The sequence below is a fragment of the Protopterus annectens genome, chromosome 1.part0 (assembly GCF_019279795.1).
Source record: "Protopterus annectens isolate FY-2018-M chromosome 1.part0, PAN1.0, whole genome shotgun sequence".
NCBI classification, from domain to species: domain Eukaryota; kingdom Metazoa; phylum Chordata; order Ceratodontiformes; family Protopteridae; genus Protopterus; species Protopterus annectens.
The window spans coordinates 628,421,022-628,493,110 of record NC_056725.1 but is presented as its reverse complement, the minus strand read 5'-3'; positions in this window follow the sequence as shown (position 1 = coordinate 628,493,110).

The following is a 72,089-nucleotide window of genomic DNA, read 5'->3' as shown; positions in this document are numbered from 1 at the left end:
AAAGGAATGAAAAGGGAAACACCAGCAACATCTGTATTATGTAGTGGTGTTGTCCTATGTAATATCAAGACTCCCTCAGACAGACATGTGTCATTAATACACACAAACATTTGTACATTGGCCAAATACATCACTCTGTACATTTTATTTACATTAACACAACAGTTCCTGTCCAATCATTATATGAGAACAGTACTCTTGCAAGGTGCTGTGTGCGACATCATTATCATGAAAAAGGTAAATGGGGTAACCATAGAGGGACCGGTAGTGTCATGTGTACAATGGGGTTGTCTGCATCACATGTACCTGGAACCTTTAGGAGTCATGTGCATACCAGGATCGTGTGCCTGAGAAACAGGGGTAAGGATAACTGTAGTATGTTGTGATGCAAATTAAAAAGGTTACATGTGTCCAGTGGACACGTGTGTGAAATGGACAGCTATGTATGGGGCAAATGTTGCTCTAGGAACAGAGTGGCCTTTTGATTCCGTAAGGCAAGAGTGGGATGTGGGGGAAGGAGAGTAGGTATGCTAGTGGAGGATATGTTGGGTAGGATGACAGACAAGACAGGATACAGGGTTGGTATATGACACGTGGAGGGATGGGTTCATGTCAAACCAACAACATGTTAAAATATCGAAAATCACTAGACCGAAATGAAACCGTCGACAGTTGAAAGCATCGACAGTACATATATACGAAACTACAGCTCTAACATGGGTCCTGCAAGGGGTCCTGCAAGGGAGTAGTATGGGTACAGTATCATATCATATCCTTTACTTCCCCTTGCAGGACCCATGTACTGTAATGCTTTTCTCATGTCACTATCTGCTCTCAACTGTCGGCATTTCATATTGTAACAATGAACATGTCGTTGGTTTGACATGAACCCGGAGGGATACACCTTGGACAGAGAGGGGTGTTCAGCAGTCACAAGCCCATGAGACCCCAGATGGAAACAGTGGGATGGAGGTTCCCACCCATGGGCAGCCACCACTGCACCAAAACAGCCGCAAAGGTGGCTGTGCTGGGGGCTGTCTAGGAGGGGCAGACTCACTTTATAAATGTGACACTCTACCCTTGAGCTGGCGTATCTGGCCTCAAAACCCCTTATTGAGCCCCCTACGCACCACGTCCTGGAATGTACGATGGCGGAAAAGTTCCTGTCTGGACCTGCTCCCAGGAGGGACAAGCCCCATCCTCAGTGGCAGTTCCACCAGAAGCTGGTGCAGAGCCAACAGAGGTGGAGGTCCAAGGCAGGGCCCCAGATGTGCTGGTGCCCAGTGCCATGGCCACTTGAAGTGGGACAGGAGGTTCCACCGGGACCTCCAATCCCATACAGCTAATGGTGTTGCAGTTTTAACACAGATATGGCTTAGTAATAGTTAACAGCATTCAGGATTACTTATAACAGCATGCATAGATATGACCATCAACCCAACACAACAGATGGCATACATTTGCAGAGGGAGCACAACACATGCATATATACTGCATGACATCTGTACAAAGTGTAGAAGACTTGTGACTGCAGCTATGAACAGAGGCTCATTATTGGCATGTCACTGTGAAAACCTCAGACAGTGACTGTTTCATGTGACATATGTCCAATCAGGGATGCAATGGCAGTAACTCTCATCACTATCACCATGTACTGACTGCAATCCTCACACTATGCTTCTGCAGTTCACAGATGTGTGTTCAGTGAGTAAAACAAGAAACAAATGGTTCACAACTGTACAGTGCCCATAGCTTAGCCTTTTCAAAACTGGCCAACTACTGAAAAGTATGGGAATCTGGCCCTGCTTAAACCGAACCGACGGGAATACGGCTCATAACTGGTTGTAGCATCCCCCTGCAGGCAGAATGGCTGGAGTGGGAGAAGGCACTCACTTTAGATTGCAGCACTGGGGCATCCAGGAGTCCAAATTCATGGTATGGCTCCTGGTAAAGCACCATGACAGGAGACTACTGCAGGGCCAGTACCAGGGCTCACAGTACAAAACAGAGGCCTGGGACAGTCTTGCTCATGACCTCACTAGTGCCACAGGTATCTCCCAGACGGGTGAGCAGGTCAGGCACCACCATGCAGACCTGAAACAGCGGAGGGGGGATGTCCAGGAACAGTGGATCCAGGAAGCAAGGCAGATGCAGAATGCCCCAGAAATGAGTAAGTACTCCTTCCACTACATAGTTAATAATTGCCTAGCTTGTGTATACTATGGATAGGTATGTCTAAATATCACTGTACTTCTCTGACAGCTGTAGATGAATGTGCTGTGAACCAGCAAGCTTATGATGCTAGGCTGCAAAGGATGCATCACGAGGCAGGATAGTAAACAGCCTGCACGTACTGTCATAACAAATAAATGTAAGAGCCTGAGAAGGTGTTGTACCAGTATACAGAATAGTATAATATGCTGCGAATAAAGGTGTAACCCCTGCATTGGTTCTGTTTACTCTGCAGTCATATGTTGTTGTACCGTTGCAGTTATTAAATAGTACTGCTGTAGTAAGCAGTATTACCCACACTGTGGTATGCAGATACAATGTGTATGAAGTGCTGTATAGCAATGTCAGAAGTGCAAACAGGTCAGTCATATTACATAAAATACATTGCAAAGTCTCACAACAATTGCCTGATAGCATAGTGTACAGTGATCTTAACTGTAATGCTTTTGTCACACACAGTAGGGCTTTGGATCCTAGCAGCGCTAGTAAGTTGCATGCATAATCATTCCACACAACTACACATAGTCTGTTAGAATGTTCAGGGAGAAAGCTGTATACATATTTACACTTAACAACTGTACAGATTTTGCTAGAATGCTTAAAGAGAGTGGCATGCATATTCATAACCCTCAACTGTTCCAATCTGCCCAGTATGTCCTGATAAATGGCCCACATCAGCTGCCTTTTGCCCTGTTCCCTTGACAAATTAGTGTGAAGATCCAAGAAATGTAGGCAGCTGTTAATGACATATAACTGATAGTCAGACTTGTATATAGTCAGAGAATGTGCATGCAAACATACCTGTCATCCCAGCATCTCACCCAAAGTGTATGAGAGCAGTCTCAAAACATGTTGCATTAACACCTGCATCTTGTCAAGCCTGTACATAAGACACAGGTCCCATACATGCTAATCTACAAACATACCATTGTACAATATAATGCCATTGGGTAGTGTAATAATACATGTAAGGGACAGACCACTGCAGTGACTACGAATGTTGTGAAAACCAGAAGTATGTATTAGTTGTTAATTGAAGTCTCTCTCTCTCACCCCTAACATATGTGCAAACATAACCATTTTACACAACTCATTTGGTATGTCTACACTCCTACCCTTTGTTGGGACATATGTCCTATTGGTTTATAAATATTCACATCTGTTTCTATGCATGTGCCATGTTAAAATACACCCATATTGGTGGCCTATTGCCATCAATGAAACCTGCATGTTGTTGTAATGGCCACTGTGTACCCATATATGCATGCTGCTCTGCCTGCTCTGCAACTATTATGTTATATCTGGTGCCCTGGGTAATGGGAATACCTATGCATGCTGTTATAACTAATTGTGAATGCTGTTGACTATTACTAACCCATATCTGCCTTAAACATACTACAACATAGGTCATATGGGAAGGCTGGTCCCAGCAGACCCACCTGTCCCACCTCAGCTGGCCATGGCAGCTGGCACTAGCTCATCTGTGGCCCAGCCTGGGACCTCCTCGTCCATTAGCCCTGCACCACCTTTGGGTGGATCTGATGCAGGGGATGGGGCCCTGACCCCGAGCAGGAGGAGATAGGAACTTGCCAACCGTGGTACAGTCCGGGCCATGGTGCGTAGGGAGCACGACAAGGAGATTCGAGACCACCTATGCCAGCTTGATGGCCGAGCGGCGCAACTAGAGGGTGAGCCTGCCCTGGCTACACAGCCCCCAGCACAGCCACCTTCTGGGCTGTGAAGGTGCAGTGTTGACTTCCCATGGGTAGGGACCTCAGTCCTACTGTATCCATTGGTGGGCTCATGGGCTTGCGACTTCCAAACACCCCTCCTCGTCCAAGGTGTGTGTCCCCACATGTGTAATATACTGCCCCTGTACGTGTCTTATTTGTCTTGTCTGTCATCCTACCCAACCTATCCTCCCTGATCATACCTACTCTCCCTCCCCAACATCACACTCTCACCTAAACATAAAAGAAAAGAAGGGCAATCTGCTCCCGCAAAAAAAAGCACGCCCCATACATAGCTGTCCATTTTGCACACGTGTCCACTGGACACATGTAAACTTTTTCTAATTGGCATCACAACATGCTATTGTTGTCCTCACTCAGGGTTCTGAGTGTCCAAATGTCCCACCAAATTTATTGCATATGCACAGCTGTTGCTGTAGAAGAAATGGACAGCTTTGGACCTTCCTTGCACCCTTCCTGCACATCCCTAGCTACCTTGCCTACTGTATTTCCCTCTTTGTGCCCCCCTTTTCACCACTTTCCTATCACTCCTTTTTTCTTGTCTTTTAAAGAAATTAGCATGGGGGTAAGCAGAAGTAAGCACTTTTAAGCAGCAGTGAGCAGGTTTCAGCCTGTTTGCATAAGGGTAAGCACTACCTATACAGGTTAAGCAATCAAGAAGGTAACTGAGTGTAAGTAACTGTAACGAAAACTAATCACTGCTTACCATTGCGCAAAGCCATGCACACCCACTCACAACTGCTTAAAAGTGCCTTAATCACTCTGTATCCAATGGCCTTGTTCTGCCCAGCAACAAAATAAATGGCCTCTGCAAGGCTCGAAACCAGGACACTGCACACCACACCCAATATGATTTACCACTAAGCCATGGCAGATATACCGACGTTGGGTGTTATCACAAACATATAATCCAGCAAAGTCATTCAACAGTATAGGAAATGTATTCCATCATGTAGATGTATGTATGTGTGTGTTTATGTCCAGATATAGATACATGCATATATATATATATATATATATATATATATATATATATATATATCAAGATCATCCCATGTGACAACAAAGCATTAAAAAGGAATGAAAAGGGAAACACCAGCAACATCTGTATTATGTAGTGGTGTTGTCCTATGTAATATCAAGACTCCCTCAGACAGACATGTGTCATTAATACACACAAACATGTGTACATTGGCCAAATACATCACTCTGTACATTTTATTTACATTAACACAACAGTTCCTGTCCAATCATTATATGAGAACAGTACTCTTGCAAGGTGCTGTGTGCACATCATTATCATGAAAAAGGTAAATGGGGTAACCATAGAGGGACCGTAGTGTCATGTGTACAATGGGTTGTCTGCATCACATGTACCTGGAACCTTTAGGAGTCATGTGCATACCAGGATCGTGGTGCCTGAGAAACAGGGTAAGGATAACTGTAGTATGTTGTGATGCAAATTAAAGGTTACATGTGTCCAGTGGACACGGTGTGAAATGGACAGCTATGTATGGGGCAAATGTTGCTCTAGGAACAGAGTGGCCTTTTGATTCCGTGAAGGCAAGAGGGATGTGGGGAAGGAGAGTAGGTATGCTAGTGGAGGATATGTTGGGTAGGATGACAGACAAGACAGGATACAGGGTTGGTATATGACACGTGGAGGGATGGGTTCATGTCAAACCAACAACATGTTAAAATATCGAAAATCACTAGACCGAATGAAACCGTCGACAGTTGAAAGCATCGACAGTACATATATACGAAACTACAGCTCTAACATGGGTCCTGCAAGGGGGAAGTAGTATGGGTACAGTATCATATCATATCCTTTACTTCCCCCTTGCAGGACCCATGTTAGCGCTGTAGTTTCGTATATATGTACTGTCAATGCTTTCAACTGTCGACGGTTTCGTTTCGGTGTAGTGATTTTCGATATTGTAACATGTCGTTGGTTTGACATGAACCCGGAGGGATACACCTTGGACAGGGAGGGGTGTTCAGCAGTCACAAGCCCATGAGACCCCAGATGGAAACAGTGGGATGGAGGTTCCCACCCATGGGCAGCCACCACTGCACCAAAACAGCCGCAAAGGTGGCTGTGCTGGGGGCTGTCTAGGAGGGGCAGGCTCACCTTCTAAATGTGACACTCTACCCTTGAGCTGGCGTATCTGGCCTCAAAACCCCTTATTGAGCCCCCTACGCACCACGTCTGGGACTGTACGATGGCGGACAAGTTCCTGTCTGGACCTGCTCCCAGGAGGGACAAGCCCCATCCTTAGTGGCAGTTCCACCAGAAGCTGGTGCAGAGCCAACAGAGGTGGAGGTCCAAGGCAGGGCCCCAGATGTGCTGGTGCCCAGTGCCATGGCCACCTGAAGTGGGACAGGAGGTTCCGCCGGGACCTCCAATCCCATACAGCTAATGGTGTTGCAGTTGTAACACAGATATGGCTTAGTAATAGTTAACAGCATTCAGGATTACTTATAACAGCATGCATAGATATGACCATCAACCCAACACAACAGATGGCATACATTTGCAGAGGGAGCACAACACATGCATATATACTGCATGACATCTGTACAAAGTGTAGAAGACTTGTGACTGCAGCTATGAACAGTGGCTCATTATTGGCATGTCACTGTGAAAACCTCAGACAGTGACTGTTTCATGTGACATATGTCCAATCAGGGATGCAATGGCAGTAACTCTCATCACTATCACCATGTACTGACTGCAATCCTCACACTATGCTTCTGCAGTTCACAGATGTGTGTTCAGTGAGTAAAACAAGAAACAAATGGTTCCACACATAGACCAGTCTACAGATGGCCCTGCAGATGGGGGTTCCCTCACAAACAGAGCACTGTCTTTTCAGTTTTAAAATATGCAGAATAGCCATTACCACACACAACTTTTTGAACTGGCAGTAGTTTCAATGAAGCATAGCTACGCTTACATGCTGTAGTCATGTCTGGCACATTACCCTCCTGTCTTTAGGCTATTTTCCACTGTGTATGTTGTTTGAGGAATATCCAGATATCATCTGTGATGCTGTTTACCAAACACCAGATCCAGGTTCCACTCACAGCGACTGTCGTGGGCAAACACCAACATGATGTTCCTAGATATTGTACTGTGTTTCCATGTGATTGGCTATGGGAACATCACCACAGCTGTTCCACATGCAATCAGCTAGAGGAGGACTGCAGTAGGTGCAGAGGCCATCACCTGATCATGACCATCACTTACAAAACACAAGCTGCTGCTGAGCAGGTGTACAACTTCACATCCACCAGAGAGAGTGTGGGATAGACAGACAGAGGCAAAGTACATCAGAGAATGGCTTGGAGACTAAAATCTAAGCATCATCTGTCACACACCTACCAGTACAGGGGTTCAAACCCCTGAATGACTAGCCATTACTATTACAAGTGCATGCACTTACTCCATGTGCCACATAGCTGACGTGTTGGTGTGCTGTAAGAACATATATGTGTGCTGGTGAGCGACAGCTGCAACAGAGATATAGTAGACATACATTAGGTGTAGCACACATGGCTGTCCACATGAACAGATGTCATTGTCAACACAACCACACTCTCTAAGAGACTCAGATACATTGCCACACTTTGCCAGGCTCACAAATACACTTCCTAACTATGTATATTGCCACACTGCAGTAATGCACAGGTACTACATGCCCCACAGGGGATATCCTGAGGTTCTATGGGCTAGGGCATGTGAACATGTCTGACATCAGTCAGTATGCCAGTGGGAGTTATACTGGGTGTGACTGTGGTTGGGAGCATCATACCCCACACGCAGACACAAGGTGCCAGTACTGACATGCATGTGTGCATTGCTTCATGGGTGTGTGGTGGTTGGCTGTGCAAGATGGCTGTACAAGGCTGGGAGAGGGGTAATCCTTGGCATCACACCACCTGATAATTGTGTGCAGTGTGGTTCAGGGGTGTAGTGTCTGCAATGTCCCATACAGATGGGTATTGTATGAACTGTCCTGTCATCCTGGTTACCATTGTGTATGGCCATTGCTTTGCAATGCATGCCATGTCTGTGTTTGACAGTCCTTGACATGGACATTGCCTGGGATGTGCATGTCCCACAATAATGTACAGTGACATGTACAAATGTACTTGGTTTGGCTGGCACATGTTGTGTACACAGACTGTTATCATCAGATATGCCAGTACTGGTCTGGTGTGGCAGGACCTGCTAACTGACAGCAGGTTGACCCTGCACCTGCATTGATAGCATGATACAGGTATTCCCTGGTGTCAGTGGCATCTGTCCATACAGGGCATGTGTGTAAGACATTGTATGGCCTTTGTGGATCGCATTTGATGACACCAGATATGTTGCAGGCATCCAGTGGGGAACATAGTGAAGGCACATTGTCTGCAATTATGTGCCTATTGTACTGCTGGACAGGGTGCCATGCCCTCTGCAGCCCACTGCAGTCACACCATGCCTATTATCTGTCATCAATGTGCAGGGTACTAGCAACATAGCAGGATATTCTAGGCTAGTGTGTTTGTGTATGACACATGGGTTCAGAACATATTCCGGGTAATAGTAAGGTTGCATAATTTGCTCACCAGGCCTTTTGCCAGATGTAGGGGTATGGCTTGCCAACACAGTCCCTTGGCTGATTGACATCTGTACTAATCATGAGGTGGACATTGTGACATATAATACGGACACCATATAGGAAAACTACAAAAAACGCTCCCCAACATGTCCAGTGATTATACACTCACAGCCAGGTAGTGGTGTCCACATATTCATAAATGCTACTCACATGTAAAGACCACTACTCTGACATAACTCATCACAGATGAGTCAGGTACAGGTGACAGTGGCAAAACATTGCATTCTAGGTTGTATCCTCATATACATCCACCACCTTGTCCCCAGACTACCAACACACATCCATATGTGGTATGACATAGTATGGTAGACCACCAGATAACCTTCGATTGGTGGACTGTACCTAGGCCTACATCAACTGTGCAAAGAACCCATGTACAGACACAGCTGCATAATGTGTTATGCAATGCAATAATACCACTGTTTGTAACCAGCTCAGTTGTACACATACCAGGGTCCCTCGGATGTTGTCAGCATTAACACAGCAAACTGTTGCTGTACACCAGTAAACAAAACCCTCATGGCTGCATATGACCTAACTGTACCTGCCCTGGATATGTACATCCCACACTCATACAACATAAATGACATTGCCATAGCTTTTGTTATCATTTCTACATACAGGTGACTACAGTCATTACACACATGCACATGGCAGATAGCATGCTAACAGTACATAAGGTATGATATCTATGTTAACAGAGGTAATATTCCCTCTCTACTGGTCACCCATGACACCTATCATATCATAAAACAACCCATGTGGCATGTATATCATTAGACATGTCCACCTAATGCAATGCCTACAAATATACCCAAATAACAGGATCATAGGACCTACACAAGGCCTGTATTGACAGACTCAGGGAAATATAGCTCTGCTCTGTATGTTCCTGAGTAGTCACAGGTGATATGTCAATGACATGTACAGCCATGTGTGCCCACAGCTCCTACATATACCCCATGTCAACAATTGCAAGCCATGCATGCTGTGTGCTGTCTGGACATTACCCTTAGTACCACAATAGTCAATACATGCTGGGGTGAGATGTTTACAAGCCACAGACCTCCCACATGCTTGAATGAGTGTACTGCCTAGCTCTAACAGAGCACATTGCTGGCACTTTTACAGTAAACATGAGATGTGTGTGGCAAATATGATGTGCCCACTGTTGACCATTACAGTGCCCTGGCTTCACCATGGAACTGACAAGTAACAGCTTGTAGGAGTATGACATGGAATAATGCTGTGTGTGTCTTGCTGATATGTGCTGTTGTCATATATGTACACTTGGCTACTCAGTGAAGGTGGTTATGTCCTACCAGTACATGAATACAACATCCATTATGGTGTAATGCTCAGCTATGTTTCACACGTGACGTGTGGAAGGTGTGGAATGTATCCTCTTGACCTGCTAGTCCACTTACTGATGTAGACTGCATATGTGTACATGTACTGATGTTTGTTTAGATTCCATGTGTGTGCAGTGTCTGATGTCTGAAGGTAACTATTGTCTTAGTACATCATGCTGTTGCGATGCAGCCTCAACATTGCCAACTGTATATGGTGATATGCTCAAAGTACAGTAAACTGTACATGAGGTATGGACAGATGTTTGGACATGACTACTAAGTGGTGGAGCTACTTTGCAGATGAATGATTACTGAGGACAGCTCACTGGTGTGTTACAACCATTCCTACAATAAGCCGTGTAACTCCTAAGGTCTGGTTTTGTTAATTGAATTGGAAGACATACAATGTAGAATGCAGTAAGGGTGACACTGAAGGCAAACCTCTTGACACCTGTAACAGTAATACCTCCCCTATGCATATATTGTGCATATATCAGCACAGTTGGCAAAGGAAAGAGTAAGTACACTTTGTAGTGAATGTGATAGTGCTGTACCTCTGTAATACCTATCGTGAGATAGGCAGGTGTTTGATTCACAGTACTAGCTCATGTGAGTGTGAGTGTGTGTGTGTGTGTGTGTGTGTGTGTGTGTGTGTGTGTGTGTGTGTGTGTGTGTATGTGTGTATGTGTGTGTGCGCATGTCCATATATGTCATTTATGGCTGGGAATACATCCCACATGTTTTCACTCTCCTGAACACTGTTGTTGACATCAGTACAGAGTGAAGTGTAGAAAGAAAGGCATAGGCAGGTGGTTGAACCTCACACATGTCAAGTGTCTGTATGTGCGTGACATAGGTGTATATCTTTGTGAATGCCACAATGTGTGTGTGTGTGTGTGTGTGTGTGTGTGTGTGTGTGTGTGTGTGTGTGTGTGTGTGTGTGTGTGTGTGTGTATGGCTGTCCGGTCCCTGGAGTGAGGCTGTATTTTACCATAGTGAAATGTTAATGCCTTCTCCTCCCATGTCTGCGTGTATGGCTGTCCGGTCCCTGGAGTGAGGCTGTATTTTACCATAGTGAAATGTTAATGCCCCTCCCCATCCACTCACTGCAATCTAGTATCCCTGTTGATATCATCAATCTTAGACGGGCATTCTAACCACCTGTTAACATGTACACCCTGGGGTGTGGCTTGTAGTTACATAGCCTACTGATGAAACCCCCCTCCCCACATACACTCACTGCACTGTAGTATCCCTGTTGATGTCTTCGATCTTAGGCCATTCCAACTACCTGTACATGTGTAATCTCTGTGGTGCGTCTTGTAATTGCGTAGTACTATAATGATGATTTGCATATAGGCAGGGGTTTTCATCCAAACACTGATAACTATTTGTGGGTATCAGAGTGTGTGTTACTGTGTCTGTGAATCCCTGAGTGTGTGGGTGTGTCTGTGTTTGCATCCTGTCATGGCAGCGGGTATTACTGCTTCCCAATGAGAAGCCACTATTTCCACTGGCCTTTACCCTTGTCAACCACTATACCACTCTTTTACCTCCTCCCTGCTCCAAGTAACTATACCTGTGATGTCACCCACTATGGATGTGACGGCTCTAAACTCAGTAGCTTACTACACAGCTATCATGGTCTTGGATCATTAGAACAGTAAACCTAATTGAAACACGGTAAATTATAACTGTGATGTGGAAGCTACAAAGTGCATGCAGGTATTGTCATACAGACCTGTGAGTAGTTAACATGTACATATGGGACACTAACCGCAAACACTGACATCCCCCAGCACATGCAACTACACCTGAAAGTGGAAGGCTGAACATCAAGATCAACATGCTGTTAGTGTTGTTATACATGATACATACTGTCAAACGTACAAAATGCATTCTAAAACTGTAATACATGTTATGTCTGCTGCCTATCAACACTACTCAACAATATTAATCTACAATTGTCTACCTAGTATGTTCACCCTGTTCATCAGACCATATGAGCATGTCCCTGCACCGATGGTGTGGATGACAGGGATGCCGCACAAGGCATCATCATATGCACAGGGTGATAATGTTTGCCAGAGGCCTAGGCTGCGCCATTGGATTGCATTACATGTGTGTTAGGGCCTGTGATATCATTGGGCATGTGTGGATGTTATGCATGTGTGTGTAGAGGTGCCCTACATTTGTTTCTGGTGTGTGTGTGTCTGTGTGTGTGTGTGTGTGTGTGTGTGTGTGTGTGTGTGTGTGTGTGTGTATGTGTGTGTGTGTGTGTGTGTGTATGCACGCTCACAGGTCTGGCATGTGGCTGGCCTACACATGGGTATTATTGACAGCTGCAGACTTTACAAGGCAGGTTTCACAGTTCACTGTGTCAGGTCAGGGCCACGTGACCTGTGCCTGCCAGGGGTTGCACGGGCACTACCAGGCAGAGGTCCAGATTGCGTACTGTCTGGTATCACATGTCCACTGGAACCGTGCCCCTGTTGGGACCACCCAGGACCATGTGCACGTGGCCTGCTGTGTCCTGGTGTGGACTGTGCAGCACCAGCTACACTGCTGTTGCTACCGCCACTATGGGAGTGGGCATGTGCAGTGGCATGTTCATGTAGACCTTCAACAGGTGATGTAGCTGACCTACGTCCACTTGCCCGATGCCTCACTCCAACCAGATGTTCCAACACAGACATTCCATGCTCGAGGATTGACATGCCAAGATCAAGGACTCCCACCATGTCACCCAATCATCTATCCAAAACATCTGCAAGTTGATGGTGAGCATTTACAATTGCCTGGATGTTGTCAGTTAATGAACAGACAGCAGACCTCTGAAGCCTCTGACCTTCTCTGTTGTGCCATTCAGCACGTGCCTGTGCCTCCATTACAGCCTGAAACATGCGTCTGGTGACTTCAGCTCATGTGCTTTGTCTCACAGCGGCATGTTGGCCAGTGGTCCTACAAGCAGCATTAGGCACATGCCTGTGTGTGAATTCACCAGTCAGTTGACTGGGACCATGGTGTGCAGGCACACCTCCCATAGTCTCCACACTTCCCTGTTCCATGCTTCCACCCGCCAATTGTCCTTCCTCTATGGCCAGTGGTGATGGGGTATGTGTAGGCAGGGGAACTGTGCACGAGGATGAGGGGGATACAGGTGAATGGCAACCAATGGCACAGATTCAGCCCCTGACAACCCTGCCTGTGCCTCAATCATACTTTCATCATCACTGCTAGAGTCTGTGGGGACACTAACATCAGGTGGACCGCAGGATGGCAATGCACCTACATCAACACCTGTGAGGGGAAGACAAGAACTGTACATTACAAGTTATACAATACAGACACACAGACACACAGACACATGCTATGGCACCCAATGGCATTCAACATGCAGGTGATATGGTAGATGGCATTCAGCTTAGACAATTATAGTGGTAGTTATCATACATCCCTGAGTTGCACACAACAGCATGCATGTGTTATAGCAGATGGCAAGCACCTTACACAATTATAGTGGTGATTAGCATACATACCTGTATTGCACCATTTGTGTTAGTAGCTTATGCCCCATACCTGCAGCACAATGCATGCACTATGCACCATTGCACCACACTTCCATGGTGTGTGCGACATACACCACATGTTAACAGACCATCGCTGACCTTTGTACATCTGCCACTGATGTTTTGTGTTGGCCACTGCCCCTATGTGTGAGGACATGAGCAGAAGGGTATGTCAACTGACTACTATGTTTGCCTGAGCCCTAGCTTGCATATCTCCCCCAAAGCAGTGCATGTCTGTTCAACATTATTCCGCCTAAGCCTGAGCCGAGTCTACAGACATTGTGCATGTGGCTGTAAACACATGTTTGACATGGCTGTCCCTACTTTGCAATGGTGCCACAGACCAGCACAGGTTTACAGTACACCAGCGTGATGTGTGGCGTATGACCTTGCCAATCACATGTAGCATGACATGTCTTCTGCTGACATTTTAAATGACATGCATACATGTGTAACACAATGGTGTCCTTTCCAATCTACAGTACGGTAATGGTGTCCCAATGCAGAGACGTGTTATACTAACATGGGCCTTCAGCTGACTCAGTGTTGTATGTCTGCCCTACAAATATGCAGTGACATACTGCACATTGAGCTGATGTGCATAGCCATTGCAGGGCATCATGTGGCTTCAATATTGTTATACAGTGTGAGTTACTTACACAGTTCATAGCCATGACTGTGTTCACATACAATACGTATCTAATGTGGAATGTGACCCACGTCACTGAGATGTATACACACTAAACCCTATTGTGGAATGTGTGACACAGGTCACAGAAGGGTATACGGATGACACCCTTGCACATCTGCAACCATATTACTGCCTGGCAACTATGCCCACACATGGCTAACTTAGCAGTACTCTATGTCCCACATGCCATCTGTGTACCTCACACACATGAGAAGCAGGCATGACAGTGACTTTTGACACCAGCAAGGTGAATGTGCTGTATCTGTGGCCTGATGTGGTTGTATGTGTATGTTGTGCAACACATGTATGTATTTGGATACTGTACAGGTGAATGCTTTCATGTCGTGACACACTCAAGATGTTCAAGACATGTTATGTGGTGGTTTCATGCTATGCCTGCCAAAGCTGTGCACTGGCCTGTATGATGTTTAGTGTTTCACATCTGCAATATCACCATTACACAAAGGCCATAGTTCTATTGTGTCAAGCCAATGTAAAACAGGGTGCACACACATGTACATCACTTCTACTGTGTGTGTTGCTTCATGTCTCTGGCCATCTTCCATGGCCATGTGTACACATGTTCTGTCCAATGGTTGTAATGGCCATCTATTTCACATGTCAGTGTTATCCCATATGACATACACCCATAGATGTTATATGTTCCACTGAGGACAGGGTTATGCAGACAAAGGGTGGTATGTATGGGATGTGAGATATTATGTTTTGCAGGATAGTTGAGCAGTGTTGCAGTCAGCCCACTACACGTCATGGACATGTCAGATAGCACATGAGATTGTGTGACATTCATAGCAAGGGTATAATCCACAAGGGTGTATTCTGTGGGACGGTCATATTCCACCTCCAACACATTTAGAGTGTGTGCACACATATGCTCTCTGTACAGTACTGTTTGTATTCCCAACATGTGTAATGCTGATATGTAGTACCTCTTCCTACAGTGAAACACACCTCCACCACTGTATTCACAGTTGTCCACACATCTGGCAATGACAGTTTGGAAGGTTTAGTGTAGGTGTTTCATATAGTATTCAATTGTTTCACATGGGTAACCACTGTGAGGCATTGCAGGTCTGACCAGTGTCTATTAACAGGACCACCACACATGATGTGTACGTGTGTTATGGCAGATAGCATGCAAATAATATGATCTGTGCATTATCAAGCCTGGTAAATAATAACAATCTCACCTGACACAGGCTTCTGTCACTGCAAAATGCCAGAGGTACCTAAACAGGAATGTCACAGCAGTAAGATCATTATCCACGCCTGTGTGATAGCTACAGGGTGCAATGTCCATGTTAGCACATAAGCCAGTACAATACACTATATTATGGAGTATGCACATCTGTGCATACATAGAGCAGCAGACTAATAGTATGTGGCATGTGTGCATACATGCCTTGCATATGGTATTACATTACATTTTGTACAGTAATACATGCAACTATGTGAAATATAGTTGTGTTATATGTGCAGTACTGATTTACCAGGCAACTCTAGGCTCGGTGGTTGAGAAACACCCACCTCCACAATACCAGCTAAAGCTTGTGGATGGAGATCTGCAGGTGTCCCCAGGTTGGTCAGTAGCTCCTCGGTACGTGTGGGTGGGGCTGGGTGAGTGGCCCCCCACCTGTTGCACCTTGTTCCCTGGCGATTGCATTAGTACACTGTTTCACCCATCTTATGAGGTCGGGGCAGTGTCGGCACACCTGCTGATAGGTGCGATTGTGCCAACAACATCATTTACCCTCCTGCGGAGTTCGTCCCACAGTGCATCCCACTGCTGTGCATCCTGTGGCACATGGCTGAAGAGTGTTGAAAGGTTGTCAAGGAGGTATGGGATGAGGACTTCATCCTCCAAGCGGGTGTATGCTACGCGGCATACCTGGAAGACATAATGATGGAGACAGGTCACAGTAACTCACAGAGAAGTACAGAAGTACAGCTGAACATACATGTGTATCACATTTATTAAGATTACAAATAAGTCTTTGCAAATTTACATGACACTAATACCACTGACATGTTTAAGTCACACACATTTGACACTTACTGATGATGTGATGTTATCACCATATGTGTGTGTGTCATGTGATGACATTGCTCATACTCAATGTGGATGTTGTCTTGAAGTGGGCATGTCTGTTTGCCTGTACTGGTGTCTTTACCTATCAGCGCATGCCTGAATGTGTTCACATTAATGCAATATACCTTAATGCTGTGTATATGTCACATATATAGTCATACACCGCCTTTAGGGATGTGACCTGTGACCCTACAGACTTGCTCACAGAATGTTTTACATGTATGTGTTTTGCCATATACATTTACATGTATATGGCACACTCTCTGCAGGTGTCCCCAGGTTGGTCAGTAGCTCCTCGGTACGTGTGGGTGGGGCTGGGTGAGTGGCCCCCCACCTGTTGCACCTTGTTCCCTGGCGATTGTACATGTATATGGCACACACTCTGGGCCCACTCTTGTTTGGCATCTACTTTTCCGAAGTACAAGCAAACACAGGAGGGTTATGGCTGACAAAGTTTGCAGATGACTGCAAACTGGGCGCCATAGTAGAAAACACATCTGACACAGATATCCTTCAGAAGGGTCTCACAGAAATAGATAACTGGTGCCAGAGCCATGGCCTAAAGTTAAATGCCAAAAAATGCATAGTCATACCCTTCGGGAAAAACAAGGTTACCCCTAGCTACCAAATAGGTGGCAATCCACTGAGCACAGAAGTAGTTATCAGGGACCTGGGGACCCAGGTTGATAGTAGTCTGTCATTTGACACCCATGTAGCTAAAGTAGTTAGGAAGACCTTCTACATTGCCCACCTTATCATGAAGGGATTCTCATCTAGATCAAGGGAGGTCATAGTCTCCTATACTCATCACTCATCAGACCAATGATTGAGTACAATGCCCCATTCGAATGTATCTGACCCGACACTTGCAGCAGCTGGAGAGGCCACAAAAGTTCCTCACCAAAAGGATAAAGGGTCTCAAACATCTGTCCTATGCTGCCCGACTGAAAGAACTCCAGCTCTATTCAGTCGCCACCGCTTGCACAGAGGTGACCTTTGCCTAACATACAAGGCCATGTCAAACCCAGATTTGATGAATATGCTTCACCTCAAAAAATCTAGATCTGTCAGAGCCACAAGGGCGGAAGACTTAAACCTCGACACGGCTATTAATAGGACGCGGCTGGAGGGATAGATTCATCACCCAAAGACTCCCTATGCTGTGGAATAAAATCCTGGTATATGTGAGGCAGAGCACCTCGCTGGCCTTGTTCAAGAGAAATCTTGACCATTGGATGGGAGATCGCAGATATAAACCAGGGATTACCTCAGTGTCACTGCTCGACAGAGGCACAGCAAAATAATGGGTATAGTTCCCCATACTAAAGGGGTGGCGTAAGCCACAAAACTATGGGCTAGGCTTGTAAATGCCCTCGGGCAGATAGCCTAGTATGAACCTATGAACCTATGAACCTATGAACTGTACAGCTGTGTAGCATCCTGCCATGTATTGCCTGTGTTGTACATGTGAATCACATGGGACAATACCTAGCTTGATGGTATTTGCAGGGTTGGATATCAACTATAGCATGTATGGTCATACTGAACTAGTAGGCTATATGCCTTGGGCCATTTATGAGCCTAGGCAGACAGGTTACCTAACTGTAGGCAACAGACAGGTAAGTTTCAGTGGCCAGTTCAAGCAGTGCCACAGAACTGATCCACAGGGTTACTGATATATTTGGCATGCGGTCATCACACCATGTCACAGAGAGGGGCAATGTGCAGCTTCGCTGGACAGAGATGCATAGTATGGCAAGAGTATGTAAAGTGTATGGGACAGAGATCTGTCAGGCATGTTGTGATCCTTGTACTAGAAAGGTGGATGTCCATGAAGTATGTGTTTATTTTGGACCTGGATGTGTTAAGTGTAGCATGTCTAACATCTCTGGGTTGGACATGGTTTTATTCAGGGCAGCTGCATGCTACATAGTCGAGCTAGGGATTGGGAAGGGCAGTGTAGGCCATCTACACATGGGCAATAACCCTTAACGGAAATATGTGATCGATTATGGGTCACATGAGTGTTGAGTATGGCTGAACAATTATCTCTATATTCATGGATGGCACCCTGTCATGATTAGGGGTGCCACATGCAACTACCTGACTGGTGTGGTAAAGTAACTATCAAAGGAAAGACTACTGTCCAGATGCATCCCAGATGCCATTACATTGACCACTGCCTAGGTGATAGTTCATGGGTACAGGGTTTTTAACATAGGGGATGACAATGCAATACTTAGCTGTCAGATTGTGGCCATACATCACACACCACACATCTGACTCACAAAGGCCCTTCTGCATGTTGAATGCAGCACACATTGAGTCAGCTATTACTCCTAGTTCATAGTCATTTGCAATCATCAATAGGCAGATGCCTTCTATGTTAGTCTGTGTGGTATAGATAACAAAGAGGGGGAGTACCAGAAATGAACCCTGTATTACTGTGGCTGGCACTGGTTTGATGTGCATGTATTAGTCAGACACCTTCTGTAGCATTGGCTCTGCCAGCAGTCCAGTTGCCAACCACTCCTGTGACATAGGAATATACACCTAGCTTACTGAGTGTAGCTGGAACACAGTATGGGTGATGGTGTCCTACGACCTGGCAAGGTCATGATATGCTGTGTGAATCAACCTTACTGTCATCTACATCTGTAATGAGTACATCAAATACGATGATCACGATTCATGGCCTTACAGACCAGTCTCAGCAGGGTAGTAGTGCACTATTTCCCACTATCAATGGTGTCTCCCCCTTTGTGGGGTGTGATAACTGTTGATGTGCACCATTCAATGCATACACAGTCTGACATGGAGCTATGATTGAACATGATGTGCATGTTTGAGAGCTGATTGTTCTTACATTTGTGTAGGATACACCCTGGGATGTTGACAGGTCCCATGAAAGCTGTATGTATGGCTTTAGAGAGTGCAGCTTGTACCTGCATAGTTGTTATTACAGGGGCTCTGTAGTGTATATGGATATATATAACTATGTGTACCTGTTTGGGGGGGTAGGAGTGGGTTTAGGTTCTCCAAGACCTTATCTGGATGAACAGGTGCTATTTCTGTAGGTGCAGTACTTCCCATGCCATAGTGCTTTGCAGCACAGCAGGTCTTGTCGTTGCCATTACGATTAATGACACAGCTATAGAATGCTCTGTGGTTGACCTCATAATATGTGGCTGATTAGTTTCACAGTAGCTTTGTATGGTTTTATATGGTGTATCTGCATCTTCCTAAGGCTGACCAGGGATCACCCACACTCATGTGTGCTCACTCTTGCAACAGTTACTACCTTTTGTGGTACAGTTTAAAGCATGCTACCACCAGTTTGTCTTCTTGTTGGTGTTTGGTTGAATCTTGGTTCCATTTCAATGGCACAATCACTGCATGTATGTCACTGCTTAAGGTTCATTTGTATAGGATTCAGCATTTGAACATGCATTGTCCATCTGCATGGGTGCCATGACAGTCACCACTTTTCTCTTAGGAAGCATAACACTGGCTTTGGAGACTGACTATGTGTAGCATACTGTTAGCCCTATTTGTGTGACTATTGTGATCCAGGTCATTGGGGTTGATGGAATCCAGCATGCATTGAGCGCAGATGCTGGTACGTGAGGAGTCTTCCCAGTTCATAATGGAATTGTTGAGAATAGCCATTATTATGGTTTTCTGTCTCAATATGATAGTTGGGAAATCCGCGGCATGGTGGATGATCTGTCGCAAGGTGCAATTTGAATTCCACTTTGGCACAAAGATAGTTGCTCAGTATAATGCATCTGAAGTTATGCAAGTGCAACTAGTGTGGGGTGTACATATCCTTCAGGAACATGGACACACATGTGGCCTGTGTGTTCCAATAAAGGATAATGGGCAAGAGGTGAGGTATGTGTTATAACATGGTCATGTAGGTGTGCTCTCTGGCATGTTGAAACGTGTCTCAGCCACTGCACAAATATGTTCTCCATGTTAGGGATTGACATATGTGAGTCCATATAGTATTTCTGACATGTATGATTGTGTAGCGAGACCCGCAGTTTATTGCTTGGCTGTCCCTGTAACAGCAGTGGACCTTCACTTGAACTGTGCATGATGAAGGCACTATAGGGGAAGCATGAGCCCTAGGCAGTTTTCAGATTCCTAGGGGTGACAGGTGCAGGCCCTGTCTGGCAAAGCACCATGATCTGTCAACCATGTTATCCCAGGCAGACAGATACTGAATAACCTTTGACTTGCACCACTACATTAGACAATTGTGGAATACAATCTTTTTGTGCCTGTACTGCAGTGTCATTCTGGACAATGGCAGAATGCTACCCAGGCCTTGGGATATACCTGCATGGGCTACAAGACCTGACAGTTCCTACATGTGTGTTTCCATGCAGTACAGGCTACTGCATCACACATCCTGCACAACAACATGGAATATGCCAGAGCCATGTGTATAGTTCAAAAGGTGATCTGAGTGTATGGGTATGTGGCTAATCATGGCAGACAGGCAGCTGACAGTATGTATGCCCTCATATAGGTTGGTGTGTAACATAGTGCTTGAGTTTACATTCACAAATAAGTACTGTTGGGCATGTTTCCGGCCACGTGTTCTGAGGTGTGGCACTATTATGCAAACTGTCATACAGTTTGTGTATTTCGTTGTCTATCTCTTCCAGCTTGGGAGGTCACTTGTTTGGCCAGATACTTAGAAGCATCTATGAATGTGTGTGATTTCTGGTAGTGTGTGTGGGTGTCCTTACTGTGTTCTGGTAAGGGTATGTGTTGGTTGTGATGATGAGATGCATGTGTTAACCTACACCTCATGAATGTCCAGTCTAGTCATGGCTGTCGACTGGAATGCCTTCCAGCTTAGCCCTGTAGCTGCATCCCAGACAATGTGTGGGGTGTGGTGTTAGGTGGGTTTGGCAGTGTATATGGCATAGAGATTACATTCCTCCAGGATGGCCACATATACAAAGTTGACATTAGTAAACACCAGTAGCTGACTAGTGGACATGCCTTTATGAGCATTCAGTACTACAAGTACCAAGTACTGTATTTAGTTTACTTATTGCTTATGAAGATGTTTTAGACAGTGCTGCTCACGTAAATATTTGTGTTATGGACGTGACAACACTGGCTATTACGGAAACAATGTAGCTACCTTTAGCAGCAATCCTCCTCTGAGGAGCAAATCACATACTGATAGTTAATTACAGATGATGCAAGTATCTACAGGTCTGTTTCCTTTTCTGGGTATATACTCACATTTCCACCAGGACCATGAGCTCTGTTGGGCACAGACTCCCATTCCCCAAACAGAGTCATGTATCAATAGACTCTGATGCTACTATCAACATGATCAGGATATAATCAGATAGTGTAAGCCATCACCTGTGAAGCGGCTATTACACATGGGCAGCAGTCTCCTACATCGTATCCTACTGCAGATGTTACACTGGAGTTAAAGATGATATGCAACCTGTAAAGATGATATGCAACCTGTTTCATTACCAGTACTGTGCACTACCTTACAATATGTGCAAGTGGCTGGTAGGTTGGCAATGAGAGGTTAGGCTACACAAACCTGGTGTCTCTACTCTCAATATCCACTCTATGTGGGTGTGCACATAGCCATTTGGCCCAGCCCTGTAACAAGGGTCACTACACATTTGCATAATATGTACACATGCACAGCTGTTATTGCTTGCAAACAATATTAGAGAGGTTCAGCCCTGTAACAAGAGTCACTATGCATTTGCATACATGTACACATGCACCATTGTTATTGCTTGCAAACGATACTAGAGAGGTGGATAGTACATGTGTTATGTGCATGGATAATTACCTATCTCTTCCAATTATCTTTGCTATCATGCTGCTAAACTGTCAGATGAATACAAGTGATATGTATTTTGTTATTGAGCATTGTAATTGCCAATAGACATAACTACTGTTTGCATATCCTAACAGAAATGCTATGTAGAATGGAATACAGATCTGCCTAAAATACTGTACATTAAACAGTTATTGGCACAATATCCCACAATGCAAACCATATTTGCACAGTAAGCCCACCTTTGACATGTTCATCTTACTTATACACCCATACATATGTCTACTGTTACAATATATCGACATATACTATCCCCTGTTATAGCACATACTTGTTGGACCAACCCTGACACTGACAGTGGCTGGAAGCGAATTGGTGAGTTCCAAGCCCATATCATCCCTTGTGGTGTATGAGGAGTTTGCCTTGTGACCTACAACAGTACACACATAGAATACTACAAGCATTACTACTGCTCAACAATACATCACTACAAGATAGATATTTGCACTGTATGCATTGATTATACTGTAATTCCTACAGAACAGGTACTACATACACAGACATACTACATGTTATACATACCTTCTTAGTAATTGGAGGTGTTATTGACTAGTATAATACTCGTTTTCGGTTTGTCCTTCAGTGTTTTGTACTTTTCTACAGGTAGATACAGAGGGTTTGAATGTGTGACAAGGCAACCTTTTTATAGTTACAGATCAGTAACATGTGCTATCCCGATAACCAATTGGTGTTCCTAAGTAGCTAATTACATGCACATCAGCTGCACTGCTACTGCATTAGCCAATACCATGGTTATAGTGGAGTATAATTGAGTACTCTACTTGGCCATTGTCCCTTTGCCTTACTTGTGAGGAAGACAGTGTGGAAGTGTTGTTTGGAATCTATTGCAACAGCTGTATGGAGATAACAATAATACATTGTGTGTAATGCCTAGAAGATTTGGTCTAAATGTGAGTACTGCTGTTATTATTCTGAACATTGCTACTTGTGCAGGGTTTGTCTGTACCTAATACTTCTGCATATGTTAAAGTCTGTGCAGGATGTTTGACCAGCTCAAGGCTGCATAGCTATGCATATAATGTTAGGGGGTTTACAGTGTGCTTACCAGGCATATTTAATTTGGTGTTAATGTGCATCATACTGCACTGTTAATCAGTACTTGGTAACACTTCCTGGTGTACGAAACTTTCAACCCTCTGACGCAGGATTTGTTCATACAAACCCTGTAACATCAGCAGCTGTTCAATTGTTTAACAGCAACTATTTTATATAGGGCCATGTTAGTGTGTCTGTGTCCAGGTATGTTAAGGTTTCAGCAGATGTTGTACAGTAGTTGAATAATTGGTTATGGTATGACAGTATGTATTGATGTAATTATTTTGGTTGTGGGGTAGATGTTGGTGGGTGTACATAGCACATGTAGGTGTGTAGGAACCCCTTTTATACAACTTCTATATGTTGTTTAAATCTCTTAGTGGACTAATACTATGGTAATTGCAGGCTGATTCATTAAGGCACTGTTAAATGCTTCCTGTATAGCATGCAGGTACTGTTAGTCCTTGAATCCTTTTGGCAGTACATCGGAATGTAATAAAGTTTTGCTAAATGAAAGCTGTCTGTGTATTTCTGTCATGGATATTTGCAGTCATTGCAGTTGTGTTGGTGCCTGTGTCCATAGAACATATTAGTAATAATGTATTGGCATATACTCTTCACATATGTTCATATTGTTTGGAGGGGGGTGGAATGTGTGATTGCAATGTTCCATGTTATACTCAGATATGAACACTTCAGATGTTGTCTACACACATGTATGTATGTATATATATATATAGATAGATATATATATATATATATATATATATATATATATAATATATAATGTATATTATTGCATATGTTTATCTGTACTTCCATAGATGTGTAAATGTTTTTAACGTATCTATATAGCTAGATGCTTATGTAGGTCTGTATATATCGAAATGTCTCTATGTCTCTCTCTCTCTCTATATATATATATATATATAGATATATATATATATATATATATATATATATATATATATATATCCATATCTATCTATCTATATATATATATATATATATATATATATATATATATATATATATGAGTATGCACCTTTCATTGAATACATGGCGGGTTGTCCAATTTCAACACATTCCTCCCTTTTGTGTTTTAACCTGTCTGCATACACAACAGGCATAGGTACATTTCAGGTAGCTTAGTGGTAGGTTACTCTGAGGATGGAGTACATGGTTGTGGGTTCTAAACCTGGAAGGTGTCATTATTTTACCTCTCAGAGTAGGCACTGGTAGGGAAAGTGTGAATAACACATATTTAAGCGGTTGTAAGCAGGTTTGCCCGTGGTCTGCATGACATTAAGCAAAGGTTAAACATGTGAAGCGCTTCTACATTTAACCATGTTTAAGCGCCGCTTACTGTCGTGCAAACCCATGGAAACCCGCTTACAACTGGTTAAAAGTGCTTTAATCCACCTGCATCCAACAGCGCTTATTCTGGCCATCAAAATAACTAGCCCTTGAATGCGGGACCTTGAACACCACAGTCACTGACTTTAACACTAAGGCATCTGGGATATGTACAAATGTTATGGTGTTTAGAATATGCATTTTACTACAAGCATTCCTCGCTACTGAAAACAAATGTGACAATCAGTTGGTGTACATATGTCTGACACATGTTAATGTTCATATGTTTGTGAAATTAGGTGTTGCAATGTGATATGACAGGGTGTATTATGAATGAGAAAGGTTCTTGCTTTGTGTCCTTTTTATATTGTCCCCATACTCCATGTATACCCCTCCAGTTCACTTATTGAACATCTGACCCAGGCTCATTTTGATGCATGATTTCATTACCCATCATTCCTCCCCCACCCCAATCTTCACATACACAACAACCATCCCTTCTATGGTGAATTAGGTTAATATTAATAGTTATAATACCAGAGCTGCATGCGTTTTGTGTTCACTTCAATTCCTTTGGATTGCTTCTATGTCACGAAGTGGGTTCATAGATGTTTACATATATGGCTATTGATGTAACTGTAGATATATATATATATATATATATATATATATATATATATATTTATATCTATATGCAGACATCACTGATGTATATAGATATATATATATATATATATATATATATATATATATATATATATATATATATATATATATATATATTTCGTATTCATTTGTAACAGTAATACATATGTAGACTTGCATGTGTTGGTTCAAAAACTACAGTACATTACAATGTACTGCACATATGTACACAAAGTGACTGTCCCATTTGTGGTCATTACAGTGGAATGCGTATGGTATAAGGTGTAGTCTAAAGACCTTGAAACATGTATACACCTCAGATGGCTTAGTGGTAAGTCCTGTGACTATAGTGTGCATGGTCCAGGGTTCAACAGCTGTGATGCTTTAAAAATTGTTTTTTACTCCAGAATAAGGCTCATTTAAGCAGTTGTAAGTATCTTTAAAAGTGTTTGTTTGACATTATAGCAGCGGTTAAACACAGTTAAACAAAGTTTGTAATGTATAACCTGTGCACACAAACACAGCCACATCTGCTAACTGCTCAGGATATATACATGTCAGTGAAGTAAGATCTCACTATGTGCTTACATAACATTACATTCTCTGTTGACTTTACTCTCCAGCACACATGGGTTTATATGGGTGTTTCGAATGTTTATTATACAGATGATTACTACCTATATATGCAAGCTGTGGTTATGATATACTTTTTAACATGATAAACATCCCTGACTTTATTGGGATTGGGACCTTGAATGCACAGATACTATGCAATTGCTGTAACCATTACATTATTGACATTAACGTTGCTTCCACCTATTTCCTATTTGGATGACTTCTATGTATAAGCTAGGCTAAGCAAAGGGTGGAGGCCCCCAAACCCACTGAGCTTCAATTACTATTGAAATAACAACATATAACAAATGTAATGTGAGACAATAAATTACATTCCTAACTACATTAGGCATTGCCCCTCACAGACACACTTCAAGGGAAACCTTGTTGTGTGAATGGATAACAGAATATACACCCTTGGGATCATGTGTCCCAGAACCATACAGCCAGGAGGTGGGGGAGCCCATCCAGTTTGATAGCTGCGAGACCTGCTGTGGAAATGGAATGGTGTTGAATTCTCATATTAACATGCCCTCTTTAGATCACTAAGTGCCCCTATCACCCTCCACCACCCCAGTCTTCAGCAGCTTCTGGCAACTTTGCCTGGAATTGCTTCATTGGATATGCTTGACAGAGGCTCAGTTACTTCATCAATGGTGCAGAGAAAACCAACACACTATAGCTATGCTTCTAATTGCCCTTGGGCAGATAGTTAGTTGGCTATCTGTGAACCTCTAAAGTGCAGGCTATCACAGCCATAATATGTGAATAAACAGACTTTCAGATCACAATATACAGTGAGAAATCACCATGTAGTCAGGAAACAGTTAAGTACAGCAAGAACTCTGATACTTAGTCACTCCAAAAGCCCATCTTGGAAGCTAGAAGACTTGTATAAGTTTAAGGCTTTCTATTGCTTACCAGTAGGTTACCTACAGGAGAGATGAGAAACAAGCACAGATGGGAAACATGCATGCAACAATACCATACCGGCTTATGTGTCAGCCTTAGGCTTTGGAATACTGGCCAAGGCTATTGGCGCTCCCATGGTGCCTTTTTAGGAGAGTCTCAAAGGTGAATACCAGCTCCATAAACAGCACAACAGCAGAATCAATGAGGGTTATGCTACTCAACACCAGGGGTTGTGATCACAACATGCATGCACTCACAGCACTCCTCAGGATGGACAACGTCAACATCTGTGCAATAACTGAGACCTGTCTTAAGGCTCCTGAGAGCACCAGCACTACCAGACTACAACCCATACCACACATTTCAGCCACAGAACATGGACTGACACAGATATGGAGGGGGTGCATCCATATTCATTAGGGATACCTACACCGCTAGGTTAGTGGGGCAGCATGATACCTCTGAGATCATCCATGTGCAGCTAACATCAGCCACAACTGCAATGTAAACTGTGGCCTGCTACAGATCATCCTCCATGACCCAGGACCACCACTCCACCTACCTGGACACAGTGGAGAATATGACAGTCCTAACACACACCCTGGCATTGGTCAATGTCAACTATCCTACCATTAACTGGGAAATTTACTCAAGTACTCACTTCCAGGCCCAGCGCTTCCTGGAATTTATCACCTCATATGCCCTGTATCAGGTGGTAACCTCCCTAATGAGGGGTGGAAACATACTAGAAGTGGTCATCAACATGGGCAACAGGTGCACCACAACAGAGGATAACCGGTCACTGGTTGTATCTGACCATGAACTATTCACTGTTTCTGCACCAAAAAATCTCCCCCACCCACAGAAACCACAGTATTAACCTTTCCTACAGCTAAATTTACACTACTAGAGACAGGGGTGGTGTGTTTCGCAGCCCCCACGCTAAGGGGAAACACTGCTCTAGATACAGACAGATTTACAAATGCAATCTATAAGCACCTACATGGATGTATGGATCGTGCCATCATTGGTAAACTAAGACTCACTCCTCCTAGACAAGGACACCAGTCTAGTGGACCCCTACAATAAACAGGCTATACTACAGAAGTAGGACAGTGTTCCAGACAAACAGCAAATTCCACAAATGGCAGACATCCATGACCACTATTAGTATGAAATGTAGGTCCCTCATGAAATCATCCAAGGCTAACATCAGCAGGAAAATACACAATGATTCGAAAGATAACCACAAAGCCTTCTTTGGCTATGTCAGGGATCTAAGTGGTGACACACAGATTTGCACTGTGCCGGTGAAATATAGCACAAAATATGCTGACCCTACTGATATTGCCAACATCCTTGCAGATACATTCATTGCATACTTCATCCCCTAAATAGCTCACAACACTACCCGAAAGGTACATTATCCCACACATCAGAGACACACAGGTGGAAATGGCCCTCTCTAACAGCAGAACACAGCATGAATGGAGGCAGATGTTGTCCCAGACTGCATCTTGCAAACAGTACAAGACAACCTGACCCCCCTGCCTAATTAAGCTTTTCAACCTCAGCCTCTCCACTGGCTACATGCCCATACAATGGCACGTGGCAACTGTTATTCCACTCCATCAAGGTGGAATCACAACTGACCATGGTAACTACCACCCCATAAGCCTGACTAGACTGGTCTGCAATGGTATGGCGTGCATCCTCAGGGCACTCATTAACAAAGACATTGGTAGCTTCCAAACACGTGACCCAACCCAGGTCAGCTTGGTTGAGTGAAGTTCATGCCTACTGAACCTGTTTGATGTCTTACATACAGTCACCAAGACATTAGATGAGGGGAGAGGTGGTTCACACATACTACCTGGACCTCACCAAGGCTTTTGACACCATGTCCCACTCAGGAACTATTGATAAACACACCAGCCTGTACATACACCCATACATCACAGGTTGGGTTGCCAATGGGCTTACACATAGAACCCACATGGTACAACTAGCGGTCTCCAGGTCCAACTCTTTGACCAGTCATGACTGGTGTCCCACAGGACTCAGTCCTGGGAGCCCTACTGTTTGGTGTATACTTCTCAGAGGTACAGGCAAACACAGGTGGACTATGGCAGACCATGCTTGGCAATAACTGTGAACTGGGAGCCATGATTGATAGCCCAGCTGGCACAGACATCCCTCAAGTGGCCTCATAGAGTCCAACACAGGGTGTCAGAGTCATGGCCTCCAGCTAAGTGCCACTAACTGCATGGCCATTCCATTGTGGAATATTAAGCACCCATATATTAACACATAAGTGGCAGCCACTTTAATACAGACGAGGTAACGGGGTATCTGAGGACTAAGGTAGATAGTGATCTCTCCTTTGACAATCATACTCCAAAGTGGTTAGGACATCCTTCTATGTAGGCCATATGATTACTAAAGGGTTCCCATTTAGACATACTGGAGTTATAGTGCCCCTTTACGCATCACTCATCAGACCCATGATAGGGTATAATAACCCATTTGGGATGTACCTCAGAAGAAACTTCCAACAGCTGGAAGGTCCACGAATGTACCTCACCAAGGGGAATTACTGGCCTCAAACATATGCCCTATGCAGTCAGACTGAATAAATTCCTGCTTTACTCAGTAGCATCTCGTTTACCCAGAGATGATCTCTGCTGGCCAACACAGCCATGTCGAACTCAGGCTTAATGGATATTCTCCATCTATGGGAATCCATGTCACAGTGAGCCACACACTGTAGTGAGCTGAACCTTGCCACAACAATAACTGGAAGATGTTGGAGGGACAGATTCCTGTCACAGACACTCCCCATACTTTGGAACAACATCCCTAACTACATTATACAGAGCCCCTCACTAACACTCTTCAAGAGAAACCTTGAAGAGTGGATGGGGAACAGTGGACCATCTTAGAAGCACAACACCCCTGTGTCATTGGCGATATAGTACTTTACATTTCCATGAAATAAGATAGAAGACTGTAAAATAACCAGTTTTAACAATAACACTTGTAATGACAGTTAATAAGGCTGTTGATCTTTGAAAGTCAATGCATGCCAAAACTGCCTATGCCAAAAGTGAACTATAAGAAGTGCACACAGATAACCATTTAATCTCCTAATGCATATGTATATAAACAGTTTCCCTTGTAACATGTTAACAAATCTAGCATGTACTTGAAAAATACAGTTATATCTTAGCAACATAAGAAGCCTTCTGTGCAGATAAATCAAAAAGAATATCAATACTCTGTGTTCGACAAATACACAAGTCCCTTCAAATCCAGATTCCCTAGCTACAGAGATACCTTCTTATGGTGCAGATTCAGGCCTCTGAGCACAGTGAAAATGCAAAGGAGGTTTGAACTCATTAGAATTGTTGAATCCCAAACATTTGGCTTCATATAGCAGATGTAAACATATTGTAGGCAATACATCCATTTTTGTTGCTAATGGATTGCAATTGTGAATGATTAGTGGGAGAGAGAAGGAGTACACAACAACAATTCAGACTCCCTAACCTGCAATCGGTGTGTCACCAAGGATACACTTACAAAGTGTAGGAGTAATTGTAGCAAGCATTGAAATGGAAGTGAACAGCCCACACTTCTCAGTTTCTGTGCACTAATAGCCAAACTCTCCCTTCTTTAATGAAAACTGTATTTTACTGCCATGTATTATTGTCAAACATTTTAAGGGCAATGATACAAAATGCCCTGTAGACTGCATGCGTGAGAGTGCAGCATACTTAAGAAAAAGAACGAACACAATATAAAGAAAAGACAGAGCTGCACTGGTAAAACAACACTCATAAATGGTTGTGTGAGCATCCATTTTTACTGTGTGTGCAGGTGGAGAAAGGTGTCAGTCCTTAGGTGCCTTCACTGTCAGTGTGTGAGCAATACGTTCCCTCCTTGCCAAGGCATGGGCATACTGGGCTCGCCTCCGTCTGCCTATTGGGGCTTGCTCAGGGTGTTTGTGGTCTGAGTACCTCTGTGCCTGTGGGGCCCTTGGCAATTGTGGTGGCCAGAGGGCCTCACCATTCTGTCCCTGCTGCAGCTGTTTCCGTAGGATCATATTGTGTAGCATGGCACATACTATGAAGATGTGGGCACACGTGCCTGGAGAGTACTGCAAGGCTCCACCAGATATGTTCAAGCAATGGAACCGTGATTTCAGCATCCCAAACACATGCTCTATGATGATTCTGGTTTGTGCGTGTGCCTCATTACGGCATTCCTGCATGGGTGTGTGTGCATTTTTGATGAGAGTCATCATCCACAGTTCCAGTGCATAGCTAGCATCCCCCACCAAGTGGCCATTTGGGATGTCCCCTCTGGCAAATAACTGATACAGCTGTGAGGCATGCCAGATGTGGGAGTCGTGATAGCTTCCAGGGCTGCCAGCACACACATCCATGATAATGCCCTGGGCATTGCACACGACCTGGCAGTTGATGGAGGGGTATCCCTTGTGGTTTATGTAGCACCTACCCTGCTCACCGGGTGATGACTTGATGTGTATGTGCGTGCAGTCTATTGCACCCAGTATCTCCGGGTATTCTGCCACATAGTGAAAGAGACGCATATTGCTGGCCAACTCCTCCTGCGTTCGGGGGAAGTATATGTGCTCATTGGCATGTGTTAACATGGCATCCAGGAACTGGTGTAGTACCCTGGATGCTGATGCCTGTGAGATCCCCATGATATCCCCAGTTGGTCTTTGAAAGATACCTGTAGCTAGTATTCTCAGGCTTACACATACCTTCATATCCACTGGGATGGGTTCCCCTCTGTTCTGGCTCTGAGGTGTGGCTGGCACAGCTCCACAAGTTGCTGTAGGATGCCCCTGTCCACCTGTAATGCTCTACTATCTCCAGATCATGTAGCCCCTGGAGGGTTACCCTGGGTCTGAACACTCTCCTCCTCCTCTGGTGCCTGAGGTAGTCGTGTGCATCATCCTCCACACCACCTTCAGTCTCCAACACATGCTGGTGGATCAAAGCTATGGCAGCCCCTAACATGTACATGCTAAAAGTTCCCCATCTGTATACACTACTGGTGCAGAGTGTATAGGGATACACAAATGTGTGTCAGGTGCTTTCACATTTTATACTATTATGCTATGGATGCTGCTGATGTCATTGGGTGTGTATGAGCTATTCCAGCTGCAGAGTATCTTAATTATGGGTTTTACAATGAGTACAGCAAGTGTGGGGCCTTTACTGTGGAGTTATGCTTGTCTGCCTTGATTAATCTGTTGCCCTTTAATTCACTTTTAAACCTGGATCCCCTTCCATTATCAGGCATGCATCCACCTGCCGTCTTTCTTGTTTTGTACTTTCCTTAGCCAGTCTTGGCAAAATGTGTCTTGTAGCTGATATACTGCAAATCATCTTTGTTCTGCTTTGACACTTTACTGTTTTCTTTGCAGTACAGCCCCTCCCCTTTCCTGTTCTGCAGGTAGCTGCTTGCACCCTTGTTAGCTGTTGTCAATGGCCTACTGTAGGTTCCTAGGTGTTAATTAGTCATTTGTACTCCAGTTTCCCTGCTGCAGCATTTCCTTATTTCTTTCCTATATCCTTCCTGTTTCATCTGCAGTGTGTGCTGCCCAAACTTGTTTACCAGGTTTACGCGCGTTTTTATCTCCGTTCACATTCATACTTGGTTACCTTGTGTACTCTCAGCTAAGCAAAGCTATGGCCAGTTCAACACACCCCTATCCTGCAACTTTGCCTAGCTAGGGGCAAACTGGTTTAGCAATGCTCCAATGTGCTTACAACAATGGCGACACACCCCTCGCTTGATGTCATCTTTATCTCAAGGGCACACTTTGGTGTTATAACACTACACTGTGAGGCGCATCCTTACACCAGCAGGGAATCTGTGATTCACTTTTATTCCTCTCATTTGCATGGCATTGCCTACTAATTCCTAGCTACTGCACATAACACTGTCACAGCCCCTTAGCAACCCTTGCGCCATAGTATGGTGTAGCATGCCAGCCATTGACTATAATGGGAAAATCATGATCTGTGTTAAATTGCAGATTTATTCTGTATTTTTATATTTTCCTTGTGATCCCCTTTGCGCTCCGCTGCCCTGCGCTTCCACATTGCGATAGTGTGACTATATATATTAAATGTTAATTTTATATTTTGTATATTTTTTTATGCCAGTGGCTATATATTTAGCCATTGGCATATATTAACAATATAATACATGTGTTTGGTCGGCTGTCATGGCTCCAGTTTTATGTTTGCAAAAATGTAAACTTTTTTCTACGGTTTACATTTCTGGATGCTTACACTACGCCTGCACCACTTCCTGGATCTCTACATACCTTCATTTGCATGCTACACTGCTGCACATGGGGTAATTAGCATATAGGGCCTGGGAGTCGTGCGGGCATAGCATACGCAGGTAGTTTACGTGGGAACAGCTCGTACCTGGATCGTTCGGCGGCCATATTTGTTGTTAGAACGCAGACGCTACGCCTGCATCTGGTGCAAGTTTTATGAATCCCGGGGTCAGTGTAGGTTTTCCCTGTGAATTCCAAAACTTATTGGAATACAGCCATGGAAGTTTCTCTACACAAAAACAATGTTTGGGGCTGCAGTTGCTCTTATACATATGTATGTGCAGCAGGCCCAAGTGTATGCTGCTGCTGCTACTAACATACCTCAGACAAGAAGAAGAAGGGTGTTTAGACCCCATTTAACTTTCCATGGTCTGCAAGATGTGGAAATTGAAGAGCACTACAGGGTGGATAGCGACACACTACAGAACTCTGCATCTTCTGTTGTCCACAACTGACAGTAAGGGCAAACTGAAGGGAACCAATACCACTCGAGAATAAGGTATGTGTAGCACTTAGAATATTAGCTGAATGCTACAACATGCCAGTGATTATATACAGTTTTCCCATATACCCAAGGACAGTGCAGCAACTATGCAGAATTTCTACCATGCAGTCCTAGGTGCAATAGATTACATGCACTTTGAAACTGAAGCCTCACCTGGGGAACAGGGAAGGGTGTACTTAAACATCAAGGGCTTCTACTCCATTAATTGACAGGTCATATGTAATGCTAACGGAATCATCCTGAATGTGTGCTGCCACCCTGGCAGTTACCATGACTCACATATCCAGCACAACTCCCAACTCTAGCACAGGTCTTCCAGGGGTGATATCCCACAGATCATTTACTGGAGGATGTAGGGTATGCACAGGAGCCTTGGCTGAACCATCAGAAATACACCCACACCTACTGAAGAACTCTATAATGAGGCACACAGTCAAACAAGAAATATCATAGAGTGTGTTTTTGGGTTGCTGAAGTCATGGTTCCAGTGCCATACATCAAGTGGAGCCCTTCAGTACAATCCCAGTACCTGTGCTGAAATTTTCACTGTGTCATCCTTCACAATATTGTTCTTAGAAAATAGCTGTAGCAGGAACACCAAGGGGAAGAGGCACGCACCCCACCACTACTGGCAAGGTAATTACAGCTGTACATAGGAGAAGAGTCAGAGGGGGAACCACTAGCCTCTGTGAGTGTAGGTAGATGTATGCATGCACAATATGCCCTCGTCCTGGCCAAGAGGCCAAACAAAGTACATATGCTCACCTCCTAAGAGAGTAAAACCTGCATCCTATCCACATACATGGAGTAACACTGATGCAAGGCAACAGTTACAGCCTTTACTTACCCATGTAATGGCCATGTAGTGCTAGGATCACACAGAACCAGCCCTGAAATAAAACACTTGGAACTGCTGGACTATCAGGGTAAGTGCTGAACATGGAATATGACAATAAATGTCTAAAACACAAATGAATAGCACATCCTTGCATACTGTTACCTGCTGATGTAACTACGTATAAGGTGTGTGAGATAAGGTTGTTGTGTTTGAAACATATCACACTCACACACAAGACAATGTTTAGTCCATACCAAGGAATACCAATAGAGTAACGTATTGTTTACCACAGAAATACCAGAAAGACTGCACAGCTGCAAGAGCAAAACTCTTGAAACCCAACTTCTGCTGTGGCAATGCACAAATAGTAGTTGACTCCCCCATCCCGAAAACAATGGGAAAATGACAGTATGTACAATCTAAGGAATAACACATAATATAAGTTATAAATGCTTTCCACACAACTGTTGCACAATCTGTACACATTTACAACACAAAAGTCAACTGTATAAAATTGCTAGTCAAGATCCGTGGTAGTGGTGCTGCGGTAGCATTGTTGCCTCACAGTAAGACTCTGTCTGGTTCAATTCTCAGTTAGAGCGTCTTCTGCGTGGAGACATGCGTGAATGGGGGTACCTTCATTGAAGGTTGTACATCAGGGCTGGCAACTCGGTATGTCAAAATCAACTGCCAACCATTAGCAGACCGGAGTTTCGCTGTGCCGACCCCTAACCAGGAAAAGCCGAAAGAAGACACACACACACCTCTCACTGTGCCCAGCACTCCACTGGTGGTGTCTATGGACCATCTTAGAAGCACAACACCCCTGTGTCATTGGCGATATAGTACTTTACATTTCCATGAAATACGATAGAAGACTGTAAAATAACCAGTTTTAACAATAACACCTGTAATGACAGTTAATAAGGCTGTTGATCTTTGAAAGTCAATGCATGCCAAAAATGCCTATGCCAAGAGTGAACTATAAGAAGTGCACACAGATAACCATTTAATCTCCTAATGCATATGTATATAAACAGTTTCCCTTGTAACATGTTAACAAATCTAGCATGTACTTGAAAAATACAGTTATATCTTAGCAACATAAGAAGCCTTCTGTGCAGATAAATCAAAAAGAATATCAATACTCTGTGTTCGACAAATACACAAGTCCCCTCAAATCCAGGTTCCCTAGCTACAGAGATACCTTCTTATGGTGTAGATTCAGGCCTCTGAGCACAGTGAAAATGCAAAGGAGGTTTGAACTCATTAGAATTGTTGAATCCCAAACATTTGGCTTCATATAGCAGATGTAAACATATTGTAGGCAATACATCCATTTTTGTTGCTAATGGATTGCAATTGTGAATGATTAGTGGGAGAGAGAAGGAGTACACAACAGCAATTCAGACTCCCTAACCTGCAATCGGTGTGTCACCAAGGATACACTTACAAAGTGTAGGAGTAATTGTAGCAAGCATTGAAATGGAAGTGAACAGCACACACTTCTCAGTTTCTGTGCACTAATAGCCAAACTCTCCCTCCTTTAATGAAAACTGTATTTTACTGCCATGTATTATTGTCAAACATTTTAAGGGCAATGATACAAAATGCCCTGTAGACTGCACACGTGAGAGTGCAGCATACTTAAGAAAAGAACGAACACAATATAAAGAAAAGACAGAGCTGCACTGGTAAAAACAACACTCATAAATGGTTGTGTGAGCATTCATTGCACTAAATATGTAAGCAGCACGTGTACAAACAATTGAAGCTGTACAAGTATTATGGTGTTGTTGTTGTTTTTCTTTCGGCTTTTCCCAGTTAGGGGTCGCCACAGTGGAACTCTGGTCCACTAATGATCGGCAGTCGATTTTTATGGTGCCAAGGTGCCAGCCCGACACCCAACCTTCAACGAAGGCACACCCATTCATGCATGTCTTTCGAACAGCACTCGACTGCAGGGGAGAACATGCAGACTCCACACAGAAGGTGCTCCAGCCAAGAATCGAACGGGAGAACCTCTTGCTGTGAGGCGACAATGCTACCACTGCACCTCCGCGGCTTATGTCTTTATAATATTGTGGTGGAAATAGGACTTGCTTATATGTACAATGATTGTTATTTCTGCTGCAAAGCTGTTTCTGTGGCAAAGAAAGCTAAAACACCCTTACTGTATTTTATAAGTTCAGTAGTCTGACAGTTCAAATCCAGAGATGTGTAAAAACCTATAATGTATGTTAAAATGTATTTTTTAATTTTTAAAATTAATATTTGCTCACCGCGTGGCTTACTGCAAACACCGTGAAACAGTTAAATGAATTAAATGTAATGTTGAGTTACTTGTATGCTAAAGACTGTTTAAATTACATCTGTGAATCAGGTATATGTGTAGTATACCTGCTAAACACAATAAAGCACATCTTTATCTTTTAATGATGAAATCTAATAAATACTTTTTACAATAATAATCCATGTTAGACTCTGCTAATCTTGTTTGTGCATTGTTCACCTCTGCACAAACAGGGTCTAATAATCCAGACAACAAGCAGACATTGGCAATTTCATAAAAGATACATTGTTACATATTTTGCCTTCCACTGTGCAACTCTTCTTAGTAGCATGGTCAGTGGTCAGCAGACTTCCACAGCATCGGCAGTTCCAGAACACTTGCAGACAAGAAGCAGACAGTAGACAGCTTCAAAACAGATGCATTCTGTCATGTATGGTTTGCCACTGCGCAAACATGGCTAAGCAGCATTGTGCAGCGGTCAGCAGACATACATAGCAATGAATGATGGGTGATATCTTCTCTTATGCATCCTCCTCCCTCACCTTCTGTTTCTACATTGACTAAAGGGGTAGGTTCATTAATGCCAGTCCATACATTACTTTAGGTAAATACATCACTTCCACCAGCTAGAATCTCCCTCAACAATAATAATGTCAGAAGTGGAGGAGTCACAAGAATGCAAGATAGATTTGCTTGTGAGTGCTACATTTTCTACATGTGTTACTTGGCAATAGGGTGAAACTTACATTACATTTATTTCAGCAAGATTGCACATTGCCTTTGCTGTAATCTTTTCAATATCATTCATACTTATTACATGTTCTTTTAGTGGTGAAGTTAAACTTATTAAGATAACTTTTACTGCTATTAAATAAAATCTCATGGATAATCAATAATCATTTATAAGCAAATGGTTCACTTAGCTGTGTGGTTATAAAGTGCCTTTCTTGTGGGTATATATATATATCTCACTCTCTCTCTCTCTCTCTCTCTCTCTCTCTCTATATATATATATATATATATATATATATATATATATATATATATATATATATATATATATATATATATATCAGGATATCAAGAACCATAACATCGAAATGCACTACATGCAGTAAGCTGGGACTATTGCACTGAACAGTTACAAATGCTGGAGTTCATAATATTGACTCCTGGACTTGCTCTCCTGCATGATACATGTCAGCACTTGCTCCTGGTTCCACAGTGGTAAGGAGGTTGACATTTAACATTTGTTATCATTGTGAGGCTGCAATGTTTTATCTTTTGCTGCTATGTAGTCCTGGCATTGTGCATTTTGACAATGTGATTCTCCTGATCTCTGATATTAAATCACACAGACACACACACACACACACACACACACACACACACACACACACACGTATATATATATATATATATATATATATATATATATATATATATATATATATATATATATATACACATATACATATCTATATTTCTCTCTTTCTCTCTCTCTCTGTATACATATATGTATATCATGTCTCTAAATATATAACAATGAATCACATAATATCTAACAATCTGTTGTGGTAATGATACACTTATAGAAAGGGTTTTTAGCAATATTATGTATAGGGTTAGGTTAGGGGTCAGAGGGTTAGGGTACAACACAACTAAGGTAAGCATTAGCATTAAAGTTTAAAGGTTAAGTGCAACACACACACAAAAAAACAAAAACACAAATCCTATCAACCTCTGAACCTCAGCCCTAAACCCCAAACTACAAGCACTGACACTAAACCAGACTAACTACACTATAAACTTTCAGATTAAATTCACAGATTACTGCATACTCCTATGTACAAACACTATAAAAATGGGCATTCAGTCATTTGAGAATTAAATCAAATCTGCTTTTGATATTTTGGGCTTTCAGTGTTTTTCACTCAAATGTGCTTTCAATATTTGGACATATTACACCAAACACACACACACACACATATATATGTGTGTATATATATATATATATATATATATATATATATATATATATATATATATATATATATATATAGGTCCACTTCAAAATATTGACTTTCAAAATACCTAAACTCAAAATACTGAGACAAAAATCTACAAAGCTCAACATAGTGAAAACTCAAAATATTGAAAAAAAAACAGTATAGCAACACAATTATATTGCAGCAGAACTACATACAGAAACATATTACTCTTCTGCACCCCACACCCCCTGCTACTTAAATATATCAACTCTGAGACTGCACTTCACTACACTAAAGTGCAATCTTGGAGATGATATATTTAAGTAGCAGGGGGTGTGGGGGCGCTTATACTTGGAGAAGAGTATTATGGTTTGTGTTTTATTTGTTTCACTATGTACTTGTGCTGGAATATAATAAGTGTTGGTATCCTGTGTGTTTTCAATATTTTCATTTTTCAGTATTTTGAGTTTTAGAGATTTTGGTGTCAGTCTATTGAGTTTAGGTGTTTTGAAAGTCAGTATTTTGAAGTGGACCCATATGTATAGATACATATACATATAGATATACACATATATATATATATATATATATATATATATATAGAGAGAGAGAGAGAGAGTGAGATGTGCACACACGTGCACACACATACCACACACACACACACACACACACACACACACACACACACACACACACACACACACACACACACACACACACACACACACATACCACCTAAGGGAAATAATTGATTAATTAGCTTAACTCAATGGCATACTTAAATGGGGAAATGGTACACCCGAAGGAATTTATAAAATGATAGATAAAGTACATGATATTAGTAAAACAGCAAGAAAGTTTCAGTTTCTAATTACTTATAATTATGTAAAACTTAATAATATCTATCTATCTATCTATCTATAGATAGATATAGACAGATAGTTATATTTGAATAAATAGTTTTATATATATATATATATATATATATATATATATATGGGTCTGCTTCAGATAATTGAAATACCACTTACCCGACTTTTAAATCACTGAGATGAAAGCACTAAAAATCCACTTAAATTAACACTTAAATCAATGACAAAAAACTACAGGTAAGTGACCATTTGGCCACACAACAAAACATGAAAACTGAACCTCATGAAACCCACCCACATGGGGGACCAGCTCCGAGATCACAATACAGTGTGGAAAAGGACAAAGTTCGCCATGGTGGACAAGTGGTTACACACATATATATATATATATATATATATATATATATATATATATATATATATATGTTGATATAATACAATATCTGTAACATATCATTTGTGTATAACTCATTATGAAACCCTCTTGCCTGAAAATAATATAGTAACATTTGCAATTCTTGGCACAATGGTTAAGGTGTTTACCTTAGAGACGCAAGACAGAGGACTTGGTTTTCACCTTTAAAGGGAAATTGACTAGACTTAAAATGGCCTACAATGGCAGCTATCCTAATACTTAATTATGAACCTATTTAGCTTCTTTTGGCAAATTATGAAATATCACTGTAAAGATGTTGCATCAGTTCTTTATAACCAGTGAAATATGATACACCTTGACTGTTCCCTTCATGAACCATCAGCCAAACATTCTTGTTGCAGATGACTCCATTGTAAGAAATACCTCTGATACCTCTTATCAAACTGAGCAAGGGAAGAGTGACAGCTGTGTTTTCTGGTGCCAGGATCCATCAGATCATGCATGCACTCAAGTCCTTGAACAAGTACCATTAGGAGTCTGTCATAGTTGATGCTAGTGTCAATGACTTGAGGAGTATCTTCCTCGACTGTATGTGGAGAGACATGATCAAGCTCTCAGACTATGTGTCCAAGGCAGGTGTAAGTCTAGCATTGAGCAGCTTTCTACCTTCTCCAAAGATGATGTCACAATATGAGCAATAAATAATTGACTTCAATAATTGGCTTAGTTTTTGGTGTCATTCAAAGAGGGTCTAATATTTGTCAGCCTGGAAGTATATGATTGACAGTCCACACTACTTTGCCAAAGATGGACTACATCTGCTCTTCTAGGATTCATTTTTGGCAAGGACATTGTACATCTCCATAGTGCCTTTTTAGGCAATACCAAAATGATACACCTAGCAACATAAAGAGACAAGGAACGGAAAATATGAAGGTGTTACTGCTAAATGCTATGAGGCTAAACAAAAAAACTTCATTCCATGTAGGCCTTTCTCACCATGAAGGGTGTTAATATCTGTGTAGTAACTGAGACATGGTGTGAAACACTGGAGAGCACTCCAGGTGTGCAGAGCTCTAACACCTTACACATGTTTAGATCAAGTACTATGAATGACGGGGGATAGAGGAGAAGGTGTCTCAGTCTTCATCAAGAAGAGACTCATATCAAGTCTGATAAAGCAGTATGATCCACTAGAGTTTATTCATGATACCATAAGAAAGGCCTCATATCTTATATTAGCTAGTTATAGAGCTCCCTCTATGACCCAAGAAAGCCAGAACGCCTATCTACAGACACTAAAATCCATCATTACTAAACCCAATACCATTTTCTAAGTAATCTATACTATCCAACTATAGAATGGGAAACTACACCACCACTAGTGCACAAGTACAGAGATTCCTTGAATGTGTAGATACAAATGCCCTAGAGCAATTGGTCAGAGAACCCACTTACTAATATGGGAGCATCCTGCACCATCCCTTGCATATCTTTGTCTGACCATAAAACTGTCTCCTTCAAAATAAAATTGGAACCTGAGATCTCTTTTATTCAGTAAGACAACTATCTAATCTAAAGTAACACACTGGCAAGCTTCAAATCTCTACCAGACTAAGTTAACACATCTGAATATGCAGAAATACTGCATGTAGAGCTACACAGATTCAGCTGTACCAGCTAGAAATAAGTGTGGGGCAAACCCCAAAAACAACAGAAACCATAGTACCAACAAACTTTATAATAAAAGCGAGAGAAAGAAGAGTAGTTCCCAGAGTGATAGAGCTCACATCACTGAAAATAAACAAACAATTTAGGAGCATAATAATTTCTAACAAGCCAAGTTCGAGGCTAAAATAATTACCCAAGCCAAAGACAATCACAAGGCCCTTTTTAGATTGCAAATTATGTTACCTATGCTGAAGCTGAAGATACATCTAACTTACTGGCTGATAAATTTTTCTCTAACTTTACCCCCACTCCCCTCAATCTGTTCCTCAAGATATAACTGAATCTGGCTCATCTCCAACTGTCACACAAGACCGAGTGCTAAAAGTGCTATCAAAATCTAAAAGTAATGCATAGATGGGTCCTGACAATATCTCTGGATGCATCTTGAATATCAGGAAGCATGATTTAGCCACACCCCTAGCAACACTGTTCAACCTTAGCCTCCATGTAGGTTTTGTACTTAACCAATGTAGAACAGCTATAGTCCCCTACATAAGGGAGGACCTTTCACAGACTCAGTAGGGTTGCCACCTTTCATTGTGTCTAAAACCAGACTATGGCTACACCTCTTGCATCACCCATACTCCCACCCATTCCCACCCCATCTCCTGTCCACATTCCTTTCATTTTGTGATGTCACCATGACATCAGCTGACAGGGAATGCCCTCTTTTTCCATTCCTGATGCCTGCTTTTTATAGATTTACTATGATTTTCTGTAAGAAAAGCATAGTAAATATGCTAATTTAACAAACTCCGATAGTCTATTTCCTTTTTTGAAACAGAATGCTTGAATTTGTGCAGTGTTTCCAGACTACTGGACAATTGGTTTGATTTCTGGATAGTACAGAAAATAAATGGATAGGTAGCAACACTAAGACCCAGGCAATTACAGACTGATATGTCTGGTCAGCCACATATGCAAACCCATTAAAAAACTTACCATGGAACTAATCAATAAAGACAAAGAGAGCGTCCAAACACTGGACCCATCACAGTTTGAATTTGTCAATTGCAAGTCATGCTTACTCAAGCTGGTGGAATTTTTTGAAAAGGTTGCCAAAGCAATGAATGAAGATAAAATGGTGCATGCCGCATACCTCAACCTGGTCAATGCTTTTGGCAAAATCCTCCAGTCAGGCATAGTAGAAAAGCTAAATAATCTGGGAACAAACTCCTATTGCCAACTGGCTCACAGATAGGATGTGGTAAGTCAAAATAGTGGAATTTACCACCACAAAGGGAACAGTCACCGCTGGAGTCCCCCAGGGTTCTGTGCTGAGACATCTGCTGTTTGTAATCTACTTCTCTGAAGTAACAGCCAATACCACAGGGCTATGGCTGCTTAGGTTTGCAGATGACTACAAGCTAGGATCAGTCACTGAATCCCAAAATGAGTTAGCCATCCTGCAGGAAAGTTTGTCTCATATAAATAATTGGTGCCAAAATCATGGACCGAAAGAAAATGCCAAAAATGCATTAGTGTATACTTTGGGAAATGATCTACCCAGCAAAATACTACACTGACAATACAACCTGAGAGTTGACCCAGTTGTTCAGGTATTTTGGAGCTTACATGGACAATGGTCTAACTTTCGACCAACATATGTCCATTGTCATAAGAAAGTCCTTCTATATTGCACAGCTTATAAACTAAGGGATTGTGTCTGTCCCCCGGATTTACTAATCTGCCATTCCGGACTAAACTAGTCCTGCACATAAGCAGCAGTTTAAGAGGAGGACAGCAGCTCGCCATGCATATTAATGAAGGCGCACTGCCTGAGCTCCAAATCCTACACTGAGCGTGGATGAGTGCAGGGGGTGTGTCTGAGAGCAGAGCTCTCATAATAAACATGCCCCTGCAAAGTAGAACAGAAGGAAGTGTAAATAAATGAGCAAAACTGCTCATAGGTGTCTACATATCTCCACCAACAGTCCCCATTGGTTCAACAGCAACAGTACATTGAAATAAAATGAAGAAACCCTTGTATTTATTTTTTTTAAAACCCCAAGTACAGCTAACTGTAGGTGCGCGGGTTTGCCCATCGCTTAGCTATGGTAAAAGCAGCTGAAAAGGCTGAAGAGGATAACAAGGAATATTTATGCAAATAAAGCAGAAGAGCAGTAGTGCAGTGGTTAGAACATCTGCCTAATGAATAGGCATTCCCAGTTCTAGTTCCACTGCAGCACATATCATTTTCCTTGTGAAAACTGTATATGAACATATATTTACATCTTTTTGCCATATAACCTACATAATAACATTTAAATGTGAACTGGAGTACTGCATGAAATGCACATGTGAAGTGTCAGTGTCATAATGGATAAGGCACTAGTAAGCAGGTTTAAGCACAAATAAGCAGTAGTAAGCATGTCTAAGTGCATTTGCATGGGGGTAAGCATTGCCTACACAAATTAAGCAATGTAGAAGCTAACTGAGTGTAAGAAACTGTATCTGGAGGTTAGCAGTGCTTACCGTCACGTAAACCCATGCATACCAGCTTAAAACTGCTTTAAAGTGCCTTAATCACTCTGGATCCAACAGTCCATGTTCTGCCCAGCAACAAAATAAGCTGCTTTTGTAAGGCTCAAACCCAGGACTCTGTATACTATCATCACAGTAGTTAACCACTAAGCCAGCATAACAATAGATATGCATGAGGTATCAGCAAACTAATTCTCACCACTGGAAAATCAAATCAAACATGTGAACTGAATCTTTGTACAGTGTGAAGTGGTATAACCTGCTACATAACATAAATATGTGAACTGGAGTACTGCAGTAAGGCCAGATGTGAGGTGTTAGTGCATGATATTATTATTGAAGTTCCCAGGACCCCATACAGTGTATGTACACATGAATCAAGGATACAAAACACATATATAACATGTAATGAAGAAGACATTAATGCCAAAAGGCAAGTATCATGCAAATCGAATATTAAGCACCACTAAGCATTGCACAGCACTGCTACCCAGACTACTGGCAGGATACTACCAGTGGGAGAAACAGTGTCAACCTGCAAAGTCTAATCTTAAACAAATGCATGTTTGTCCCTAGTGGGACAACCCCAAATATTCTGCTAAAAAGAGTCCTCGGGGTAACATACCATGCCTTACAAGTAAGCAAAGAAGGATATGTATGTTCGCGGACTGAATGTGTGGGAACCCTAAAGATCCATGGGGTGAGACAACTTACATGATGGGTCCCGAGAAGTGGAGAGTGGGCAATGCGTAGTGGTGTGGTAAGATTTGGATGGAACCTGTAGGAAGGATTATTGATGTGGAGGATGGAGGGGGAGGAGGGAATGATGGGTAAGACATTATGGGCCGAGGAGTGCCGGGGTTTAATGGACCCATTCTAATGGAACTGCCCCATGGATGTAAGTGAGAAAGGAGGGGGGAAAACATGAAGGTAACTGAGACATACCATTTTCCATGCAAAGCACGGTATGAGTAATATGTATGTTGCATAACTCATGGAATAACATATATATATATATGAATTGGAGTACAGCTGCCATGAAACAAGATATATATATATATATATATATATATATATATATATATATAAAACCTAGACAACTGCAGGAAATGCACATGTGAGGTGTCAATATCATTATGCATAAAGCAGTAGTTAGGTTAAGCAGCAAGAAGCAGTACTAAGCATATGTCAGCACTAGTAAGCGAGTTTAAGACCATGTACATGGGTTTGTGCAAAGGTAAGCACTGCTAATTTCCGTTTACAGTGTCCTACACCCAGTAAGCCATTAAATTGCTTAACCTGTGTAGGCAGTGCTTACCCCCATACAAACTCACTTACAACTGCTCAAAAGTACCTTAATCACACAGTATCCAACAGCACTTGTTCTGCCTAGCAAAAAAATAAACTGCCTCTGCAAGGCTCAAACTCAGGATCCTGCAAACTGTAGTCACAGTAGTTAACCACCAAGCCACTGAAACAAGAGATATAAATGAGGTATCAGCAAACTAATCCTCACCACAGGAAAATCAAACCAAACATGTGAACTGAATCTATGTACAGTGTGATGTTCGATAACCTGCCACAAAACATAAATATGTAAACTGGAGTACTGCAGTAAGCATAGATTTGAGGTGTTATTGTAATAAAATGTAGAAGTCCCCAGGTCCCCATACAGTGTATGTACACATGAATCACGGATACCAGACATATATATAACCTATAATGAAGAATAAATCATTGCCAAATGGCAAACATAGTGCTAATTAACTATTAAGCAATGCTAACCTCAGCACAGCTCAAGTTAGTAAGTGTAAGCAATGTGTAGGTGAGCCAATCCAATCTGCCTAGTGGTATACCTCTTTAAGCAGTGCCAACCTCATGTAAGCAGGTCTGCCCATAGCTTAGCCTTTTCAAAACTGGCCAATCATGGGGAAGTGCGGGAAAATGGCAGTATTTAAACCCCACAGGCGGGACTACTATACATAACTGGTTGCAGCTTCCTACTGCAGGCATAATGGCTGGTGTGGGTGAAGGCACTCAATTTAGAGTGCAGCGCTGGGGCATCCAGGAGTCAAAAGACATGGTATGGCTCCTGGTAAAACACCATGATCAGACACTACTGCAGGCCCAGTACCAGGGCTCGCAGTATAAAATAGAGGCCTGGGACAGTCTCGCCCGTGACCTTACCAGTGCCACAGGTATCCCCTGGACTGGTGAGCAGGTCAGGCACCACCATGCTGACCTGGAGAGGTGAGGGGGGATGTACTGTACTGGAACAGTGGATCCAGGAGTCTCGGCAGATGCCCAATGCTCCAGGACTGAGTAAGTACTCATTCTACTAAGTAGTAAATAATTGCCTAGCTTGTGTATACTATGGATAGGTATGGCTAATTATCACTGCATTTCTCTGACAGCTGCAGATGAGCGGGCTGCAAACCAGCAAGCCCATGATGCTAGGCTGCAAAGGCTGAGTCGCGAGGCAGGTTAGTAATCAGTCTGCATGTACTGTCATAACAAATAAATATAAGAGCCTTAGAAAGTGTTGTACCAGTAGAAATAAATGTGTAATAGTCTGTGAATAAAGGTATAACCCCTGGAGTGCTTCTGTTTACTCTTCTATCATATGTTGGCGATCTGTTCCATATTATAAATAGTAATGTTGTATCTTAAGCAGTGTCACCCACACCGTGGTATGCAGATAAAATGGGCATGAAGTCCTGCATAACAATGTTGGAAGTGCCAAGAGGTCAGTTATATTGTACAAGTTAGGGAGGCTTAGATAGAATACAGTTGAAAGCTTTACATAATTTCCCTGATAGCACAGTGTACTGTGATGTTAACTATAATATTTTGTCACACACAGCAAGGGTTTGAATCCTGGGAGTGCTATTACGTTGTATGCAAAATCATACCCCACAGCTGTACAGATTTTGATACAATGTTCAGATAGAAAGCTGTATGCATACTTACACCCAACAACAGTACAGAATTTGCTAGAATGTTCAAAATGTAAGTTGTATGCAAATTTATACCCCATAACTGTTCCAATCTGTCCAGCATGTCCAGATAAATGGCCCATATCCTCAGCTTGGTACCCTGTTCCCCTGAAAATCCAGTGTGATGTTCCAAGAATTGTAGGCAGCTGTCAATGACATATAACTGATATTCAAACGTGTACATAGTCAGAGAATACATATGGAAACAAACCTGTCATTCTAGCACCTCACCCAAAGTGTATGACAGCAATTCTCAACATATGTTGCATTAACACCTGCAGCCTGTCACACCTATGTGTAAGACAAAGGTCACGTATATAATAATTTATAAACATACCAGTGTACAATATAAGGCCATTGTGTAGTGTAATAATACATGTAAGGGAAAGACCACTGCAGTGACTAAGAATGCTGTAAAAACTACAAGGATATATTAGTTGTTAATTGAAGTCTCTCTCTCACCCCTACCATATGTGCATAATAACCCAATGACACTCCTCCACTGGTATGTGTACACTCCACACTTTTGTTGGGACATATGTCCTAATGGTTTATAAATATTCACATTTGTTTCTATGCATGTGTCATGTGAAAATACACCCATATTGGTGGCCTGTTGCCATCAATGAAACCTGCATGCTCCTGTAATGGCCACTGTTGTTTCATATACACCTGTGTTCTGCTTGCTCTGCAACTGTGTTAAATCTGGTGTGTTGGGTTAATGGGAATACCTGTGCATGCTGTTATAACTAATCCTGAATGCTGTTGACTTTTACTAACCCATATCTGTCATAAACCTGTGACAACACAGCTTGTATGGGAAGGCCGGTCCCAGTGGACCCACCTGTCCCACCTCAGCTGGCTATGCCACCAGGCACCAGCACATCTGGGGCCCAGCTTTGGACCTCCTCCTCCATGGGCCCAGTGCCACCTTTGGGTGGAACTGCTGCAGGGATGGGGCTCTCCCCTCAGAGCGGGCGCAGAGGCGAACCTGTCACCCGTCAACAGGTCTGGGCCGTGGTGCATAAGGATCTCGATCTGGAGTACTGAGAGTGGCTTTGCCAGCTTGAGGGCCGAGAGGCACTATTCGAGGGTGAGCCTGCCCCTCCTACACAGCCTCCAGCACAGCCACCTTTGGGGCCGTGAAGGTGCATTGGTGACTGCCCATGAGTGGGGACCTCAGTCCCACTGTTTCCAGCTTATAGGCTTGCGACTTCCAAACACCCCTCCCCGTCCAAGATTTTTATCCTCCAAATGTGTCATATATTGGCTGTGTATGCATCTTGTGTGTCTTGTCTGTTAATCTACCTCCCCAAATATACCTACTACCCCTTCCCAACATCCCACTCTCACCTGAAAAAAAAAGGGCAATCTGTTCCCACAAACAAATCTTGCCTCATACATAGATGTACATTTTGCACATATGTCCACTGGACACATGTAATCTGGTCTAATTGGCATCAGAATGAATATATGTTGTCCTCACCCCTCTCCTAGGAGTTTGAGGGTCCAAATGTACATGCAAATTTAGTGTATATGCACAGCTGTTGCTATAGAAGAAATGGACAGCTATGGACCTTTCCTATACCCTTCCTGCACATGCCTAGCTATTTCCCCTACTGTCTTTCCCTCTTTGTGCCCCATTTTTTAACACTTTCCTATCAACCCCTTTTTCTTTTCTTTTAAAAAAATTAGCTTGGGGGTAAGCGGCAATAAGCACTTTTAAGCAGTGGTAAGCGGGTTTGTGTAGAAACAGGATTTGCCTTCAGGATATGTAACAATCAACAATTACAGATGTAGTTCAGCAGCCTCCAATTACACCCTGTAGTCAAGCCCTAGGGGGGAAAAGTAGCACTTGTGTTAATGTCACAGTATCTTGTACATAACATTGCTTAACCTAACATCTCACTATCACAGAGAATGACCCTCGTCTTAACAGTTATATCCCTGAAAAGGTGCCATAGCCTAGGTTAATGGCATAGAACCCCCCCCTCCATAAAAGGCTGTACAATGGCAAGGAACACTGTGTAACACACACCTACCTCTGGAATGTACAAGGGCACATGTGTTCTCCAACTGTTGCCCCCATATATATAGACCTGGCCCAACAGTTGGTGTGGGAGTCCATGACATGACTAGGATGATAGCAGTAATGCTAGCAGTAAATAATGATAGGCCATTACCTAACAACCCTTCCTGTATCACAGCAGGGCAAAGACTGGCATATATGTGGAGGACAGAGGCAGGAGCACAGGGCCATATTTGCATTATTGTTGTTTCATACCCTGGAAATTGCTGGTGTTACAGGATTCGTTGCAGCATACCCTTATGCAGGGATACGACATTGTAATACAAATGGCTGTAGCCATGTATTGATAGCACTCAACAGACAGAATGCCACAGATATATCTGGGACAATACCTGTGTGGTGCACAGACAAAATCTAACAGCCAATCCCCCTGGTATCATATGGATAGGCTCACAGTTGAGAGCTATGCAGACAGACAACATTCCATGAAAAAGTACCATGTACACAGAAACCCTGTAAGAACAGCAAGATACATTGCACACAACAACACTACTCACGCTGTCTATAGGTCTGGAACCTTACCCAAATGTGGTTTTGGCCTACGTCTGCAGGTTCTGTTGTAAGAGGTATTGCTACCTGCTGTCTGTAACACTGATGTTCACACACAGGAAGGATGTCAGCCATACTGTAAAGGTGAAGGGACAACACCCACAGAAGGCAGCAATTTATAGTAATGGGTTGCCATGACAGTGGTTATCTGAAGTACTACACAGCAGGCTGCATGCAATTAGCAACTGGTGGACACTGACTGGTGCAGAGGCCACCACCTGATCATGTGCAATACCAACAAAAGCATGCTGCAATCTATTCAAACCAACTCAATCACTCTACTGGAGAGACTAAGAGAGAGAGAGAGAGAGAAAATAAAAACTTCAAGAAAGTTCACAAAGCTCAGGGTTGTGTTACAGGTATGTAAAATAGATATGCATTTACTGGCATGTAGTATATGAAATAGAATAATAGGATGTATACTGTGAAAGGATGTATATGTGCTATCAGTACTTGTTCCTGTAATGATGTTGTGCTCAACAACTGCACTGGACAGTCGTGTCAGTCCCTGTGGGCAGTAATGGGACATACCTGCCAAATGTGCAGACCAGCAGTGAATGGCAAAGATGTGACCAATGATATCTGTGTATTGTAAATTACTGTGGCCAATGGCTGGTGGGGGTACTGATACTGCCATAATAGACACATGGGTGAGAGATCACACCACCTGCAGGACAGTCATGTTAAAGTGTAGCATAGCATGCCCAACTACCATAGCAGTATAATATGCTTATCTAAAGTTTGTCACCATATATACCCCCTAATGTTAGTCTGTGTTCACATGTGACACCTGTCTGTGTTGCAGCAAGGCTGAACAGTTCAGATGTGAAGTAAAGAGGGTACATGAATGTGGTCCAGATGTTCGTATAAACCCCACATACAGATACATGTATGTGTGATACATATTCACAGCTGTGTATGTGTACAGAACTTTGGACAGTTATACATTCATATAGGTCACAAAATGATATATACACATATATGCACATATGTATATATACATATGTGTATATATATATATATATATATATATATATATATATATATATATAGTATAGATATATATATATATATATAAATATATATATATATATATATATATATATATATATATGTGTGTGTGTGATGTGTGTGTGTGTGTCAATACATTTCCCCTGCCATGACATGTGTGAGAGAACATCACACATCAATACACAACATACCTACACACCAGTACATGGCTGTAAGATGGAGTGTGGAGTGTGGTGTGTAACCCATGTTGGGAACACATTGCAATTGTATCAGACGGTGGGATATATATGTTGGTGAAGGGTATTAGGCACATGTTGGTATGTAGGTTTGGTTGGGTGACAAACAAGACAGCATACAGGGCTGGTATATAACACATGCGGTGGTTCAACACTGTGGACGGGTAGTTACATTTGGAATGTGGAGGCCATTGAGCCCCCACATGGGAACAAAGGGAACATGGTGCCCACCCATGGACAGCCACAACAGCATTTATGTGGACATAAAGGTGCCTGGGCTGTGTGCTGGGCATGTGGGACATGCATGTCGAACCTTGTGGATGTGTACTGCATGCCTCCAGGTGATGTAGCACATACCCCATGTCTCTGTGGAGCTCCCTATGCACAATACCCGTGACCTAACTGAGTGACATACACATGTCTGTGTGTGCTCCATGGGGGGGACACCATCCCCTGAGGTGGTTCCACATGAAGGTAGTGACGGAATAGTAGATAATGAGGTTCCATGGTGGGTCACGGATGTGATGTGGACTGTAACGTGCACAATTAGGTTGGAGTGGTGTTCCTGCTGGCAAATAACCCCTACACATACTGGTGTGTAACTATCATGGAACATATGTTGGCTGTAATAGTCCACACAATCCCAGAACATGTCCAACAGCATGCATAGATATCCCCAATATCACAGAATGGCAGATGTGTAGCAATCACATAGCAGGCCTATCACATACATATGTGGAAACATAGTGGCAGTGACAATAGCATGCAGGTGAAATACCCTGTAACAGCCCAGCAACTCTAGTGTCCTCAGAGGGAGCATGACTATAAGCACATAACAGAAAGTGTTGTGCAATACAATATATGACCCAATGGTACACATACCAGACACATACCACTAGCGTAGTATGAACATTATGTTGGAGCTGATATGGTGGTGGGAGACAGATATGTGTATTGTATTATGGTAAACTTGACATATGAGTTGCTCAGACATAGTTCCATCATTATGTCTTTCTTTTATGTATGGCACACCCGAGGAATACCACCTACAGTGCTGCTGAGGAGGAGATTATAACAAAAAGCATCATCCACAACTATCAGCTGTTGTTCTCACGGACAAGCCAGAACCAGCAGGAGAGAACTTCCATGTGGACTGATGTGGTTCACAGGGTGAATGAAGTGGGGATGCACAGCCATACTTATGAGCAGGTCCACCACCATTGTAGTGACCTGCTCTGCCAAGTACGTCGCTGTGCCGCTGCCTTGTGGGGTGACCAGCTTGCAACAGGGGGCCATAGCATCCAGCCCCCCTCACCAGAGTGGAGGAGCTGCTCATGAGCCTGGTAGCACCTGCCCACCTGCAAGAGCTACAGATTTATACAGTCATAGAGGTGGGTGCTACTCACACACCAGACATGGAGCAAGCAGGTAAGGTTCCAGGGCATATCAGTAGACTACTGTAGTGTATGCATCTGTACAGGTAGACCATGCATATGTGAGATGTGGGGTATGTTGCTGTTTAGTACCGATAAGTAATGCATAATCTGTAGTACTGTGGACTTCAGCTGTTGTTGTACTGTAATATTGTAGCCACCCTGTAGCAATGCCACAGCTGTGGCCACTGACATCAACTCTATCCCATCTCAATGTAGGTACACATGCAATACACAGTCCATCTTAAACAACTGTGGCTACACTCCAGTGCACATTGCCCAGGCATAGCTGACATATGCCCAACATACACAGCTATGTCATACACAGAGCAGTTGAACATGCTACATATAATGACATGCCACTCCCTCTGCTAACACATGCTCCAGGGTCCTAAACCTCATCAACACATTACACAGAACATACTGGACAGATAGGGCCTTGTCCTGGGGAATTCCCACACTCTGGAATGGACTACCCATACATGTCAGGCAATGCTACTCATTGGCCCTCTTTACAGAAACACTTGGCAATTGTATGGGAAATGGGGAATTCACACAGCCTGGGTAGTATGTCTGTGTCACAGCCTGACAGGGGCACAGGGGAATAACATTAGTGGGTGGTGCATGGCTGGGAACCCCTGTGGCTAGGCTTATGTAGGTCCCAGGACCAATAGACTAGTACTCACGTATGAACCTATGTGTACCACAGGCAACATCAGCCAGGGCTCAATCATGGTCAATCATGTTCAATGATGTCTCTACACTCACCATAGGTACAGTACACTGTGTCTGTGTTCAGTCTAATGGTAGTCTATCACTCATACATGCACCACTGATGATGACATATGTGATTACACATCAAGCATTCACTAAACTCATGTCCACATGTGATCCAGGAACACACAGAGGCTGTGAGCAGCAGCGGAAATAAAACTGACACACAGATACACATCCTGCAATGGTGTGTACATCAGTGAGGTATGGTGGACAGTACATGCCAGGGTGCTGAACAGATGCACAGCAATGCTGTGGACATGGGTGTAGTGAGTTCCAGGGGGAGGGCCATCACCGACAAACAGAAGCATGCATCACAGCCATGTATAATGTTGGTTGACTACAGTTGCACTGCATGCTGTTGAGCACCACACGTCCTGCATGCTGACATGTGTGTAATTACAGGTATGTGTATGATACTGTACTGCACCATCGCCTGCTATTGTGTGTGTTATGGGGGTGCAGAAGCTGTCTGTAGGAGCTGTCTGGTGGAGTGTATGGGTTGCCATGTATGTCGACTGTATGTGTGAATGTCTGTGTGGCCATGTCTGCACAAGTGTGTGTGTGTGTGTGTGTGTGTGTGTGTGTGTGTGTGTGTGTGTGTGTGTGTGTGTGTGTGTACTGTTTAGCAGTGTAGTACAGGTCTTACAGCCTGTTCCCTGTTTTTCCCTCACAGGTAGCGAGGTGGGGCTGGGTCCCCCACACAGGGAATCTGATGTCACTGATACAGAAAGTGACCATGAAGATAGGTGTGTTGAGGCACAGGAAGGGTCATCAGGGGCTGCTGCTGGGCCACCAATTGACAACCCACCCGTATCCACCCCATCCACGCACACAGTCATACTGCCTCTACATTCCTCATCACCTTTGGCTTTAGCTGAGGGACAGCCTATTGTTGGCATTGGCCAGAACAGTGTATTATCTATGGCACGTGTGTCAGGACACAGCAGCCATATCCAGATGTCTGGTGGGGTATCACATAGGCAGATGTTTAGGGGTGCTCGTCAGAGCACTGCTGGTCATCATGCCTCTGGCAGATGTGCCACATCTATTTCAACCACACGCATGTTCCAGACTGTCATGGAGGCACAGGCATGAATGGAACAGTACACCAGGCAGGGTCTAAGGGTGCAGAGGGCTCATCACACCTCTGTAACTGACCACATCCATGACCAAGCAGGTGCCATCAATAATTACACCGAGGTCATGGATAGACGGTGGGGTGAGACACTGGATCTCATCCACAGTGTCATGTCCAAGTATCAGGACAGGGCTGAACGGTTGTGATGGCCACATGGACATATGCCAGCAACACCAGCAGCTGGAGGTCATGGTGGACGTCCAACCAAACACAGTCACTCCCATAGCGGCAGTATCAGCCCCAGCACTGTGGGGGGGCTGTCCACAGACCGTCATAACAGACCACGTGCATGTGGCCCAGGCCAGTCCCAGGAGGGACCTGGATCCAGTGGACATCTGTCAAACTCGGGGGACAGTACTCGGTCTGGCTTTGTATCTGATACTGCCTGTAGCACCCCTGCCAGGCACAGGTCACGTGTCCATGGCCAGAGACGGTGAACTGCAAACCCTGCCAGGTACAGTCTGCAGCTGTCTCACAATTCCCTGTACACAGCAGCCACATGGAGGAACTGTGTGCATGCAGCCACACACACATAAACAACAAACCTAGGGCAACCACATACCTGCACACATGACATCACCAGTGACCCATAACAATACTCAGCCCCTCACACACACACACACACACACACACACACACACACACACACACACACACACACACACACACACACGTTGTCAATTGTATGGCTCAGCCTAGGCCTCTGGAAGACCAACAACACACCCTGTGCATATGATGATACTTGTACCACTCCCTAACATCTGTAACATCAATGCAGGGACAGGCTAACATGGTGCTAATGCACAGGGTGACTGTACAACAGTGTAGCAATGGAATGATGTGTAGCATGTTGTCAGCAGTAAAGTGAAATGCTAATATCTTGGAAAGTGTAGCTGTGCAGCCATGATGCATCATAGCTGTAATTAACAATGTTGTATTGTTGTCACTAGTATCTGTTCTGATTGTGTTGTGTTTGCCCATGTGCCACATGGCTGATGGGTGTAGTGGTATCAGCAGATCTTCTACAGTGGACACCAGTAAGTGTAGTGAGTGGTACACATGCCATGGCTAGGTACAACACACAGTGCCTTTGGTAGGGTTGCAGTACAGGTACAAGACTGTACACATGGAGATATGTCCCAGTGCAGGTAACACATTTGTTGCACATGTAATCCCACCAAGACAGGATAAGCACAACCATACAGTGCTATATATGCAGTCTGCAATGTGGATAACATTGAACATGCTAACAGCAGGGTGTATGTCCCTCTCCCCACTCTACTGTAATCTTCACCTAAGTAACATGTGTGTGCCAATGCTGGTGGCATAGCCTAACCTTAGGAGGGTGTGAGGCACTCAACCACTTTGAATGGTGTAAACAACAACTAACAACCTGATTACATACACTGTACATTATTACAGACAGCAATGTGGGGGGATAGAAGCAACAGTAACTGCAATAATGGCAGTTGTGTCCAAAACAGCTACACCCAGTGAGTTATAGCAACCCCAGTAGTGCTGCACACCTCAACAGTGTGCAGGAGGGCATTGAGACATATATGACCTGTGAAGGACTGTATGTCCACGGGATGGCACCTGTGGAATGTTGACATATGACAAGCAGTCCTGCTGGAAACATATTCTGTGAATAGAGGTAGATCCCTTAACAACTACACACATTCCTACAAGCAGGATGGTGTACAAAAGCCTGCTATGTTCTACATAGGAATTATGCACCTCCTAACCTTCATCTACACCTGTCATGTTTGGGTAAAGGAAGTAGACCAGGTTCAGGTTGTATTCTCTGCCTTTGACAAGTCCAACATTGGTGGGGTCTCATATGTTGAGATTACCAGTGACATTGGCCATAGGTTCATTGTTGATACGTTCCATGTTCTGGCAGACCAAGGTCATCAGGCTACTGGGTGGTAGTTTACAGCTGACATGGTGGATTTGTGGTCATCCCTGCCAACATTGATGAATCCATTGTCAGGTGTAGGGCTATTGCATCGTATGAAGGATACCAGTTACTTACTGCACCTGCCCAGGGTGTTCCCCCAAGCATGACACGTCACTTGACTGTACTGCATGATATGTTAGTAATGCCAGCCTTACATCCTACAGGTGGGATGGAGTACTGCTAACATGTACTGCCCTTGTTGTGTAGGGTCCTGCTTATGGGATCTGCTAAGGTTGGTATTATATTGCAGGCCAGACGTGTTTGGCTGGGAGGGGATACCTATCCATGCCAGATGTATGTTGTTTGGGTTTCTCACATCCATCAATGGTGCATGTGGGCATATATGTTGTGGTTATGTTCCCAGTTCCATCTGCAGATGTATGTCCATATATACCTATACTGATATATATGTGTTCACCTTTGACAAGGAGACAATCATTCCTTCGGACGGCCCTTTCTGCAAACCAAAAGGACTAACCCGTCATTTCTTACTGCACCACAGTTAAAAAGACTGCACTTCTAAAGGCACCTTCACTGACTCTCGAACTGGAAGTTGGAATACATATCACAATGCCGGGGGCATGACTCCTTGCACCCCCTCCTCTGGGGGGCTGGGCCCCCACAACCCCCCTACTGTGATATACGAACTCCTAGTTTGCACTACAGTGGGGATAGGCAATTATTCCCCATCCCCACTATAGTAGCATCCGCAACCAAATTGCTTAATCTGCAATGAGCGAATGCATAGTGACATTTGCTCATTGCACATTTGATGCATGTATTGCAAGATTGTGGAATGTTGAGAACATACTTTTGGCCTTCCAGCTTCTGGACACATGGATTTCTCCCTTTGAAAAGTGAGCCATATATATGCTGACATATATGCATTCCTAGTGCTGTATATATGTGGACATGTGGATATATACATATATATCTATGGATGTATGCATATCTATGTATATATATATATATATGTATTTATTGGCTTATATATATATATATATATATATATATATATATATATATATATATATATATATATAATAGATATATATAGATAGATATATGTATATATATCTATATATATATATATATACATATATATACATATATCTACCTATATCTACATAGATGAATATATATACACACACAAATGCATCTACATGGCGGAATACATTCCCTGTAGTGTTGTATACCTGGGCTGGATGATATGTATGGGAAAACATCACAATTATACATATCTGCCATGGCTTAGTGGTAAATCACTTTGTGTATGATGTGCAGGGTCCTGTTTTCGAGCCTTGCAGGAGCTGTTTATTGTGTTGCTGGACAGAACACAAAAACCTGCTTATAACTGCCTTAATCACTTTCTATCCAACAGGCCGTGTTCTGGCCAACAACAAATTAAATAGCTCTTGCAAGTCTCAAACAAAGAACCCTGCACACCCTAGACAAAGTGATGTACAACTAAGCCATGACAGATACACAGATATTCACTGTTTCAGAAACATATCAGCCAGTCCTGTCATGCAACAGTACAGAGAATGTATACAAACATCTAGATGTCTGCGTGTTTAACTATATTGCAACCTTAACGGATACAACATACCCATATATGTATAGTTATACATATATATAAATATATATGTTGTTTTACTAAATCTATATACATATATAGCACTATCTATGCACATATACCTATATATCTGTTAGCAGATAAATATATCTATATAGGTATATATGGCCATGCATCTGTAGATAGCAATTGCAGATTAACAAATACACCTATGTCCACATGCAATGTTAATGGGGTTGAGAGGCCCCACATACTATACATCTTGTACGAATAGGCATCCCCCCACAGCCAAACACATGCGCCCTGCAATACACTACCAAGTACAGTCTGCCTCCCATAGTACATATAATAAGTGGAAGCCATCAATGTCCCCAGGATGCAGACACAGACACATATATGCAGATACAGATATATATATATATTTATTTATTTATTTATTTATTTATTTATTTATTTATTTGCAGTTGGTTTACCAGGATAGTCCATTGGGCCAAAAGAACCCGTTTTCAATGGAGTCCTGGGAGAAAAGCCAATATAGACAAAAATTAGGTACATACATTAACTACAATATAATTATACAGAGTAGAGATAAAAATTAATACATTTAGGCTTGAATTTGAGAAAACATTCAAAGATGGGGAGAAAAACTGTGATATAGACAGAATTAAATAGATGCTAAAACTACTAGACAATTATACACAGTAGAGGTAAAACATTAATACATTTAGGCATAAATTTGAGAAACATTCAGAAATAAGAACAGTATTGAGATAAGCAATCAGGGGAGTTATTGAAGAGGAAGCTCAGAGGGTCTTAGTTAAATAATTATAGTGTGGAAACATAAGCTTTAGTAGGGTGCGTGTGAGGGGAGATGGAATGTTGCAAATCTATGAGGGGAGGGAGCAAGAACAATCCCATTGGGATGTTAGATATGTATGAAGTGATTTTTTGAACATGTATTTGTTAGTAATAGTACGAATGGATGGAGGAAGTGAGTTCCATAGTCGGGCAAGGTTAAAAGATAGTAAGTGTTTGCCTGGGGGATGACATGGTTTGTGTACTATTAATAGATTTTGGTTGTTAGACCTTAAGACTCTGTTAGGTAGGTGCATTCTGAAGGCAGAAGACAGAGAGGGACAAAGAGAAGGACTGGAAATGAGCTTATGAGCGAAAGTCAACTAAATATATGTAAGCTGGTTTGGTAATTCAAGCCAGTTTAATTTTGAAGGAAGAACAATGGTGGGTTGAGGACCTGTGGCTGTTATCGAATTTGGCTATCTTGTTATAGCAGGAAGCAAGTTGTTTTTTTAAGGAGGCCTGAAGATTTGTCAGTAATGGAGCACCATAGAGAAGGAGGGAATGAGAAAAGAGGAAGCGAGTGCGATTTTGGAGGAATTTGTAAGGTATTGGTTCTGACGGTAGAGCATGCCTAGTTTTTGATGGGTTTTTTTTATATTTAGTAGTAGATGGGAATTGTAACTAAGTCTATTGTCAATTAGTACTCCTAATAGCTTAGTTTCAGAGACTAGATCTAGGGGTGTGTTATTTAGGCTGGTAATTGTGAAGGAGTTGGTATTGAAGGAGGCAGCTTTGGAAGGGGTGAAAACCATAAGTTTTGTTTTGGAGGCATTGAGTGCTAAGTGGTTTATTTTCATCCAGTGTTCAGTTATTGAAAAGGCTTGCTGAGTAAGTTTTTGGAGTAGTGAGGGGGAGATGGCAGAGCAGATAATTGTAGAGTCATCTGCATATTGAATGATGTTTGCAAAAGGGATAGATTGATGAAAGTCATTGACAAATATATTGAAGAGGAGGGGGCCCAGAATAGATCCTTGGGGAACACCAGTGGGGGTGCTACACATACACACGCAGATATATGTACAGTAAGATACATATGTAGGAGGTGCACACAATATGGAACAGCCACTATGCCTACAGTTAACACCTGAACAACTGGACACTTTATGGGCGACACATACTAATGTCAATCATTGCCTGCAACATATACCCATAGAAAGGTCATAGGTAAGACACCATACACAGGTTTGCAGAAATGGGAATCCTTTAATTTTGCACTATAACAGTTCTATATGCCATATCATATAGCTGTTCAAATACTGACAAACATATAAATGGAGTACTGCAACTGTGAAACAGTTACACTAATACAGTAGTCTGGAAAGGTTCACAACTGTTGCTATCCAGGCCAAGCCCTTCAGAATGTACAATAGTGCAGACAGACTGGGCCACAGGGTACCACACAATCAACAGTATGTACTGCAGGTGTGTAGTTCAGCAGCCTCTATCTACGCTCTGTACAAATTCTGTAGGAGGTAAAGACGTTTTGTGATCAAATGGGTTGTACCCAGTACATAACAAGGCATAACGCACAGAACAGTCTGTATGGAAGGTGGCAGTAGACGTGCAGAACCCCAAGTCATGTAAATAATGTCAATATAGGTGGATTATATGGTACTGTACATCCACATACCTTGTGGCAGCTCACCCCTGATACCCCACATTTTGTAACAGCCTAGGTCATTTATGGTGCTCCCCACCTAGACTCAATAATACAGGCCCATATACCACTGTTACATAAACTGGCCTCTGCAGTGCATAAGGGCACACATGTGTTGTGTAGGTGATGCCCACACACATATATGGCCCCAGCCCCACTGTATGTGTGGGGGATACAACAGTAGTGGACTATTGGCAGTAATGGCAGTGTGATATACCCACAGCCCACTACAGAACAACCCCCAACAGCATGACATATGTGCAAAGCTTGGTATGTAGATGGGGGACAGAGGCTGGAACACAGGAATATATGTGGAATGCTGTTGCCATACACTAAGCAAGGTGCTGGTGTTACATGATAGTCTGCAACATACCCTTAGTCAGGGAATTGAGGTTAGATATAGACATGGATGTAGCCATGTACTGATTGCATGCAACACACACACTGCCAGTGTAATATCTGACACATGACCTTTGTGGTGGACGGACAACACATGATTGGCATACCTCTGTCAAGAGATTAGGCCCACAGTAGTGAGCTATGCAGACAAACTGCATTCCAAGATACACTAGTATGTACACACACACACACACACACACACACACACACACACACACACACACACACACACACACACACACACACACACACACACACCCTGTAACACCAGTACTATGCAAAGCATTACACAACTCTACCCACAGTCTGCCTGTAATTCCTGATCCTCCTACAAATATGTGTCCACTCTGAGTGTGCAGGTTCTCCTGTAAGAGGTATTGCTACCTGCTGCCTGTATCACTGATGCCCACACACAGGATGGATGTCCATCACACAGGAAATGTAAAGGGACCATGCCCATGAGCTGTATGGAGTTATAGTGGGTGGTTGACATGACAGTGGTAATTCCATATAGTACACATGTGTAATTATATATATATGGCTATCTGGAAAAGTATATGTACATATATTCCCACCATATGTCCTGGACATGGAGTGTAGCTGTATGCCAGCCCCTACAGTTCCAAAGTCGTAGTGCAAGATGATGATTGGTATGTATAGCAGGTATATTACTAGACTGTTGCTACTGTCATTGGGATTGTTTTCACAGGCATGGTGTGTGTGGATGCTAACATCTGCTTATAACATGTGTGCCATTGGCTACTAACAGACATCCTAAGGAAATCATTGTAAGGTACCGCTGCTAGCATGTAATGCCCCTGTGGAGTGCAGCAGAGATATTGGCCACTATATGTGGAAACTCAGACACACCCTGTACAGTCCAGAGGTATACACATGATGGCTTAGTGCATCACATTGTACCTAGCTTGACAATATGGATGTAGTCAGCCATGTAGATGGGTATAACACATAACGACTGGTATACATTTGGCATCATAGGTGTTGGAGTCACACACTCATGTCTGGCCTGACACATAATGACTGCTGGAACAGGGGTGCCATGGACACATACCACTCACTAGATATTGACATACATCTGTACAGCATCCCAGTGCTCTGTCTGACATACATGACATTTAAGGGATAGCAGCAGTACATCTGGCAAGTATCTGCACATAACATCCCACTGGTTAAGTACACTAAGCTACTAGGCATGTAACAATGCACTGTGCAGTCTACAGGCAGACTGGCTCAACACTGGCCTACATCTCATATGGGGTAATGCACATATACCTGCATATATAGCAGGCTCAACAGCCATATCACAGCACAGGGTTAGATACACCTGTGTGACAGTGTATAACCACAACCAATGTGAACACAGACACAGTCACATATGGTAAGCTAGCATAATATTACAGTATATGGACTATCTGTTCTACACCATCCTCATATGTGCCACTAACAGAATGACCCTACATATACTGGGCTGCTACACAGTTTGTTATGATGGCTGTCTGTGGTATGGAACATGTGTGTGTATGGCCCTACAAACATGTATGGCAAAATGGTACCATACAGTGGGGCAGCATGTAACATCTGAGAGAAGGGGAGCTAGAACAATGACATCTACCACAGTCTGTACACAGGCTGAAGTACATATTAACAATACACACACTGCCGACATTCACCATCACTACACAGACCTCAGTACTGTACAATCATCCACAGAATGTCCAGCTTATGTCATGAAATATAACCACTACTGTAGATAACGTGTAGCAATCTGATATATCACTGGCTTGTTATCAGATATGATGACAGTATTTATGGTGTACAGCACATATGCACCACTTCATGCACGTCATATGTACAAAGGTTGATAGAGTTGTGGCTGACAGTGCATACACAGGGCCAGTATAGACATGTTGCTGTGATAACCTCATATATTTTCCATTGTAACAGGGCTTGTTGCAACATATGTCCTATAAGGGATATGAAGTCAGTAACTGTCACAGCCTTCACCATCTACAGACTGCAATTCTCACACTACCTTCTGCATTCCACGGATTGATGCACTGTGGCTAACACATGAAACCAAAGGCACAACACTGCCCAGTCTGCAGATGATCCTGCAGATGGGGATTCCTCATATACATGACACTGACATGGCAGATATTGCTACATGTATGACAGGCATATCCAGACAAACACTGTTAAATCAACATTGCTCCAAATGCAGTATAGCAGCACTTACAGTCTGTAGTCAGGTCAGGCACATCCCCCTCCTGTTGGTTGCCCTCTTTCCACAGTGTATGTTGTTAAAGGTAAATCCCCAATCCATCTGGGATGCTGTTTGCCAAACATCAAATCTAGTTCCTGCTCACAGTGACTGCAAAAGCCCAATACCACCATGATGTTCCTAGGTATTGGAGTGTGTTTCCATGCAATTGGCTATGGGATTGTTACCACAGCTGTTCCACATGCAATCAGCTAGGGGAGGGCTGCAATTCATGCAGAGGCCATCAGCTGATCATGAGCATCACGTGAAATACACATGCTGTTGCCTAAGCAAGGCAGGTGTGGGTTTCCACATCTGCTAGAATGGGAGTGGGGGAGGCAGACAGATGCGGATACATGCCAGGGAGGGGTGGGAGGGTAAAACTGAAGCATGTTTGTGTCACACACCTACCAGCACAGGGTATCAAACCCCCAACAACTATGTAGTGCTATCACAGTTTGATGCAGTTATTGGATTCACCACATGGGTTACCTTTAGTGGAGCACTCAGAATATATATGTGAGGGTAAGTGACATCTGCAACAGGGATACGGTAGATGTACGGTATATGTTGTACACGTGCCTGTCTGCATGAACAGGTGCCAGTGTCAACACAGGCACACTCACATAGGGACACACACACACTGACAAACTTGGCAGAGCCAAGAGTGCAACTCATCAGTAGTGAGATTCCCACAACACATCAATGTGCAGGTATCACATGCACCACATGGGTCATACAGAGGTCTTATGGGCAAAGAGTATGAGGAGATGTCAGACATCAGACAGCATGCTTCAGTATGCCCTGGGGGGTTGTAGTGAGTGTGGATGTGGACATACACACCATACAACACACACACATACACATGAACACACAGGGTGCCAGTTTTGACATGCATGGATGCATGTCGACATGGGTGTGTGGTGATCAACTGTGCCAGCAGGCTGTGCAAGGGTAGGCAATGGGTATACCATGGCATCAGGCCACATGACAATGGTCTGCATTGTGGCTCAGACCTGTAGTTACTGCATTTGCCTACACAGGTGGGTACTGCATTCCCCATCCATTCAGCTAGGTGATTATTGTTTGTGGCCAATGCTGTACACCACATACCAGGTATGTGTTCCTTACTCCATTACATGGATCATGTCTGGGATGTGGACACCTCCCACATTCATGTACAGTGACATGGGGTACTGTACCTGGGGTGTCTGGCCCATGTTGTCAACACAGTTTATCATCAGATGTGCCAGTCTTGCCCTCCTGTGGCAGGAACTGGTAATGGGCAGAAGGTTTACCCTTCACCTACATTGATAGCATGCCAAAAGCATTTCCTGATGTCAATGTCATCTGTCCATACAGGGCATGTTGTCAGGCATGGTATGTCTGTTGTGAGTCACATGTGAAGGCACCACAGGTGGTGCAGGTGTCCATTGAGGAACATGGTGGAAGTGCACTGTCTGCATGTACGTGCATATTGGACTGATGGGAAGGGTGACATGCCCTCTGTAGCCCACTGCTATCACTGCATAGTTACTATCAGTGGCCAATATGCAGTGTACTAGCCACATATTGGTTGTTGCCTAGGCATGTGTGTGCGTATGACACATGGGTTGAGTGTGTGCTCTGGGTAATAGTGGGGTTGCTAATTTGGATTGGCTGGCCTTGATGTTACATGTATGGGTGTGGCTTTGCACCCCAGCCTCTCAGCTAATTTACATCTGCTATCCCTGTATGGTTGACATTGTGATATATAGTAGGGCCACCATAAAAGTAATGGGCAAACCCCCCTCCACATTGGCCACACACTCCCCTCAACACAGGATACCAGTCACACACACCTGTCATGTCTGGGAGTTGAACCACCACCTAACTGGTTTATTACACTACACAGTTATAGTACACGCCACAGACATTCCTGAAGTACTTTTTTCCCCAAAGGTGTATTTCACAGTGACTGACATCAGCAGGATTACCTAAGTAGGGCATTTCATCTATACTGCGAGTGACTAGCCTAAAATGCATTGCTCCCTACACAAACAGTGAGACACACACAAAACATCCACAGCTGTCATGTGTGGTTATAGAACCCCTGACCAAGGTTTATATCACACTACAGCATGGAGTTGTTTTAGGACACACCACAGGGATTACTAAAGACATCCTTCCCCAAAGGTGTATTTCACACTCAATGACATCAGCAGGTTTACCAAAGTAGGGCTTTTCGTCTGTACTGCGAGTGACTAACCTAAAATGCATTGCTCCCTACACAGACAGTGAGACACACACAAAACATCTACAACTGTCATGTGTGGGTATAGAAGCCCTGATAAAGGCCTATATCACACTACAGCATGGAGCAGTTATAGGTCGCAGCACAGGGATTACAGGGAGCTTTCTCCTCAAAGTTGTATTTCACAATGAATGACATCAGCAGGATTGGCAAAGTAGGGCATTTGAATTGTACTGCAAGTAAGTAGCCTATGATGCATTGCTCCATACACAGACATTGAAACACATGCAAAACATCCAGACCTGCCATGGGTGGTGATGGAACCCTACCACAGCTCTAAATCACACTACAGCAGTATACAGTTACAGGACGTGCTACAGACATTATTGGGCTATGACTTTCCCAGAGGTGTATTTCTAGGTGAGTGACATCAGCAGCCTTGCCAACGTTGGGTATATGAATTCTAAGGAGTGTGTGACCTAAAAAGCATTGTTTGTCACTCAGTCATAAACAGACAGAGACACAAAGATGCACCCACACATAGTTGCCAAGTCTGGGGTTAGAACACCTACCTAACTACTTTATCACACTAAAGCAGTGTGCAGTTACAGGATGCACTACAGAGATTACTGTGCTATAATTTTCCCAGAGGTGTATTTATAGGTGAGTGACATCAGAAGCCTTGCCAAAGTTGAGTATATGTATTGTACGGGGTGTGAGTGGCCTAAAAAGGCATTGCTCTTTACTCAGTCAGACACACACACAAGCACACAGTTGCTAACTCTGGGCTTAGAATACCTACCTAACTACTTTAGCACACTACAGCAATACAAGGTTACAAGATGCACTACAAAGATTATTGGGCTATGATTTCCCCAGAGGTGTATTTCTAGGTGAGTGACATCAGCAGCCTTGCCAAAGTTGAGTATATGTATTGTACGGGGTGTGTGTGGCCTAAAAAGCATTGTTCTTGATTCAGTCAGACACACACCCACACAGTTGTTAGGTCTGGGGTTAGAACATCTATCTAACTAAATTATTAAACTAGACCAGTACGCAGTTACAAGATGCACTACAGAGATTACTGGGCTATGATTTCCCCATAGGTGTATTTCTAGGTGAGTGACAACAGCAGCCTTGCCAAAGTTGAGAATATGAATTGTACGGGGTGTGAGAGGCCTAGAAAGCACTGCTCTCTACTCAATAAGACACACACACACACATTCACACAGTTGCCAAATCTGGGGGTAGAACACCTACCTAAATACTTTATCACACTACAGCAGTATGTTGTTATAGGACACGCTACAGAGATTATTGGGCTATGATTTCCCCAGAGGTGTATTTCTAGGTGCATGACATCAGCAGCCTTGCCAAAGTTGTGTATATAAACTGTACTGAGTGTGAGCAGCCTAAAAAGCATTTATCTCTACACAGTCATTGACCGAGAGACACCACACAAGCATACACTCACACAGTTGCCAAGTCTGGGGTTAAGACTACAACCTAACTAGTTTATCAGTACAGCAGTATGCAGTTATGGGATGTGCCATGGGGATTACTGAGCTACAGCTCTCCCAAAGGTGTATTTCACATTCAATGACCTTAGCAGGCTTGTCATGACACTGCTATGGGGTGGGCGGTTTGCATGGGCAGCAACCTATTAATGTAGGGGTTGACATGCCACGTGCGGGCACACACCGGGTCATATGCCACAGGTACGTGTATACAGCTACTAGGTGACTACTTCCTTGTACAGTCATGTTGCACAGCTGGCACGTGCAACTTGCCATCATGCTGACAGATACTGGTGGCTTGTATCTGCAGTGAGTGACACCTGCACCTCATGTGTTTGGGGCCTTTTGGCCATGTGCTGGGTGGGACAGGCCTAGATTTCTCCTTGTCACGGTCACTCTCTTCAACATATCTATGTCCATCTACCTTTGGCTTATTATAGTGTGTTGTTCTTACATATATGTATTCCTATCCACTGTGTGTGCAAGGCAGGAGTGGTGCATACTGACATGTGTCTGCACTAAGAACTACAACTGCCAGATATGTCTGGTCCACTGGTGTTTGCTGACATGGCCTTCATGTGTTTAAGTGTGTGAGCATGCCCAGTATGGCCATCTATATTGCATGTGTGGATCAAGTCCAGGTAGTTTGTAATGTGGCGCTGACCTTTGTGTTGCACACCAACAGGTAGCATGCTGTGTCTGCAGGGTATACATATGTCATTTGGCATTGACTGCTGCTACATTTCTGCATAACAGGGGGACACCTGACTGTTTCTACATTTCTACACAGGGGTGGGGAGGGCACAACTAACTGTTGCTATAAGTGTACATAGGATGGTGGGGCAGACCTTACACTTTTCCACATTTGCTAGGACTGTACTGGTATGTCGGGTACACCATTTCAGTCTGTAGTCTTACCTATTGTGCTGGCTAGAGGCATACCAGTGTACTACAGATCTTAGCTTTCACTACCTACATATTAGTTTCTGAATTTCTAGCCTTCACAACTTATATCCAACTGGCTGGCCTGCTGTAGTCTGTCTGTGTAGGCCTGAGGTAGGGGTTACCCATGGGGCTCATTTAGAGGCCATAGTACAGCATTTGTTTGTGTTTGTCTACACCTATCTTGCTAGCTGTGACTGTTGTTGGGTATGTGCCCCCCCAATTGGCATGTGTGAGTCACCTTGTGGGTGTCCCAGGATTGAGGGTGGTGCTGCAGGCCTGCCTATGTCGGATGCACATAGTACACTCCCTATACATGGTTGAGCACAGGTAGTGTTATGTTTGGCATCCCTTTTACTGTATGTGCGAGTCGGAGAGAGGTATCATTCCTTGGGTCCCTACTGTGTCAGTGGGCATGCTATGCATTGCCTCTTTGCCAAGGCCAGGGCATACTGGGCATGCCTCCTTCTGCCTACTGGAGCAGGCTCAGGTTGTTCCTCCTCCGAGTCACTCTGCACCTGTGCAGGCCTTGGCACTGGTGGGGGGCTGGGTGGCCCTGCCCCATGCTGTTCCTGCTGCAGCTGTTTCCGTAGGATCATATTATGTAGCATGGCACATACAAGGACAATTTGGGGTACATGTAATTGGTGAGTACTGCAAGGCTCCACTGGATGTGTCTAGGCACCAGAACCGTGACTTGAGCATCCCAAACACATGCTCTATTATAATTCGTGTTTGTGCATATGCCTCATTATGGAGTTCTTGTTCGGGTGTGTGTGTGTGTGTATTTCTGATGGGTGTCATCAGCCATGGCTCCAGTGTGTATCCAGCATCCCCCACTAGGTGACCATGTGGGATGTCCCCATTGGCAAATGTCTGGTACAGCTGTGTCAGATGCCAGATGTGGGAATCATGGCAGCTTCCAGGCAGCCAGCACACACATTCATTATTATGCCCTGGGCATCACACGTGACCTGGCAGTTGATGGAGGGGAAGCCCTTGCGGTTGATGTAGACCCTACCCTGCTCACCTGGTGGTGCTTTGATGCATATGTGCATGCAGTCTATTGCACCCACTACCTCAGGGTATTCTGCTATTTGGTGGAAGAGACGCATATTGCTGGCCAACGCCTCATGGGTGATGGGGAAATATACGTGCTCACTGACATGTGCTGACATGGCATCCAGGAACTGGTGGAGTACCCTGGATGCTGATGCCTGTGAAATCCCTATCATATCCCCAGGTGGCCTTTGGAAGGTACCTGTAGCTAATATCCTTAGGCCTACACATACCTTGGTATCCACTGGGAAGGGTTACCCTCTGTTAGTTCTGTGTGTCAGGCGTGGCCGGCACAGCTCAACATTTTGCTGTAGGAGGTCCCTTTCCACCCTATAGTGCTCCACTATCTCCTCACTGTGGGTTGTTCAGCAGCATTCACATCCTCACCACACTTAGCCTCTTGCACATGCTGGTTTATGATAGCAAAAGCAGCCCCTAACATTTTTTCTCTTGCTTTCATTTTGTAAAATTTCCCCGTCTGTATCCACCGGTGGTGCAGAGTTTTTGGGAAAAACAAGGAGGAAATGTATTTGCAAAGTTTATAGTGGTGTGCTGGGCTGGACTGGTCTGCTGCCTGTGTAATTGGCTGATTCTGATACATTTCACCTGTCAGCTAAGCTAGTTCTCCTTGATTACCTTCCTACTGCTGTTTTCCCTTCCCATTGCCTCCCTGTTTAGGCCCGTGTGTGCGCCGTGCAAACAGAGTGCTCAAATGTGCACAGAGCTGCTTTTTCCTGGTTTAACTTCCTTTTTCTTCCTGTAAACCTCAGTGTGCACACCTGCTTACACTTGTAAAGAGTGCTAGGCAGGTTTAGATATGCCCCTAGCTTAGCTGTGCTAAGCTAGGAGCAACCCCGAGCCACAGGTCTCCAATCCACTTACAGTATGCCTGACACCCCTCCATGATGCCACCTATATCCTAGTCTTGCACCCAGATATCTATACTCTTACACTCTTGGGACCTGCCTCACACCCTGGGAAAATCTGGGATTCACTAACCTTTCCCTCATTTGCATAGGATTGCCAGCTAATGCATAGTTATATGTCCCACATTGAGCCTCCCCATTAGCAACCATTACTCACTGGCCAGGTTGTCTTCTGCCTGCCATTGACTTGCATGGCAGAATACTGATTTTAGTTAGAATGCTTATTTTAAGTTTATTTTATTATTTTCCCCTGATCCCGTTTGTGCATTGCTGCCCTATGCTTAAACAGGCGAGATCGGTGAAAAAAAAAATTAAAAGTTGTTTATTTTTTTTTAAACAGTTTGCAATGCCAATGGCCTACTACTTTGCCATTGGCATGCTTCCTCAATGATATGCAGCCTTTATTTGGAGCTGTCATAGCTCCATTTTGTAGATTGCAGAAATGTGCTCAGTTACTGAGTACTTTTCTGCACACTGCACTCGTCTTGACAGCTTCCTGGATTGCATCTTACCCTCATTTACATGATTTTCACCTGCAAATGAGGGTAATTTGCATACAGGAGCTCAGTCTGTGCAGGATTAGTCTAAGAGTTCACATGCACATCCCGGGAGCTCGTTCTTGGATTGCACAAGAGCCATATTGCCGAAAATAGCTCTTAGACTAATCCTGCACATTCTAGAGGGCTTTGTAAATCCAGGGGTATATCTAAGGATGTCATTGCTCCCCTTTACTTAGCCCTTATTAGGCCAGTCATTGAGCATAATGCCTTCTTTTGCAACAACAGGAATGCAGACAGGAATACCTTACTAAAAGGATACAAGGCATAAGCAATATGTCCTAATGGTTCCCTATTATATGATCGAAGATGCATTCTTTTGAATGCGTCTTGATTGAACTTGAAAGCATGAAATGGCAAAATACCGAAACAGCATATAAGCAAATTCTTTCCCTGGGAAAGAAATTGCTTGGCCGCCTTCATTATGTTGCCATTTTCGTCACTGTAGTGTGATCTCAGAGTTGGTATATTTAAGTGGGGGGGGGTGTGGGGCCGAAGCCCCCCACTTTATGTAATGTTTTAAAGTTTTTTTTTGCTTTTTGCTTTTTTGGAACAGCGATTTTTTTCCCTGGGAAAAAAAAATCACTGTTCTAAGTGTTTGGGATTGTAAGCTTTCACTTACATGGGGTTGATAAATCAGCATTCGCTTTTTTAAGCGTTCGCTGATTTAATATGGACCCATCTTAATGACTTAAAGCCCTGGCTTCAGTATCCTACATACTGCTAATATGTATTGTATCTGGCATATAAAGTGTGATATTCCCTACTCTGGGCCAGTAATCAAGGAGCCTGAATCCTCACCACTGACACTGGTGAGCGATGTTCACTTGGAACAACAATAGATACAGATTTCCAGATGCAGCTGTCTGCATCAAGCATAATTTCCCTTAAGAGGACACAGGGAACACTCTCAGTGTAGGGTCTGGGTTTCTCTTTCTCTCTTTCTCCAGGCCCCCAGTAAGACTCCCCACTGACACAACTATAGAGTTGAGTACTCAGCCGATCGTCCAAGCCAAGTCCTCCAACACCCTGTCTGTGTAACCAGTGCTCTGTGCACCCTGAGCCAAGCAGCTGACACACACACTCTGAGATTTGATTTGCACACACACACACACACACACATACACACACACACACACACACACACACACACACACACACACACACACACACACACACACACACACACACACACACACACACACACACACACACACGCACACACACACACACACACTCACACCTGGGAAAGGCTGCCTCAGATTTACTCACTCTGCTACCCTTTGTCAAGACTATAAGGTAGTTACTGCCACCAAACACTCCAAAGCCAACTACTGTAAGGCTGTTATAAGGGTACCCAATTATACTGAGTGAAATTAATACTAATATAAATGGTAGTGTTTGACCAGTGCAGTAAGGCTTTCAGCAGTGGCCACAGTGTCACCAAATAAATATAAGTGCTCTCAAACATTATTACATTCTCTAAAAGTCCAGCCACAATGAAAAGTTTAAATGTATTTAATAATAAATAATAAAAGAACATGAAAATAAAAATATCT